This window comes from Rattus norvegicus, chromosome 18, assembly GCF_021556685.1.
Source record: "Rattus norvegicus strain SHRSP/BbbUtx chromosome 18, alternate assembly SHRSP_T2T, whole genome shotgun sequence".
Taxonomy (NCBI): Eukaryota; Metazoa; Chordata; class Mammalia; order Rodentia; family Muridae; genus Rattus; species Rattus norvegicus.
Genome location: NC_141551.1, coordinates 33,328,140 through 33,400,228, shown reverse-complemented (window position 1 = coordinate 33,400,228; position 72,089 = coordinate 33,328,140). Strand labels below are relative to the sequence as shown.

At 39.3% G+C, this 72,089-nt stretch overlaps 1 pseudogene; it reads left to right on the top strand.

The window, feature by feature from the left end:
- Positions 1–46,050: 46,050 nt before the first annotated feature.
- Positions 46,051–46,379, top strand: Rpl36-ps14 (ribosomal protein L36, pseudogene; annotated as a pseudogene).
- Positions 46,380–72,089: the final 25,710 nt, after the last annotated feature.

The following is a 72,089-nucleotide window of genomic DNA, read 5'->3' as shown; positions in this document are numbered from 1 at the left end:
ATGTCCGGTCATTGAATATCTGTAGATGTTCAGGGTAAGGAAGTTTCTGGCTGGTTTTAAAATAATTTTGAAGGCATATTGGCTCTGATCAGGTCCTCCTATTGTTATTCCTGCTTTCGTGCCTCACCTCCCTTGCTGAGGACACATGGGGAATGGTTGGGTGTAAGTCTTATGTCTCCCCTCAAAGCCAAGTCAGAGCTCTACCCTGATCACTCACCTTTAAGTGATTCCCTCAAAATTGTACCAGTATGCATTTTCACTGCTATTGGGTGTTGTTGGGTGACAGCTAAGTAGGCCTGCCATGTAGGATTTGTGACCAGATCTACAATCTATTTCATAAAGTCTTGGGAAGGGAAGAGGGCCTGAGTCACGTTTCAGGTGTAACAACCTTCTCGGTTTGGTATTGGCAGGGAGGGGGAGCAGGGGCAGGGACAAACCTCTGAAAGTATAAAGCCACCCTATGGCTTTAGGTGCTCACAGACCTCATCAGCTTGGGCTGCCACCAGCCACATGCTGTGGAAATGTCTCTTGGAGTGAATATTAGTCCCTTGCTGGAGATGGAACTCTTGGAGATTCCAGCTTTCAGCACTATCCAAGTTCACCCAAGGGAGGGTGGTGCCTTATATTGTTTTAGCCTGAAATGAAACATTGAGCCAAGACCTTCATGAGGGTCTAAATTTGCCTGTGGCTGCCCAGAAGGAAGAAGCAAAATACCCACAAAAAAAGGAAGAGAAATGTGTTGTGTGGCACTTTTAGACGAGGTCAGCTGTTAAAAATTGCAGAGTCTAGCAAACTTCAAAGACCATTATGCTTAAATATATGTAAGTTCTATACCAAATTAGTCAAGTGTAAAAAGGGAAATGTTATACTTCCTGCCTTTGCAAGTATCTTCACAACGACAAGAGTGAAGAACTTGAATCAAGCTTTGTTAATGATAAAAATGACTGTTGGTGAAAAGTCAAAGATGATTGAATCAAATACCTGTGGAGTAGACCTCCATGGACTGTGAATTGGGAGCTTATGAGTAATAAACATACAGAGATATAATTCACAAGTTAGTATAATATTCAGTAAACCACTGCTATTATAATCAAGATTTCCTATAATGTGCATTGAATTGATAAGTGTGCTTTAAAAGATTGAAAATACGATTTACTCAAATGTATAAGACTTGAATGTTTTTTTCTGCTAAAGTAACTTAGAATAAAAGTAACAAAACAAATTAGTATTTTTTCTATTTTCACCTTTTTCTTTAACTGATATAACATTGTTTTTTATATTTTCTGACCAAAAAGGAACGACAAAACCAATTCATGTCAAGTATTAAATCTAATTGCCCAAATAAACAGAAAGTATAATTAATTCTAGGCGTGAGGACCTACCTAAGTTCAGAGTTCTGGAACTAATGTGGTGTGTACGGTAACCACAGCCCTGGGGAGGCAAAGACAGGGGATTGACTAGCAGGTATAACCAATGGGTTAGCTCCAGGTTTTGTGAGAGATTCGTCTCAAAACTTAATGTAGAAATTGAGGACACTCTCTGGCCTTCGGATGCATATTCCTGTACACATGCTCATGCATACAAATGCATTCATATATATACACAAAGATAATAAACTCATTAAACATTTTATAAAGCAAACTAATTTCTGGGGAAGTGTTCAGACTCAGCTGTGGATATAAGCTTACTAGGCACAGACTCCATAATCTATGTGCAAATATATGAGTAATAATTATGTAATGTTACAGTATACTCTTCCACTGCCACACGTGTTTGTTGCAAAGACTATGGGTTTTGTATTATTTCTAGAACATGGAGATGTAATGTGTTCAAAGTGATTGGAGGTGTAATATTTCAGAAGAGAATATTTTCCTATGCAAGACTCTCTTGTGCTAGATGTATATGAAGGTCTTAACAAATTTACTCTTTTCACTTTTCTACAACCAGTGGGTTCCTTGAATCAAACTACACCTTACAGTGCACTCATCTTGTCATGATTTCTAGGGACCCACAAGTCATCAAGAATGAGAGATAAGGAGGATTTCCCTGGGGCCCAAGTAAAGGATACTTGAACTAAGGCAGATTCTCTAAAATGTCCTTGCCTTTAGTAGTAATGTTGATGTGTATCCAAGCTTAGGTTCCACAAGGTCATTAAGAAAACAGTTTCTAAACCATCAACGTGATCTATTATATAAACAAACTGAAAGAACAAAACCACATGATCATTTCATTAGATGCTGAGAAAGCATTTGACAAAATTCAACACCCCTTCATGATAAAAGTCCTGGAAGGAATAGGAATTCAAGGCCCATATCTAAACATAGTAAAAGCCATATACAGCAAACCAGTTGCTAACATTAAACTAAATGGAGAGAAACTTGAAGCAATCCCACTAAAATCAGGAACTAGACAAGGCTGCCCACTCTTTCCCTACTTATTCAATATAGTTCTTGAAGTTCTAGCCAGAGCAATCAGACAACAAAAGGAGGTCAAGGGGATACAGATAGGAAAAGAAGAAGTCAAAATATCACTACTTGCAGATGATATGATAGTATATTTAAGTGATCCCAAAAGTTCCACCAGAAAACTACTAAAGCTGATAAACAACTTCAGCAAAGTGGCTGGGTATAAAATTAACTCAAATAAATCAGTAGCCTTCCTCTACACAAAAGAGAAACAAGCCGAGAAAGAAATTAGGGAAACGACACCCTTCATAATAGACCCAAATGATATAAAGTACCTCGGTGTGACTTTAACCAAGCAAGTAAAAGATCTGTACAATAAGAACTTCAAGACTCTGAAGAAAGAAATTGAAGAAGACCTCAGAAGATGGAAAGATCTCTCATGCTCATGGATTGGCAGGATTAATATAGTAAAAATGGCCATTTTACCAAAAGCGATCTACAGATTCAATGCAATCCCCATCAAAACACCAATCCAATTCTTCAAAGAGTTAGACAGAACAATTTGCAAATTCATCTGGAATAACAAAAAACCCAGGACAGCTAAAACTATCCTCAACAATAAAAGGACTTCAGGGGGAATCACTATCCCTGAACTCAAGCAGTATTACAGAGCAATAGTGATAAAAAATGCATGGTATTGGTACAGAGACAGACAGATAGACCAATGGAACAGAATTGAAGACCCAGAAATGAACCCACACACCTATGGGCACTTGATTTTTGACAAAGGAGCCAAAACCATCCAATGGAAAAAAGATAGCATTTTCAGCAAATGGTGCTGGTTCAACTGGAGGTCAACATGTAGAAGAATGCAGATCGATCTATTCTTATCACCCTGTACAAAGCTTAAGTCCAAGTGGATCAAGGACCTACACATCAAATCACATACACTCAAACTAATAGAAGAAAAACTAGGGAAGCATCTGGAACACATGGGCACTGGAAAAAATTTCCTGAACAAAACACCAATGGCTTATGCTCTAAGATCAAGAATTGACAAATGGGATCTCATAAAACTGTAAAGCTTCTGTAAGGCAAAGGACACTGTGGTTAGGACAAAACGGCAACCAACAGATTGGGGAAAGATCTTTACCAATCCTACAACAGATAGAGGCCTTATATCCAAAATGTACAAAGAACTCAAGAAGTTAGACCGCAGGGACACAAATAACCCTATTAAAATGGGGTTCAGAGATAAACAAAGAATTCACAGCTGAGGAATGCCGAATGACTGAGAAACACCTAAAGAAATGTTCAACATCTTTAGTCATAAGGGAAATGCAAATCAAAGCAACCCTGAGATTTCACCTCACACCAGTGAGAATGGCTAAGATCAAAAACTCAGGTGACAGCAGATGCTGGCGAGGATGCGGAGAAAGAGGAACACTCCTCCATTTTTGGTTGGATTGCAGACTGGTACAACCATTCTGGAAATCAGTCTGGAGGATCCTCAGAAAATTGGACATTGAACTGCCTGAGGATCCAGCTATACCTCTCTTGGGCATATACCCAAAAGATGCCCCAACATATAAAAAAGACACGTGCTCCACTATGTTCATAGCCGCCTTATGTATAATAGCCAGAAGCTGGAAAGAACCCAGTTGCCCTTCAACAGAGGAATGGATACAGAAAATGTGGTACATCTACACAATGGAATATTACTCAGCTATCAAAAACAATGACTTTATGAAATTCGTAGGCAAATGGTTGGAACTGGAAAATATCATCCTGAGTGAGCTAACCCAATCACAGAAAAACACACATAGTATGCACTCATTGATAAGTGGCTATTAGGCCAAATGCTTGATTACTCTGGATGCCTAGAAGAAATGAAACTCAAGGCGCATGATCAAAATGTGAATGCTTCACTCCTTCTTTAAAAGGGGAACAAGAATACCCTTAGCAGGGAATAGAGAGGAAAAGATTAAAACAGACACAGAAGGAACACCCATTCAGAGCCTGCCGCACATGTGGCCCATACATATACAGCCATCCAATTAGACAAGATGGATGAAGCAAAGAAGGGCAGACTGACAGGAACTGGATGTAGATCTCTCCTGAGAGACACAGCCAGAATACAACAAATACAGAGGCGAATGCTAGCAGCAAACCACTGAACTGAGAATAGGACCCCCATTGAAGGAATCAGAGAAAGAACTGGAAGAGCTCGACGGGGCTCGAGACCCCTTATGAACAACAATGCCAAGCAACCAGAGCTTCCAGGGACTAAGCCACTACCTAAAGACTATACATGGACTGACCCTGGACTCTGACCACATAGGTAGCAATGAATATCTTAGTAAGAGCACCAGTGGAAGGGGAAGCCCTGGCTCCTGCTAAGACTGAACCCCCAGTGAACTAGACTGTTGGGGGGAGGGCGGCAATGGGGGGAGGATGGGGAGGGGAACACCCATTAAGAAGGGGAGGGGGAGGGCTTAGGGGGATGTTTGCCTGGAAACCGGAAAAGGGAATAACACTCGAAATGTAAATAAGAAATACTCAAGTTAATAAAAAAATAAAGAAAAAACAAAACAAAGAAAACAGTTTCCAGGTCAGCATCTTCTCTGACTTTGGCCAGTGAATGAAAGGGAGGAGCGAGGAGTCTTTTCTTCTAACAATGCATTTTTCTCTTTTCAATTTAGACTGTCCTTATGTGCACTAGTTATGTGGCTGGCCTTGCTGTGACCAAAGAGTGTTTATTCTGTCACATCATAATGTAGCTCACATCCTCTAGTTTCAAGATCCTCTTTTCTTTGCAGAGAGTTAACCTACAATTGTCGCCTTAGTGTGAAGAACAGCCATGTGGAAATAGAATCAGCTTCTTCAAGCGGCCATTCTCTCCGTAGCAGCATCTTCACTTCCACTTGCAGAGGGACCTGATGCTGCCCATTTCATCAGCTACGGTGGCTTCTATACTACAAACTGGTTTCCTATCCATTTTTCTCACTGCCAGGTTATGAGCTTATACTTAAACATGTACTAATTAGGACACCACTCATCTTTTCATTTTCCAGCTTCCAAAAGTGTGTCCCTGCCATCTCAGGTAACAGGTTCTTCACCCTGTGCTCAGGTTGGTTGTGACAACCCTTCACTGTCACTTTCATTGTTATTTCTTAAGACAATATAAAGAGTTGCCTTCATGAAAGTGCATAACACTCCTATACATGGTAGTGCTATTTCTATTTCTATGCACACATATTCATTCAACAAGCATCTTCTGAGCTCCTACTGTGCCTCTATTAAGTCATGTGGTATACTACATTATATAACATACAATAAAAGTTTTGTTTGCACAAGTTGATATCTATTTCTTTTATTTTTTAATCTTTTTTTATAGTCAAGTCTTTATCCCCCTCCAGGTCCAGTGTATGACTGTTCTACATCCCATACCTCCTCCCAACAGTCCCCTGTCTCCAAGAGGATGTCCCCACCCTCCACCCACACCCCATCAGACCTCCCTACTAGCTAGGACCTCAAGTCTCTTGAGGGTTGGGTGCATCCTCTCTCACTGAGAGCAGACCTGGCAGTCCTCTGCTTTATATGTGTCAGGGGCCTCATACCAGCTAGTGTGTGCTGCCTAGTTGGTGGCTCAGTGTCTGAGTGATCTTGGGGGTACAGGTTAGTTGAGACTGCTGGTCTTCCTATGGGGTCACCCTCCTCCTCATCTTCTTCCAGCTTTTTCTAAAATCAACTACAGGGGTCCCCAGTTTTTGTCCATTGGTTGGGTACAAATATCTGCATCTGACTTTTTAAGCTGCTTTTTGGGCCTTTCAGGGGCAGCCATGCTAGGCTTTTGTTTGTAAGCATACCATGGCATCAGTAGTAGTGTCAGACCTTGGAGCTTCTCCTTGAGATGGATACTAAGGTGGGCCTGTCACTGGACCTCCTTTCCCTCAGGCTCTTCTCCATTTTTGACCCTGCAGTTCTTTCAGGCTGGAACACTGCTGGATAATAGTTTTTGACTGTGGGATGGCAACCCCATCTCTCCACTTGATACCCTATCTTTCTACTGGAGGCAGATTCTGCAAAGACCCTCTCCCCACTGTAGGGCATTTCATCTAAGGTCCCTCCCTTTGAGTCTTCAGAGTCTCTCACCTCCCAGGTTTCTGGTTTATTCTAGAGGGTCCTCTCACCTCACACCTATTTGTTTCCATTCTTTGTGCTGGCCCTCAAGGCTTCAGTCCTATTCTCTCCCCCAATACCTGATCATGTTCCTCTATTCCCCTCCCTGTCCCATTTTTCACCCAGGTCTCTCCCTCCCCCTCAACCTTATAATTGATTTCCTCTCCCTCTCAAGTGAGATTGAGGCATTCTCACTTGAACCCTTCAGCTTGTTAACCTTCTTGATTTCTGTGGATTGTAATCTAGGTATTTTGTACTACTTTGATTAATAGCCACTTATTAGTAAGTACATACCATACATGTCCTTTTGGGTCTGAGTTACCTCACTCAGGATGATATTTTCTAGTTTTATCCATTTGTCTGTAAAACTGAAGATGTCCTTGTTCTTAATAGCTGTGTAATGTCCCTTTGTGTAAACAAAGCACATTTTCAGTATCCATTCTTCTGTGGGGGGCATCTGGGTTGCTTCTGTCTTCTAGCCATTACAAATAAAGCTACTATGAGCATATCTATATTTGTTATGGAGTGAGCAGTTTAGTTACATAGAACAGAGCATATGGCTAAATATCAGCAATCATATAATTTCAAAATTATTAAAAAACATAGTGATATTGTACTGGCTAGGTTTTTATCATCTTGACACAAGCTAGAGTCACTGGGGAGAAGGGAGCCTCAGTTGAGAATATGCCTTCATAAGATCTAGCCTAAGACTTAATGCTCTATGGCATTTTGACAATTAGTGGCTCATGGTGGAGGGCCCAGCTCATTGTGTGTGGTACCATCCCTGGGCTGGTGGTCCTGGGCTCTATAATAAAGCAAACAGAGGAAGCTAGAAGAAGCAAGCCAATTAATAGCACTTCTCCATGTCTCTGCTACCCGATTCCTGCCCTGCTTGAGTTGTCTTTTGGTGTTAAATATTAACATGAAAATGAAGTTAAAAACTCTCCCCCACGTGCTTTTTGATTTTGATGTTTTGTTACAGCAATAGAAACCTTAACTAATGTGTGTGTGTGTGTGTGTGTGTGTGTGTGTGTGTGTGTGTGTGTGTGTGTGTGTGAATGAGAGGCTCTACATTCTCAGTCATAATGCATGAACTTGGAAACTTGTCAGGTGAACAAGTTTGAGCAAATCAGCCACTTTAATTTTTTTTAATATTCAAAATGATTAATCTCATCTGATAGTTTAACCAAAACAACAAAGAAAAAGTACTTAATATTACTAGTACAGTAATAATCCAAATTCTTTCTCTCTCCACTTGTCTTTCTAACTCTCTGTCTTCTACCTTTCTCCCCCTCCTTTCCCCTCACTCTGGGTATGTGTGTGCATGTGTTTGTATGCGCATATGCTTCTCTCTGGAAAAATGTGGCTATTGATATCTTTGTTTATAGCTGGGTGAATTTAGAAAAGTTATTTTACCTCTCAAAACCTCAATTTCCTTCATTGTAAAGTTGAATGGAAAACAATGATAAAGCAACACTAATGATAATGCTATTATATAACTGTGAGACTGATTCATATATTTCTGAGATGCATCTTAGTATTTTAAGTGTTGAATATACGCTAACCATCATGCTTTGTTTCTACTTGCCTTTCTCCATCTTATTTTTCCACATAGCCTGTTTTCTTAATCAGAGCAAATAATTCTATTGTTTTATAAACAACTATTTTTTGTTTGAATATCTTCAAATGAATATCAAATAAAAAAAAGAAGTAACTTGTCAGTTATACAGACTTGTCCTCCAGAGGTAATCACTGAGTCCACACAAGTGTCATGAGGTCTATGTGATAAGGAGAGAAGTCTGCCCTAATTATGAGCATTTTTAATAGATTCCTTTATAACTTGGGGTATTAGAAGACAAGAGCCCTTCCAGAAAAGAACATTCATACCTCTAACTATAATCTACTCCCTTTAACTTGATGCTGTCATACATTCTATAATTAGTGAAAATTCAATTAATCTAATTAATTAAGTGTCAATGAACCCACAGTGAACACTACTAATTAATGCTTCTGTATAAAGTGCATCAGACCACATAATGCTTTTCATCAAAGCTCACAGAAGTTCACTCAGCAATGCCACATATCCATGCTACTTTTGTTGTGGAGAGAGAAAGCAATAGTAAATCCATGATGGCAAGCCTGGTCTGTGGATGCCAATTTTTCAACAGTTGAAAATGCATTGGCTTCTAGATTTGTCACTGTCTTACATATTTAATACCAATCACTTACAGTCTTTTCATTGACTCTAAAATGCAGATATTGCTAATCTACATTACAGACAAGCAATCTAAAGATTGTGAAGATGAGGTAATTGGGTAGTAGCTATAGCAGCTAGTATGTGGCAAAGTGAAAAACTACTATCCTATACTACTCATTAGATGCTAGCAATGTGTATTTATATGGATTTATATGGCATAGCCTCAGTTCCAAGAGCTCAGCATTGGAGGGTTACAGAAACAAAGTGTGCGAAAGAATAAGGATTTCTTCCCATTAAGTTATGAATTTTACCATTTATAATATTTCTAAGTGGCAAATTTACATGGTAAAATGTCAAAGAAAAACAAAGCAAAATGGGTCAATGTATATTTATTTATTTATTTATTTATTTATTTATTTATTTATTTATTTTTTATTAACTTGAGTATTTCTTATATACATTTCGAGTGTTATTCCCTTTCCCGGTTTCCGGGCAAACATCCCCCTCCCCCCTCCCCTTCCTTATGGGTGTTCCCCTCCCAACCCTCCCCCCATTGCCGCCCTCCCCCCATAGACTAGTTCACTGGGGGTTCAGTCTTAGCAGGACCCAGGGCTTCCCCTTCCACTGGTGCTCTTACTAGGATATTCATTGCTACCTATGGGGTCAGAGTCCAGGGTCAGTCCATGTATAGTCTTTAGGTAGTGGCTTAGTCCCTGGAAGCTCTGGTTGCTTGGCATTGTTGTACTTTTGGGGTCTCGAGCCCCTTCAAGCTCCTCCAGTTCTTTCTCTGATTCCTTCAACGGGGGACCTATTCTCAGTTCAGAGGTTTGCTGCTGGCATTCGCCTCTGTACTTGCTGTATTCTGGCTGTGTCTCTCAGGAGCGATCTACATCCGGCTCCTGTCGCTCTGCACTTCTTTGCTTCATCCATCTTGTCTAATTGGGTGGCTGTATATGTATGGGCCACATGTGGGGCAGGCTCTGAATGGGTGTTCCTTCAGTCTCTGTTTTAATCTTTGCCTCTCCCTTCCCTGCCAAGGGTATTCTTTTTCCTCATTTAAAGAAGGAGTGAAGCATTCACATTTTGATCATCCGTCTTGAGTTTCGTTTGTTCTAGGGATCTAGGGTAATTCAAGCATTTGGGCTAATAGCCACTTATCAATGAGTGCATACCATGTATGTCTTTCTGTGATTGGGTTAGCTCACTCAGGATGATATTTTCCAGTTCCAACCATTTGCCTACGAATTTCATAAACTTGTTGTTTTTGATAGCTGAGTAATATTCCATTGTGTAGATGTACCACATTTTCTGTATCCATTCCTCTGTTGAAGGGCATCTGGGTTCTTTCCATTTTCTGGCTATTATAAATAAGCCTGCGATGAACATAGTGGAGCACGTGTCTCTTTTATATGTTGAGGCATCTTTTGGGTATATGCCCAAGAGAGGTATAGCTGGATCCTCAGGCAGTTCAATGTCCAATTTTCTGAGGAACCTCCAGACTGATTTCCAGAATGGTTTTACCAGTCTACAATTCCACCAACAATGGAGGAGTGTTCCTCTTTCTCCGCATCCTCGCCAGCATCTGCTGTCACCTGAGTTTTTGATCTTAGCCATTCTCACTGGTGTGAGGTGAAATCTCAGGGTTGTTTTGATTTGCATTTCCTTTATGACTAAAGATGTTGAACATTTCTTTAGGTGTTTCTCAGCCATTCGGCATTCCTCAGCTGTGAATTCTTTGTTTAGCTCTGAACCCCATTTTTTAATAGGGTTATTTGTTTCCCTGCGGTCTAACTTCTTGAGTTCTTTGTATATATTGGATATAAGGCCTCTATCTGTTGTAGGATTGGTAAAGGTCTTTTCCCAATCTGTTGGTTGCCGTTTTGTCCTAACCACAGTGTCCTTTGCCTTACAGAAGCTTTGCAGTTTTATGAGATCCCATTTGTCGATTCTTGATCTTAGAGCATAAGCCATTGGTGTTTTGTTCAGGAAATTTTTTCCAGTGCCTATGTGTTCCAGATGCTTCCCTAGTTTTTCTTCTATTAGTTTGAGTGTGTCTGGTTTGATGTGGAGGTCCTTGATCCACTTGGACTTAAGCTTTGTACAGGGTGATAAGCATGGATCGATCTGCATTCTTCTACATGTTGCCCTCCAGTTGAACCAGCACCATTTGCTGAAAATGCTATCTTTTTTCCATTGGATGGTTTTGGCTCCTTTGTCAAAAATCAAGTGACCATAGGTGTGTGGGTTCATTTCTGGGTCTTCAATTCTATTCCATTGGTAACCTGTCTGTCTCTGTACCAATACCATGCAGTTTTTATCACTATTGCTCTGTAATACTGCTGGAGTTCAGGGATAGTGATTCCCCCTGAAGTCCTTTTATTGTTGAGGATAACTTTAGCTATCCTGGGTTTTTTGTTATTCCAGATGAATTTGCAAATTGTTCTGTCTAACTCTTTGAAGAATTGGATTGGTATTTTGATGGGGATTGCATTGAATCTGTAGATTGCTTTTGGTAAAATGGCCATTTTTACTATATTAATCCTGCCAATCCATGAGCATGGGAGATCCTTCCATCTTCTGAGGTCTTCTTCAATTTCTTTCCTCAGTGTCTTGAAGTTCTTATTGTACAGATCTTTTACTTGCTTGGTTAAAGTCACACCGAGGTACTTTATATTATTTGGGTCTATTATGAAGGGTGTCGTTTCCCTAATTTCTTTCTCTGCTTGTTTCTCTTTTGTATAGAGGAAGGCAACTGATTTATTTGAGTTAATTTTATACTCAGCCACTTTGCTGAAGTTGTTTATCAGCTTTAGTAGTTCTCTGGTGGAACTTTTGGGATCACTTAAATATACTATCATGTCATCTGCAAATAGTGATATTTTGACCTCTTCTTTTCCGATCTGTATCCCCTTGATCTCCTTTTGTTGTCTGATTGCTCTGGCTAGAACTTCAAGAACTATATTGAATAAGTAGGGAGAGAGTGGGCAGCCTTGTCTAGTCCCTGATTTTAGTGGGATTGCTTCAAGTTTCTCTCCATTTAGTTTAATGTTAGCAACTGGTTTGCTGTATATGGCTTTTAATATGTTTAGGTATGGGCCTTGAATTCCTATTCTTTCCAGGACTTTTATCATGAAGGGGTGTTGAATTTTGTCAAATGCTTTCTCAGCATCTAATGAAATGATCATGTGGTTTTGTTCTTTCAGTTTGTTTATATAATGGATCACGTTGATGGTTTTCCGTATATTAAACCATCCCTGCATGCCTGGGATGAAGCCTACTTGATCATGGTGGATGATTGTTTTGATGTGCTCTTGAATTCGGTTTGCCAGAATTTTATTGAGTATTTTTGCGTCGATATTCATAAGGGAAATTGGTCTGAAGTTCTCTTTCTTTGTTGTGTCTTTGTGTGGTTTAGGTATAAGAGTAATTATGGCTTCGTAGAAGGAATTCGGTAGTGCTCCATCTGTTTGAATTTTGTGGAATAGTTTGGATAATATTGGTATGAGGTCTTCTATGAAGGTTTGATAGAATTCTGCACTAAACCCGTCTGGACCCGGGCTGTTTTTGGTTGGGAGACCTTTAATGACTGCTTCTATTTCCTTAGGAGTTATGGGGTTGTTTAACTGGTTTATCTGTTCCTGATTTAACTTCGATACCTGGTATCTGTCTAGGAAATTGTCCATTTCCTGAAGATTTTCAAATTTTGTTGAATATAGGTTTTTATAGTAAGATCTGATGATTTTTTGAATTTCCTCTGAATCTGTAGTTATGTCTCCCTTTTCATTTCTGATTTTGTTAATTTGGACGCACTCTCTGTGTCCTCTCGTTAGTCTGGCTAAGGGTTTATCTATCTTGTTGATTTTGTCAAAGAACCAACTTTTGGTTCTGTTGATTCTTTCTATGGTCCTTTTTGTTTCTACTTGGTTGATTTCAGCTCTGAGTTTGATTATTTCCTGCCTTCTACTCCTCCTGGGTGTATTTGCTTCTTTTTGTTCTAGAGCTTTTAGGTGTGCTGTCAAGCTGCTGACATATGCTCTTTCCTGTTTCTTTCTGCAGGCACTCAGCGCTATGAGTTTTCCTCTTAGCACAGCTTTCATTGTGTCCCATAAGTTTGGGTATGTTGTATCTTCATTTTCATTAAATTCTAAAAAGTTTTTAATTTCTTTCTTTATTTCTTCCTTGACCAGGTTATCATTGAGTAGAGCATTGTTCAATTTCCACGTATATGTGGGCATTCTTCCCTTATTGTTATTGAAGACCAGTTTTAGGCCGTGGTGGTCCGATAGCACGCATGGGATTATTTCTATCTTTCTGTACCTGTTGAGGCCCGTTTTTTGACCAATTATATGGTCAATATTGGAGAAAGTACCATGAGGAGCTGAGAAGAAGGTATATCCTTTTGCTTTAGGATAGAATGTTGTATAAATATCCGTTAAGTCCATTTGGCTCATGACTTCTCTTAGTCTGTCGACATCACTGTTTAATTTCTGTTTCCATGATCTGTCCATTGATGAGAGTGGTGTGTTGAAATCTCCCACTATTATTGTGTGAGGTGCAATGTGTGTTTTGAGCTTTAGTAAGGTTTCTTTTACGTATGTAGGTGCCCTTGTATTTGGGGCATAGATATTTAGGATTGAGACTTCATCTTGGTGGATTTTTCCTTTGATGAATATGAAGTGTCCTTCCTTATCTTTTTTGATGACTTTTAGTTGGAAATTGATTTTATTTGATATTAGAATGGCTACTCCAGCTTGCTTCTTCTGACCATTTGCTTGGAAATTTGTTTTCCAGCCTTTCACTCTGAGGTAGTGTCTGTCTTTGTCTCTGAGGTGTGCTTCCTGTAGGCAGCAGAATGCAGGGTCCTCGTTGCATATCCAGTTTGTTAATCTATGTCTTTTTATTGGGGAGTCGAGGCCATTGATATTGAGAGATATTAAGGAATAGTGATTATTGCTTCCCTTTATATTCATATTTGGATGTGAGGTTATGTTTGTGTGCTTTCATTCTCTTTGTTTTGTTGCCAAGACGATTAGTTTCTTGCTTCTTCTAGGGTATAGCTTGCCTCCTTATGTTGGGCTTTACCATTTATTATCCTTTGTAGTGCTGGATTTGTAGAAAGATATTGTGTAAATTTGGTTTTGTCATGGAATATCTTGGTTTCTCCATCAATGTTAATTGAGAGTTTTGCTGGATACAGTAACCTGGGCTGGCATTTGTGTTCTCTTAGGGTCTGTATGACATCAGTCCAGGATCTTCTGGCCTTCATAGTTTCTGGCGAGAAGTCTGGTGTGATTCTGATAGGTCTCCCTTTATATGTTACTTGACCTTTTCCCCTTACTGCTTTTAATATTCTTTCTTTATTTTGTGCGTTTGGTGTTTTGACAATTATGTGATGGGAGGTGTTTCTTTTCTGGTCCAATCTGTTTGGAGTTCTGTAGGCTTCTTGTATGTCTATGGGTATCTCTTTTTTTAGGTTAGGGAAGTTTTCTTCTATGATTTTGTTGAAGATATTTACTGGTCCTTTGAGCTGGGAGTCTTCACTCTCTTCTATACCTATTATCCTTAGGTTTGATCTTCTCATTGAGTCCTGGATTTCCTGTATGTTTTGGACCAGTAGCTTTTTCCGCTTTACATTATCTTTGACAGTTGAGTCAATGATTTCTATGGAATCTTCTGCTCCTGAGATTCTCTCTTCCATCTCTTGTATTCTGTTGGTGAAGCTTGTATCTACAGCTCCTTGTCTCTTCTTTTGGTTTTCTATATCCAGGGTTGTTTCCATGTGTTCTTTCTTGATTGCTTCTATTTCCATTTTTAATTCCTTCAACTGTTTGATTGTGTTTTCCTTGAATTCTTTCAGGGATTTTTGTGTCTCCTCTCTATGGGCTTCTACTTGTTTATTTATGTTTTCCTGGAATTCTTTCAGGGATTTTTGCGATTCTTTCAGGCATTTTTGCGATTCCTCTCTGTAGGCTTCTACTTGTTCTCTAAGGGAGTTCTTTACGTCTTTCTTGAAGTCCTCCAGCATCATGATCAAATATGATTTTGAAACTAGATCTTGCTTTTCTGGTGTGTTTGGATATTCCATGTTTGTTTTGATGGGAGAATTGGGCTCCGATGGTGCCATGTAGTCTTGGTTTCTGTTGCTTGTGTTCCTGCGCTTGCCTCTCGCCATCAGATTATCTCTAGTGTTACTTTGTTCTGCTATTTCTGACAGTGGCTAGACTGTCCTATAAGCCTGTGTGTCAGGAGTGCTGTAGACCTGTTTTCCTCTCTTTCAGTCAGTTATGGGGACAGAGTGTTCTGCTTTCGCCGTGTAGTTTTTCCTCTCTACAGGTCTTCAGCTGTTCCTGTGGGCCTGTGTCTTGAGTTCACCAGGCAGCTTTCTTGCAGCAGAAAATTTGGTCTTACCTGTGGTCCCGAGGCTCACGTTCGCTCGTGGGGTGCTGCCCACGGGCTCTCTGCAGCGGCAGCAACCAGGAAGACCTGTGCCACCCCTTCCGGGAGCTTCAGTGCACCAGGGTTCCAGATGGTCTTTGGCTTTTTCCTCTGGTGTCCGAGATGTGTGTGCAGGGAGCAGTCTCTTCTGGTTTCCCAGGCTTGTCTGCCTCTCTGAAGGTTTAGCTCTCCCTCCCATGGGATTTGGGTGGAGAGAACTGTTTATCCGGTCTGTTTCTTTCAGGTTCAGGTGGTGTCTCAGGCAGGGGTCCTGCCGCTCCTGGGCCCTCCCCCACGGGAGCCCAGAGGCCTTATACAGTTTCCTCTTGGGCCAGGGATGTGGGCAGGGGTGAGCAGTGTTGGTGGTCTCTTCCGCTCTGCAGCCTCAGGAGTGCCCACCTGACCAGGAGGTTGGGTCTCTCTCTCACCGGGTCTGGGAGCAGAGAGCTGCTGCAGGCCGGGATCCGCGGGTGTGGGACTTCCAGTAAACACAGTACGTGCCCGGTCCTAGAGAAATTCTGCTTCCGTGTGTCCCAAGCTCACCAGGCAGCTTTCTATATTTATAACAATTATTAATGACTTAAAGTAGATTAGAGATAAGCCTTAAATAGACTTTTGCCGTCTAGAGCCAAATGTCAAAGATAAAATGGCTATATATTCTGAAAGTGTTGACAGAGTATAATTGCCCAAAATAGAGGAGAATGGACAAATTTGTACAGAATATTATAACTTTTTGATTGCTCTTAACTAAAAGTAATAGGAGAAACATAATTAAAAAAAAAACAATAGAAACAATCCCACTTAGGAGGAAAAAGGAAGCAATCATGAGGAGGCAGAGGGAGGGAAAGCCATGGGTAGAAGAAGGGACAAGGAGAGGGGAAAGGCAACATGATCTCGTACTGGGGGAGGAGAAAACAGTAGTGAAGTCCTGAGGTCAGCAAAATGAATGGCAACAGGCAACCTTGGGAGGTAAGAGGTGGGGGGACCCTCTAGAATGTTCTGGAGACCTAGAAGGTGAGAGACTCTCTGGACTGAAAGGGAAGGACCTTAGATGAAGTAGATGAAATGCCCAACATTGGAGAGACTGAACTTGTAGAGTTCACCTCCAGTGGAAAGTCAGGGCATCAAGTGGAGGGAGGGGTTGCCATTCCACAGTCAAAAACACTGACACAGGATTGTTCCTATTTAAAAAAAAAAAAAAAACCCTGCAGGGACAAAAAAATGAAGAAGAACCTGAGGGAAAGGAGATCCAGTGACCAGTCCAAATTGGGATCCATCTCCAGGGAAGGCTCCAAGGCCTGAAACTATTATTTATGTGCATGCTTACAGGCAAGAGCTTGGGATGGCTGCCCTCAGAGATGGCCAACAAGCAGCTGAACAAAACAGACTCAGATACCGACACCCATCCAATGGGAAGATGCTGGGGACTAATGTGGTTGAATTAGGGAAAGGCTGGAAGAAGTTGTGGAGGAGAGTGACCCTATAAGACCAGCAGTCTTAACTAACCTGGAACTCTGAGACACTGAGCCACCAACCAGGCAGCATACACAAGCTGGTATGAGGCCCCTGGAGAGAGGGAACTTGTAGAGTCCACCTCCAGGAGACTCCATATAAAATAAAGGAGTGTCAGGTGTGCTTTCAGTGAGAGAGGATGCACCTAACCCTCAAGAGACTTGAGGCTTCTGGGAGTGGGGAGACCTGTCAGGGTGGAGTGGAGGATGGGAACATCCTCTTGGAGATAGGGAGGAAGAGGAATGGAATGAGGAACTGCTGGAGGGCAGACTGGGAGGAGTGTAATGACTGAACTGTTAAAAAAAAGATTAAAGATGATGAGATGATGAGATGATGATGATGATGATGATGATGATGATGATGGAATTCTTTTAAATGGAGGTACAATGGTGCTTTTGCATAAAGATGTCAATAAAAAGTATACTATTAAACTTTTTTATTACTACTGCCATTAGGACAAAAAAACAAGTCAGAAAAATGAAACAAAATGGATTGTGTAAAATACAAGACAGACACAAAAGATAATTATATTGAATGTCTGTGCACATTGATTCAGTCTTTTAATTGGACATAGAGTGGAGGTCAAATATATTTAATATATAAATAAATGTAAATGGTATAACTAATTTATTAAAAATCTCAGTTAAGAAAAGATATTACAGACATCTGATTTCTAAATAATTTAAGGTTTCCCAAAGACTTGTTACAAAAAGAAAATCCAACCAAAATGAGCAAAAGTTCAGAATCTCATAAGTGGAAACACTGGAATGGCCAATTCATATATCATAATGTAGTTGGTATCTCTGAGTTTCCAAACGTGAAGTTTAAAATTGTGCTACTATACATTTTCATAATCACTAGACATACACAACTAAAAATTTGACACCATTAAACCTCAGCCAAGATGTTGGTCAACTGAACCTTGGTTGTGTTGCTTGTGGGAATACAAAGTGAAGGAACCTTAAGAGGAAAGATGCTGGCTTTTCACAGCATCTGCACAATGGACCGGCCATTCACTCTGGAATATTTATTTCAGATAACTGGAAAAACATTCCTTTAATAACACTTGTAAACGAGTGCTTTGGGAAGCTTTTCAAGAACCCCATTCCCCAATAGAACAAAGATGAACTTGAGTTCCGACCATGTAATAAAACACAAGTCAACAATAAATACAGACACACACTAAGCTTGGATGTAATAAAAAAATGCATTGCTCAAAAGAGTTCAGACACAGAGGATCTCATGCTGTGTAATTGCATTTGTGAGGTCAGGCAAAATGAATCTAGAATAAGGGAGAATGATTGCTGACTGCAGAGATGGCTCAGTGCACAAGCTCTCCTACTGTGCAAACAGGAGGACCTGAGTTTGTTCTAGGACCCACATAAAAATCACAGAATGGTTTCACACACTCCCATAAACCCAGCACTGTGAGGGCTGGAAAAAGGCAGAATAAGACAAAGAGTGATAGAGCAAGAAATGAGATGTCTTCCTCTGGCTTCTACATGCACACAGGCATATATATCACAAGTGCACACATTTACCTTGAAGGATGATTGTCCTGGAGAGTAGAGAGGAAACTTTCTGGGGTGTTGCAATATCCTGTCCCTTGACAAAATGTTAAACAATCAGGAGCATAGATTGGTCAGCACACATTGTCCTTATTATTGAAACTCTGTAAGTCTTACTATATGAAACTTTACCCTGGCTTATCAAATGAACAACCGTGAAAGAATGACAGGAAAATGGTTTGAAATAGAAGATCATGCAAGGTCAGTTTCAACCATTTCAAAATAAGATTAAGTCCTTTATAATTAAAGCAGTTTGCTATTGGCATGGAAATAGCTCAGAACACTAATGGAACAGCATATAATCCAGAATTAGAAGCAATTTCTTATGCAAATGTGGTACCCAATACAAGCAAAGTCTCATAATTGGTGAGAAAAAAAACCATTTTTCCCCCTTTGGTGTTATTTTAGGATGACTGACTGGGTAGATATTTAGAAATAAAGTGTGTGTGTGTGTGTGTGTGTGTGTGTGTGTGTGTGTGTGTGTGTGTGTACGTGTACATACATACATGTTTCTTTTCATACATGTTTTTATAATTTCACAAGATTACATTTAAATTCTGGTTATACTAGGTCACTTAGCTTTAGCAAGTGTTCATTTCCTCATCCATGACAAAGACCTATGAGTGATGGCTAGCACAGTGTGGTTTGAGAGAAATACATTTTTAAGGCATAGCTATTGTTTCTGGTAGTGATGTAGCACAATTTCTTACATGGATTATGATGATTATTGCTGCCACTGACAGTTTCTTGAACTGGTTGCCCATCAATAGCAAATGTGTCATTGGTTTTTTTATTGTTTTCAAACTAGAATAGAAGATAACCATTTTTTATTATTTTCTCTGAATTAAGCTTTACCCTTTCTTCCTCATGTTCTTGTCTCCTCCCCTTCTTTCTTCTCCTCTTCCTCCTCTTTCTCACCCACCTCTTCTTTTTTCTCCTCTGGTTTTCATTCCCTCTTGGTGTAGGGTTTAAATCTAGGTCCTCAATGCAGGCTAGCTAAGAACTTTGTATCTCTGTATTATGCTATTATTCCCCCAGCCCAAGGCTATTTTGTCTGTGTTTTCTTCTTTAAATGTCCACAGGGTGATGCTTTAAAAAATATCCAATGCTACAGCATTTCATTCTGCCTCTGTTCTCTTCAGTCTGAACTGAAGTCCTTCCAGTGTGAAACCTCATATACTTTTTATTGCAAGCCTCAAGGAGTGGTAGGTAAGAATTTTGATAGATGCTGTGTTTGGAAGTGTCTCACTTTTGCTATTGAGCATTTGTGCTAATCAAGGGAAGAATGATATTAAGATGATCAAAGATGATCTCTTTAAATTGTGACATCACTGTGCTTTTCCACCCATGGCACCTTCTTTCAAATTTGGAGCCAATACTGAGGCAATACAGAGCCACAGTTGCCATGAGCAGCATCACGAAATTATTGTCACTAAAGGGGATTCTACAATAAGGAGGGCACTCTATTTGGTATCATAATACCATTGAGATCTCAAAATAGATTGCTAGCATTCAATGCTTTTCTCATTATATATCTCCAAGATAGAACTACTTTTAAAAACCGTGCTTAAAGATAATATCACTTATTTTACTCTTTTCTTTTGGAATGACATGTGTCATTTTCTAGAAATTGAAATACCTTCCAGAAAAAAACTAAGTTTATTTTTAAAATGTTTTATTCTTCATCCCCAATGTTTTGATTGTATATTTCAGTATTTAATTTGAATTTATGGCTAAAAAGGAATACCATTTAATTATTCACTGGATATAAATGAATCAAACATCTAGGTTTTTCTTTTTTTTCCTTTTCTTCTTCTTCTTCTTCTTCTTCTTCTTCTTCTTCTTCTTCTTCTTCTTCTTCTTCTTCTCTCTCTCTCTTTCTTTCTTCCATTCTTTCTTTCTTTCTTTTACGTAGTTTGCTAAACATAGCCATTGAGAATACAGATATGCAATCTAAAACTGTTCTGGAGGAAGAGAATCATAAGACAAGTATTTTGAATTGTCACTTTACAGATAGAGGCCAAGAGGGAGGTAATATGAGTGTACTTCTCTTAACCACACACTAAGACACTTTTTTCAGGGACTAGATATTGAAAATTGAAAGGAAAAAATTAGGTATATCATTGTATTCCCCTTTAAGCTGAAAATAGTAAAAGTTATTACTATCACTAAAATCAAAGGTTAAAGTCATATGCATTTGATTATTGGTAAAAGAAAACTCAAGTTGAGCTTCATAACTGAAACTTGTAATTACACTAACATGGGAAACTGAGGCCAGGGGGAATCCCAGTTTCAGGCCTAGGTGGGCTACAGAGTGAATTTAGAAACATCTTAGATAACTTAGTGAGAGCCAAAATGGAAAGTGAGTATCAAAATGGAAAGTCAAGAAGGCAGGGCTGTAGTCCAGCTTCCTTGGACTACATGAGGCCTTATGCTCAGATGCCAGGACAATGCCCATCTGAATTAAAATGGAAGAGAACAAATAAAAGCCAAGACTAGAGACAACCTTGTGTGAAAAAGTTGAATTTCAACAGAAAGACAGATGAGTCCCTGTGTTTGAAGCCCATTTTACAAATTATTTTAGAAAGTTGAGGCTTAATATATATGAAGAAATTCTAAAAATACAGATCAACATAAACATAGGGGAAAAGATGAGTGAAAGGAAATACAAGAAATGTATATACAAAACTGTAAATGGTTATTATCTGGAAACATTTCATTTCTGTACCTCCCCAGCCCCCCTGAGACACTTACATGTCTCATGTCATTACCTTAAGATTCATCTGCAGAATAAGGGTTAAATCCAAGTATTTTACATGTCCAAATTGTCAAAGATGGATATTTGAATTTTTCCTGGTAAGTATCAAAATAGAATTTGACACTGTCTTAAAAAAATGCGCTGCCACACCAAACCCAGACACTGTTGCTGATGCCAAGAAGTACTTGCTGACAGGAGCCTGTTATTGCTATCTTCTGAGAGGCTTTGCCAGATCCTGACCAATACAGATGCAGATGCTTGAAGCCAACCATTGGACTGATCACCGGGACCCCAATAGAGAAGTTAGGGGAAGGACTAAAGGTTTTAACACTTAAAAAAAAAACCACACTGCCATTTGGAGAAAAATCTTGCATTCATTCATTCATTCATTCATCCATCCATCCATCCATCCATCCATTCATTCATCATATGTGTATGTGTTGGGATGCACATGGGCCTTGGCATACACATGAATGTCAGAAAGGGACTTGTGGGATTAGTTCTCTCCCATACAATGTGAGATCTGGGGATCAAACTGAAGTTGTCAAGCTTGGCAGCGAATGCCTTTATCTGTTGAGCGATCCTGCTGGCAGACTCATTTTTAGACATATCGTTTATTTTACTGGCAAAATATAAAAGTGCATATCAAGAAGGTGGCTTGTTATAGAAACAACAGAATCATCGAGAATGAGGACACAAGCTGAATCATACAAAGGATGCTAAGGTACACGGGATAAAATGTTATGGTAAAAGATAATTACATAATCTCCTGGATATATTGTTAGCAAAAATGAATAGTATATAGAAAATCAAATAAACCACACTCCATTTATTTTTAAAATGGTGGTAGAGAAATACAGACATATTCTACAGGACAAAATCGATGGGACATCATGAGAAACTAAACTTTAAAAATATTTTTCTGTGCAGATTTGACTTAAGAATTATGTAAATATTTTTGCATAGTTACAAAATCAAATCAAATATAAACTTTCCTAAAAATACACATGTCAAATACACTAACTCAGTACTCATATGCTGGCCAACATAGCATAAAGGAAGGAATTCTACCAAGAAAATATAATACCTTGAGTATTCTTAGTGACTTTACCCTGAGGGCAAACTGCAAAAAATAAAGTAAGTTGGTTTTAGCAATCACACTGTTGATTGTCCTCTTGGTATTTTTGAGTTTGTTCCATGGATGAAGCAAAGTTATGAGACATTTTAATCCTGTCATTCCTAGTGTTCTTTCTTACCCATAATTGGGATTTTGGCTACTCAGAAAAGATATTAAGGGCTGAGAATAGAGCTCAGTGGTAGAAGAGGACTTGCCTTGCATGTGTGAGGCCTCAATAACTAGGAAGAGGAGAGAGATGGGGAAGAGGGAGAAGAAGAGAGGGAGGAGGAGAGAGGGAGGAAGAGAGAGGGAGGAGGAGAGAGGGAGGAGGAGAGAGGGAGGAGGAGAGAGGGAGGGAGAAGAAAGAGATGGAGAAGGGAAGGGAAAAGGAGAGAAGGGAGAGGGAAAAGGAGAGGAAGAGGGAAAGCAGCAGGGGCAGGGGCAAGGGGCAAGGGGCAAGGGGCAAGGAGCAGGGGCAGGGGCAGGGGCAGAGGCAGGGGCAGGGACAAAGGGCAAGGGGCAGGGGAAGGGACCATCTAATTCACCAGAGCAGAAAGCTTTGCCCATGACTTGAAAGTAGGGTTAATCTATAAACTCTCAGAGCCTGTCCCCAGTGACATATTTCCTCCAGCATAGATATTCCTCCTAAAGGTTCAGTAACTTCCCAAAACATAGCCACTAACTATCCAAACATGTGAGCCTATGGGAGATATTTCTCACTCAAATCACCAAATTTATACACCACATTTTGTTGATCAAAACAGTCTCATACCCCTGACCACAGGGCATTTGCTCCAATGGACACATAAACTTTAGTGGTAAAAATTCTTTCATTCATGAAGTATATCTGCATGTTCCAAAGAAGTACAGCATTAATTTGGCCAAATCTTTTTGATACTTAAGCTATGGATGAAAACAAAAACAAAACAAAACAAAAACCAAACAAACAGATGCTCCCAAACAACAACAACAAAAATATCCTGGACATTGTATTTTCAATGAAGACCACAGTATAAAGATATCCAAAGATGTAAATATTTTTATCTATTTTCATTTTTGCTATCATTCTTTCACAAACACCTAGTGGTGATAAAAGTTGTAGTAAAAAATCAAATAAAAAATTATCTTTTGGGTATAGGCCCAGGAGTGGTATAGCTGGGTCCAATTTTCTGAGGAACCTCCAGACTGTGAGGACCCAGTTATACCTCTCTTGGGCATATACCCAAAAGACGCTCCAGCATAAAACAAAGACACATGTTCCACTATGTTCATAGCAGTCTTATTTATAATAGCCAGAAGCTGGAAACAATCCAGATGTCCCTCAACAGCAGAATGGATACAGAAAATGTGATCCATTTACACAATGGATAATACTCAGCTATTAAAAGCAATGGCTTCATGAAATTCATAGGCGAATGGATGGAACTAGAAAATATCATCCTGGGTGAGGTAACCCAATCACAAAACACACACATGACATGCACTCACTGATAAATGGATATTAGCCCAAAAGCTCAGATTACCCAAGATACTATTCACAGATCACATGAAGCTCAAGAAAGATGACCAAAGTAAGGAAGCTTCAGTCCTTCTTAGAAGGGGGAACAAAAATATTCATAGGAGGAAATACAGAGACAATGTTTGGAGCAGAGTTTGAAGGAAAGGTCATCCAGAGACTGCCCCACCTGGGGTTCTAGTCCATATACATAGAGTCACCAAACCCAGACAATACTGCTGATGCCAAGAAGCGCACGCTGACAGCAACTTCATGTAGCTGTCTCCTGAGAGGCTCTGCCAGAGCATGACAAATACAGGAGTGGATGCTTGCAGCTAACATTGTATTGAGAACAGAGTCCCCATTGGAGGAGTTAGAGAAAGGACTGAAGGAGCTGAAACGGTTTGCAACTCCCTTAGAACAATTCCAACTAACCAGAGCTCCCAGGGTACCAACCAAAGAGTACACATGGACAGACACATGGGGGGGATGGGTGTGGTTGGGAGGGGGAATACCCTTATAGAAGAAGAAGGGGAGGGGGACGGGATAGGCGACTTATGGGCAGGAAAGTGGGAAAGGGGTAACATTTGAAATGTAAATAAAAAATATCCAATAAAAAATTATCTTGGCTTGTGGTTTCTTCCTTTGATCATTTATGTTCCCATATGAAATATACACACAGTCTTTACATTTCAATACGCCTACCCTCCAAGTTGTTAGAATCTACTTCCCTACTGATAACTCCAAGTCACTACTTACCTAATTTCTATGTTCCGTCTGGCCTGCTCTTAACTCCAATTGGCCAGCTCACAGAATTCAATGGCTCAGCTATCCCATTGCAGCTCTCCTCCCTCCTGCATGTTCTTCCTCTTCCCTGGAGCTTTCCCTTCCCCCTCTTCCTTCCTTTCCCTTGCTAGGGAAACCTACCTCCCAACCCCATGTCTTTTCTTCCCAGCTATTGGCTGTCAGCATCTTTACTTACCAATCAGAATTAACTGAGGGCAGGGTCCCTCAAGCTACATGCAGACTCCAAATCCTGGTGGCCTGCACTTAGCATTACAATAAACAGTAAAAGACAAAGCCTTGACAAAAATGTAAATACCTGCAGCATACTGGAATCTTGGAAGATAGCTGATATTTTAATCTCATCTCTCTTGTGTAGCTTTGGTTTAATGATTAGAATCTGCTGCTTAGCGGCCATGGATTGCTTGAATGATAACAGCCGAAACGTTGGAAATCTACAAGTCCAGATATTGAGCAATTTTGCAACGTTTTGCTTTGCAATACATCGAACATGTTTCTACATGAATAACACAATGATACTCGTGGAGCAACCCAGGCCAGGGTGCTGAGTGAAAAGCACATATTCCAGGACAAACGACAACCTCGAGCTGGGAGGAAAGTAATCCTGAAGAGGTGAGTTTCCAGTCTTCCCAGTAGCTTACACACTCACAAGGCACTCTGATAGAATCAGAAAATGTTAGAATGTGAGATTCGTATACAAATATGTCAGAAGGAAATTCATTTATGCAGGAGCTTTCATTTTCCGGTTGGTACAGTTTAGAAGTTTCCCCAAGCAGAGATTCACTCTTAAATTATGACAGCATCAGGGAAATGTGGCATTTAATGTGGGAATAGAACTCCACGGCAGAGATTCACGGCTGCACCACCTCAACCCCATGAATCAAGACAAGTTTATTTTAAGTAAACAAGTTACTTACATGAGTTACAAATGTATAGCTAATCACAAAATGACTTTAATATACTCTGTGGTATTTGTAACCATGACAAACTGTAGCAAATAAAAAGCCGAGTTAATGATGTTGAGATGGAGAACAAAGCCCTAAATGCTGCGAGGTTGTCAGAATGATATAACATTGCTCATAAGAGTCAGCGATAGAAGTGCAGAAAGGTTTGCATGATTGTGTACAATGAAGATGGAGAAGTTCCAGTTTTGAATAATTTAAAAACTCAAGTTATTTGGTCTTGTAGCCCCTGTAGCCAGTTAGTGATGTAAAGGATTCTGGCAGATGCCCTCAGATGTAGTGGCTAGAATTATTTAAATGAATAGTTTTGCAGACCCCAAGAAAGCTACCTCATTATTACAGCAGAGTTTGTGCTTTTTCTGCTGTTAATCATAATTCGTGTAAATACTTTTCTCAAACTGTTTGCAGAGCCATCTTGCTTCACCTGGCCTGCACTCCTACAGGAGGGGAACTGTCATCATTTTCCAAAGAGGGGAAAGTTTAGTGTAGATTTTTAAAGGTAGGCTCTTGGGATCAGGGCTGTAGAAGTTGGAAAGTATGGGTGAAAGAATAGGGAAAGGAGTTGAACTGTGGTACTTTGAGTCACCAGAAAACATGTTTGAGAGGTAGGTTATTAAAGTGGAAAGTTCTGGTTGTGTCATGTGATGCTTTCCTGATACAGGCTCATGGGATGTTTTGCTGAAGCAGACCTGTGAGTGAACTTGTGATCTTTGGAGAGAATAGAAGTAGGCCCAACAGATGGTGCTGGTCACTTCACTTGTGTAGTACTGTGCAAAGCTTCCATGGCCTCATGACTGCCGATCTTCACTTCATTGAGAGGCACACGGAGAACTTTCAGTTTTCCAGCTGAACTGGTCACTCCTGCTGACTTGTGCTGATTTGACAGAGGCCTGGCTGTCTCTGTGTGATTGTGACACAACTGTTGATTTATGTGCAGTGACACTGCTGAAGAGGACTCCCGATACCCTAACAACAGAGTTTGGAATTGCCCCCAAAGAACTACTTCTAAACAGGTCCACATCCCCTTGTTCTATTTACCAATTTTCCCCTACCGTTGGACTATGTGCTAGAAGGAGTGGGGTATTTGAGAACCTTTATTAAAGTAGATTTTGAAAAATCTAAGCTTACAAATCATAGATCAGAATGGTAAGACATTGGTTATAGATGTCCAGGCTGTCATTCTGCCTCATCTGTAATGATAGGAAACAGGGCCACTGGAAGCTAAGGAAGGGTATAACATTTGGTTAGGTCGGTCTCTGCAACTTACAGAGTTCCCAATAGGACTAGCAACTTATAATGTTTCACCTTTTATGTAGAATATGGGGACTTGAATGCAACTCTTCATGTTAGCAGAGAAAGTGCTCTTATCCCCTAAGCCATTCTTACAGCCCCTTCTTGGTCTGCTATAAAGATGCTGGCCATTTAATTTAGAGCTCACTTCATTTAATCTACTATTATCTCATTGCAACTTGATTTCATCTGTGAACAAGCCATTTCTGAATAGGTTCACATTAAAGATGCTAGGAGTTAAGATTCAAAGCAATCTATGTTTTGGGAAACACAATTTAACCCATATCATGCACTAGGTTTTAGAAAAAGAAAAACTCACTGATTTGGAAAATGTTTTTTAAAAACCCATCCCTGATAAAGAGTTTGCAACCACATATGCAAATAACTTTTAAAACTCAACAATAAGACAAAAATCCTAAATAAAAATAGGCAAATGGCTTGATGAATACTTCACCAAAGAGGACAGAGACAACAAGCCTGATTATGAAAAGACATTTCCTGTTGTTTATCATGACATAAATGCAAAATATAGCAATGATGAGACATTGCTGTCGTAGTGAGATATGTCGTAGTGGTTAAATTTGACAATACCAGAAATGTAGAATGTTGGGAAGGATGGGAGTAAACAGGAATTCTATTATTTATTACCTTTAAGACTACCGAATGGCTTGGTCCTTTAGAGGACAACTGTTTTATACAAAGCTGAACAATGTTCTGCTCCATGGTTCTCCTGGTCATTCAAGTGGATGATACAAAAGTCAACAGACATAAGGAACTCTGCCTTCAATGCTGTCAAGATGACACAGTGGGAGAAGTGCTTGCTGTGAAAACGTGAACACCTGAGTCTGGATCCCCAGAGCTCACTTTAATGGCCAGCTGTGGAAGTGTGAATGTGTAACTCAAGGGCTGAGGTCAGGGGTGAGGCACAGAGAGGCAGATTCCATGGACTTGCTGGCCAGTCAGTCCAGTCGAGATAGTGAGCTTGAAGTTCATTGAAGGCTTTGTTTCAAAACACATGATGGACAGATATAGAGAAACTTATATGAAGTCAATATCTGGCACACTCACAGACAAGCACATATGCATACACATGTGTAGACACACACATCACATCTGCACACACATGAATATACATACATACATCAAACCTGTACATACACACAGACTCATATACCTTACTTCTGCACACACACATAAATCACAGTTGCACATATACATGAACGTGCATATATACATCATTTCTGCACATGCATACACACAAATGTTTGCATGAAAAAATTGTCACCCTAACAGGAAGCAATCAACATTCCCTTAAATAGCTGAGCAGATTCGGGAGTATCAGTACAATTACATTTTCCAGAAATAAAAAGATCCTAGTTGTCAGGCTATACAAAGACAGACGTCAATCCAAATGCATCAGGTGATGCAAAGGGGTACATATCAGTGTGGAAGGCTACATATTGCATGACTCCAATTTTAGAACATTCTAGAAAAGACAAATCTGCCGAGACTTTGGGAAATTCAGTGACTGGCAGGTCTCTTGGAAAAGGGATTAAATTGGTGCAAAATATGGGTACTTTTAGGTCAGAGAAACTTCCAGATGATTGCGTAATAATGGACACATGGCACTACCCACAGTATCCTACTTTGCTTCCGTGCTGTGATAAATAGCATGACCAAAAGTAACCTGGGAAGAAAAGGGGATAGAAAAGAGGTCGAATAATGGATAACAAAATGTAGTTAAAGCACAGGAAGAAGGGCTATAGTACACAAGTGGCAAGAGTCTGTATTAATTTATCACATATGGAACTAGAACACTTGCACATATCTCAGCATGAAGATATGTTTAAGAAGAAATAGGTTTCCACTTAGTTCTTGTGTATCAAGTCCATGTGCTAAATTACCTCACTGCACTCTCTACTTATGCACAGTTGTTCTGCTTTACTTAGAAATACAGTGGCAAGACCTGTAATTATACGGATATAACAACCTAACGAGGCCAACAACAGAAAGATCCCACACATCAAATCTGGGATGATGAGAGTGATGAGGTTTTGGTAGAACGAAATGAATGTCTGAATTCATATTGAAATAGATACATAATTGGGTGGCACATAGAGAGATCTCTCGTGTACTATTTCCAACAGCATCAAGTATATGCTATTTATAGCAACTTCCTTCCAAACAGTACATCGTAAAGAAAAGAGCAAACATTAACTTCCCAGCCATGAAAATCAATACTGTCTTCACTGGAAGATCAAGGTTAGAATCAGTAATTCTAAGCCCATAGGCACTCTCTCTCCCTTGTATAATGTCATGAGTGGGTTTTAGCTCTGTGCTATAGCCCCTGTCCCCTAAACCCCTAATCTGATTATACCATAAACTGTGAGCATTACTACAAATGAGCTGAGCAATTACTATTTACAACTGTCTGATGTATCAAAAGCTAAGAGCGGCTTAAAGATTTTTACAAGTAAGAGAAAACTAAGAAGACATGACTAAATGGAATGTGGTAACCCGAATGACATTTTGGAACAGAAAACTTAGTGGACACAACTAAGAAAACCCAAATAAGGAGTATTTTGGTTTATAATTATATATCAATATTAGCTCATTTAATTATAAGAAAAGTATTATACTGATACAAGATGCTGGTATTAATAAAAATTAGATGCTAGATATATAAGAACCCTTTTGTAATCTTATGTTGACCTAAATCTATTGTAAATTAACTAAAGTATGCCCAAATTTATTAAATATAGCACAGACATACCTACAGGAGAGGATAGTTTAAGAATACAAAAAATCTGCATTAGAAATATTATCTTTTTATCTTTATTAACTTGAGTATTTCTTATTTACATTTCGATTGTTATTCCCTTTCCCGGTTTCCAGGCCAACATCCTCCTAACCCCCCCCCTCCCCTTCTATATTCGTGTTTCCCTCCCCATCCTCCCGCCATTACATCCTCTCCACAACAATCACGTTCACTGGGGGTTCGGTCTTAGCAGGACCCAGGGCTTCCCCTTCCACTGGTGCTCTTACTAGGATATTCATTGCTACCTATGAGGTCAGAGTCCAGGGTCAGTGCATGTATAGTCTTTGGGTAATGGCTTAGTACCTGGAAGCTCTGGTTGGTTGGCATTGTTGTTCATATGGGGTCTCCAGTCCCTTCAAGCTCTTCCAGTTCTTTCTCTGATTCCTTCAACGGGGGTCCTATTCTCAGTTCAGGGTTTGCTGCTGGCATTTGCCTATGTATTTGCTGTATTCTGGCTGTGTCTCTCAGGAGCGATCTACATCCGGCTCCTGTCGGTCTGCACTTCTTTGCTTCATCCATCTTGTCTAATTGGGTGGCTGTATAAGTATGGGCCACATGTGGGTCAGGCTCTGAATGGGTGTTCCTTTTGCCTCTGTTTTAAACTTTGCCTCCCTATTCCCTGCCAAGAGTATTCTTGTTTCCCTTTTAAAGAAGGAGTGAAGCATTTGCATAGAAATATTATCTTACTATCCATGTTCATTTTCAGTTAGAAAAGAGTACCCAGTAGCTTCAAGAACTTGATGACTAGTTGATGGGAAAAAAGCCCTTCTTCAAAGAAGACCTGAGAGATAGAGAGAGCACACTGGCTGAGCTGATTTGAGTTTGTGATTTACCCTGCCTCCAAACAACTGAGAGAATCCCATGTCATCTCTTGTCTTGTTCTCACTATTTATAATTTGGGGTAGCCATTGCATATATTTCATGATGCTTCCTGTCCATCTGATGGAGTACGATGTACCATGCCAGTGGAATTCCTATTGTTGGCTCAGAATGGTCTTCCTATACCAAAGGACAGGACTGTGAGCATGATGGGACGTGTGAGCTCTGCTGACACCCTGGACATGGAATCTTATCATTACAATTTGGACAACTTGCTGACCTTACACAGTTTCATCTACTTTAAGATAACACAAATAGCACTCCCCCCTTCCCTGAGTTCTTCCTAGGCCTTGTTATCAAATGTAAACCACTTTAAGCAATGCCTGGCAAAAGACATCTTTACATTAACTCTTATAATCACAGAGGTGGCACTGCAAAGGACCTCAAGCTAAATAGATAACAGGCTTTAAATGGTTCATGAGACACAGGGAATTCATTTTGATATATATATATATATATATATATATATATATATACACATATATATATATATATGCTCAGAGATAGAGACCTACCAGTCAAGAAATATGTTGCTCATTCTCCTGAATTCTAGCATATCATTGAGGATATATGGAGTGGATTCTCTTTCAGAAATTTCCTGACACCTGTTTAGCATTGTCATAAATTTTCTTACTGGAGTTAGAAACTGTGACATTTAACAGGCACATTACTCCTGCTTCTGTTAACTATGATCTTTGAACCAGGCAAGATCTTTAAAGAGGAAAACTGAATGCTGGCAGCATTGCTAAGCTCTACATAATTCCCATTTTTCCAAGGAGCTGTGAGAGACTGTTTTTCACTATGAGGACTCAAAGTCCTAATACCATTTTTGTTTAATATGAATTTATTTTAGTAAGTTAAAATACTGAGTTTGAATTAAGTTTAATGAATTTTGAGGATTTCATACATGCTCACAATGTAGTTTGATCAGATTCACACCATTCCTCTCCACTCCAGTCTCTCCCAGATTTACTGCCTACTTTTTGAATCCCTCCTAAATTCATTAAATTTTTCCCACCCTTTTTTGTTTTAGAACCCTCATATAACTTCTGCCTCCCATGCATGTTTATGGGAACATTTCCTCCCTGGAGCATGTTTGATGTGCTGGGGCCATATCCGCAAAGAAAGATGACTCTACCCAAGAAACTATCAACTGTCAGTAGTGCTTCTGCTCGGGTTAAGGCCAGGCTTCTCCTTCTTTGTTGACTGGATCTTGTACTGGCTCTGTTCAGGGTCTTCAGCTGCCCTGATCTCATGAATACAGCGGTCCTCTTATGACGAGTAGGATTTTCTAATCTGGTCCTGACATCTTTCCTTTACAATCTTTCTACCCCTCCTTCCATGATGGTTCCCAACCTTTGGGAGAAGGAAGTATGTGAACATACTTTATAAATATAATGCTCAATAAGCATGGTAATTAAATAATTTAAAAATAACCTCCTCTATATTTTTTCCACTTCTGAAATGCAAAGGTCAAAGCTAATCTGTTTGGGGGTGCCAAGCAACAGAAACTTGGGAGAGCTTTATGATTAGCAACCCTAGGAGGAAGTTCCCCCATATTTGGCAGTCTTTTTGATGCTCTCATAAAAGAATATTCCTCCCACTCCTTCCGTAAAAGCTCAACTCCAAACATCGTAGTCCCAAGTTATTCCCAAGTATTCAGACATGCTTGTGCCACCCTTCAGTTCTGCCTTGCACCTGGTGTATGAATTATGGGAGGTGTTGTCAGTGTTCTTTTGTGCAGTTCTTGGAGATAGAAAGGGATGCAAAGAGTTGATAATCATTAAGGTTATCAGTTTTAGTTGCAGACTCCAAGTGAGTCCTTTGATTTTACCAACTACCCAATATTCAGAAATCCATCTAATCTATAGTATTCCTAACTCCCACTTCAAAAATTATGAGGATTTCATCCAAAACAAATAAAATGCTTGGCATGGTGCCTGGCGGACAGCAGGCTTTGATTAAAATTAGTTTTCATTTACAGTGATTAGCAGTAAATATATAGAATGCATTTGAAAAACTTATTTTATTTGTGTGTGTGTGTGTATGTGTGTGTATGTGTGCATGTGCGTACATGTGTGTGTGTGTGTGTGTGTGTGTGTGTGTGTGTGTATGTTTAGGATTATGTGAACCACATACACTATACATGCCCAAGTTAGATCAAAGAACATTTGATCTCCTGGTACTAGAGTTACAGTCAATGATATGGGAGCGGGAATCTGAACCCAGATCCTCTATAAAAGCAGGAAATGCTCTTAGTTACTGAGCCCTTTCCTTGATCCCTGCAGTGCAGTTTTTACAACTTGACACAAATTCTTTGAGGATTTATTTTCATATTTCCTTTGAAAATTTGAGGCTTAATAAAAACTGTACTTTTCACAAAGAACTACCTGAAATAGAAGAGCATGTGAGATGAGTCACCGGCATCAGTTCTTATTTACCTAACTGAGTCCTGGTTAGGGATGGAGATGGGAAGAAGCCTGAAGCTGAGGATGAATGAGATGGCTTTGAGCACAAGCTCTGCTCTGACCTACTTCGGACATTTGGCTAAAGCACTTCACACTGGGCTTTTTAACTTTCTAAACACTTGAAATGGGGGACTCCTCCTCTCACTTACTCTCACTAAATGTCACTAGCGGTTCTTCCCTTAGATAAAATGAGAACTAACAAGCACACTCGTGATTGACACTGTTTTGTTGTTAACTCATTACCTCGCCTTTGTCCTGTAGCTTTGATGGAAACACTTCACTGTACAGAGCACAGCTAGAGCAGAAATCTTACCTACTCCCTCTACTAGATTTTCTTGTTATTCCTGAGTTTACAGAACACATTCCTCCATATCTAAAATGATTTAACCACCATTTCCACTAGGTCAGCTAGACACATTGCTAAAAAGCAAATAGGAACACTGGTCATCTACTTCCCTTGGCTTTTGCAGAATGTTTTGTGTTCAAGAGGGGTATAGTGGTAATTGTTATAGCTTTTAGCACTTACTGAGTTCATAATATGTCTCACACAATGTAGTCAATGCTTTATAAATGCTTCAGTCCTTGATATCAACATTTAAAAAAGACATTACTACTGCCATTTTATAGATGAGCATCAATGTGCTTGCTTTCAAATTTAGGTACTTTAAGAAATGATAAGCCGTTCGGAATGACAAAACAGCAAAACAAAAACAAACAAAAAACAGAATAGTGAAAACAATCCTCAACAGTAAAAGAATTTCTGGGGGAATCACCATCTGTGATCTCAAGTGGTGTAACAGAGCAGTAGTGATAAAAACTGTATGATATTGGTATAGAGACAGGGAGGCAGATAAATGGAATAGAACTGAAGACACAGAAATGAACCCAGACACCTATGGTTACTTGATCTTTGACAAAGGAGCTAAAGACGTCCGGTGGAAAAGGATAGCATTTTCAACAAATGGTGCTGGTTCAACTGGATGTCAGCATATAGAGGAATGCAAATCGACCTATTCTTAATGCCCTGTACAAAGCTCAAATCCAAATGGATCCAGGACCTCCACATAAAGCCAGATACACTCAAACTAATAGAAGAAAAAGGGGGAAGAGCCTCGAACACATGGGAATAGGTAAAAATTTCCCGAACAGAACACCAGTGGTTTATGCTCTAAGATCAAGAATTGACAAATGGGATCTCATAAAACTGCAAAGCTTCTGTAAGGCAAAGGACACTGTCATTAGGACAAAACAGCAACCAACAGAGTGGGAAAGGATCTTTACCAATCCTGTATCTGATAGAGGGCTAATATCCAATATATACAAAGAATTCAAGAGGTTCGACTCCAGAGAATCAAAGAACCCTATTAAAAATGGGGTACAGAGCTAAACAAAGAATTCTCAGCTGAGGAATATTGAATGGCTGAGAAGTACCTAAAGTAATATTCAATATTCTTAGTCATCAGGGAAATTCAAATCAAAACAACCATGAGATTCTACCTCACACCAGTCAGAATGGCTAAGATAAGAAATTCAGGTGACAACAGATGCTGGCAAGGATGTGGAGAAAGAGGAACACTCCTCCATTGTTGGTGGGATTGAAAGCTGGTATAACCACTCTGGAAATCATTCTGGAACTTACTCAGAAAATTGGACATAATAGCTAGAAGCTGGAAAGAACCCAGATGCCCTTTAACAGAGGAATGGGTACAGAAAATGTGGTACATCTACACAATGGAGTACTACTAAGCTATCAAAAACAATGACTTCATGAAATTCATAGGCAAATGGATGGAACTAGAAAATATCCTGAGTAAGGTAACCCAGTCTCTCTCTCTCTCTCTCTCTCTCTCTCTCTCTCTCTCTCTCTCTCTCTCTCTCACACACACACACACACACACACACACACACACACACACACGCACACACATGGTATTCACTCACTGATAAGTGGATATTAGCCCAAAAGCTCAGGTTACCCAAGATATAATCCACAGACAACATGAAGCTGAAGAAGGCCAACCAAAGTTTCGATGCTTCAGTCCTTCTTAGAAGGGGGAATAAAAATATTCATAGGAAGCGATATGGAGGCAAAGTTTGGAGCAGAGACTAAAGGAAAGGCCATCCAGCATGGGTTGGGGGAGGGGAAAAAAAAGGAAAGGCCATCCAGAAACTGCCCCACTTGGGGATCCAGCCCATATACATACAACCAACAAACCCAGACAATACTGCTGATGCTAAGAAATGCATGCTGACTGCAACCTGAAATAGCTGTCTCCTGAGAGGCTCTGCCACAGCATGACAAATATAGAGGCGAATGCTGGCAACCAACTATTGAACTGAGGATGGGTTTCCCATTGGAGGAGTTAGAGAAAGTATTGAAGGAGATGAATGGTTTTGCAACCCCATAAGAACAATGCCAACCAACCAGAGCTCCCGGAGACTAAACCACTACCCAAAGAGTACATGAACAGACCCATGGCTCCAGGTGCATGTGTAGCAGAGGATGGCTTTGTTGGACACCAATGGGAGGAGAAGCCCTTGATTCTGCCAAGTCTGGACCCCCCAGTGTAGGGGAATATCAGGGCATGGAGGTGGCAAAGGGTGGGTAGTTGGGAGAAAGGGGATAACATTTGAAGTGTCAGTAAAAAATATCCAATAAAAAAAGAAAGTCAAGCTGTACTTCAAACTTTAATCTTTGATCGTTGCACCCTCCTACTCTTGACTACCTAGTGTTTGGAGGCACTGAAGCGGCCACTAGCACAGACACACACACACACACACACACACACACACACACACACACACGGCGCCTTCATAATAAGAGCTTACTGAATGCAGTGATGTTCTTTAGCTGAACATACATAATTAATTTTCTCACAAATCAATTTAACAGTTAAATAATGCAGTACCAGCTAATGGGCTCTTGGCTGGCTAAACATTGTGAGAAATACTGCCCCGTATACTCACCCTAAAGAATGAAGATGAACAACTCGGCTGGTTACGTAACACTGTTCAACAACATAAATAAAAGACTCCTCTTGTTTTGGCAATTGTTCTGTACTCTTCTAAGCTTTTGCTAATTCAGACTTCCTCCAATCTAACAGATGCCAGCAGTTTAAAAGCAGCTCAAAAACTCATATTTATATCTGGTGCTCAGTCTTGAATAAAATGGGCCCGCAAATGCACAGGGAGATGGGGGAATGCATAACTTAAAAATGGAATTTATTTCCAGACTTCTAAACACAGATTTCCAATAAATGTCCACTTAGAGAACCATTTCATTAAGCTAACTGCAGCCAAAAACAAGTTCCCTGGTGTTCCTTTGAGAATTTTATTTTCTAAAATGAATCATTACTTTTCGATGTTTTGGCTTGACAATCCCCCCCATTCCCCCCTCAGTTGTGTAATTTTGAGTTGTCGCTCAAATTGCTTGTATTTCAAGAGAACTGTTCTGAGACATTTCTGCTTTGGAATGAGACTGCTAATATGGTGGCATGGGTTTGGAGAAGTCCCCAAGCCACTAAGGTGCATTGCTCTGTCCTTTATAGAACTGGAGAGAGTCTTGGCTTCCTCATTCCAATTAAGCTTTAGCAGACCCTGAAGACTGATTCTGGGGGTGCCTGAAATGAACTCGTAATGAACAAGATGGATAACAGTGGCCATAAGAGGAGGCCAGGGAAATGAAAGTCAGGCCGCTGTGAAGCTTCCTTCCATCTGTGGTTTGCAAAATAATCCCACAATTTGCAAGCCAGTTCTTAACCACATGAACCCCATCCCCAAGTATAGATATGAAGACTACTCACAAAATACTAATGGAACTGGAAGGATTTTGAAGCAAAGCACCAGAAGAAGAATTTCTAACATATGAACGCCATGTAGGCAAAGGACATTTGAGAACAACTATTTCAAAATTCAGTGCACGCAAGGTCATCAGGCTTTCCTATCTTTGGTTAAATACTCACACTCAAAGAAAGAGCTATTGTGTTTACTTAAAGGTGCTATCATGAAACAGATCTGCTAATGAGCAGAGAACCCCCCCAGTTAAGTACTGCATGCTTTCATGTCTGATTGAAAGATGCTCAATGTAGTAGGCATATGTTAATTATAGCTTCAAAAATATTAGATACAATAATGATGATGACAAGACACATGGTGTCATCAACATCATTTACTTTATCCTTGATAGGGTGCTAAGGCAACTCAAATAAGTGATCATTTCAATTTCAAGGCAACAGTAAAAGGAGTATCATTATTAATAACAGCAAGTACTAACCTTTGTAGGTTTCTTACCTTAGAATGACATACGAAGAACATTGCAGGGTTATAAGTGGGTACTGCAATCGTCCCCAGATTATAACTCTGATAAGCAACTGGTGGGAAATTTATTCAAGTTTCAAGGCCAGCAAAGATCTCAATTCATCCATTTGACTCCAAGGTCTGACCTTTCCAATATTCTGTTGTCCACTCTCTTGCACTGTTCTTGGAGGTAAGTTAACTGTGGTTCAAGTACAAAGTGTCTCCAAACTGGGCCCTTGACAGATCAAATCTTAGTCAGGGAAGTCAATTGTGCATTCCTTGATTTATTATCCGGGGTACCTAGGACCAAGCATAGAATTAGTCATAACCCAATGTAAAAATGGTACTCTAAGAAAAACTAAAGACAATGATGACTATCTCAAGGGCCAGACTTCTGAGAATGTGGCCATGAACCATGAAACATTGGTGGCTTCTCCTTCATTTTGTTATTCTTGGCAATGATATCTGAAGGGATATAACTTTTTGAAGATAAATGGAGTATTGATGTTTTCAATATCTTCTATTCACATTTATCATTTTTATTTCTGAATTTAATTTTTTTTGCATATATTAGTGTTTTGCCTGCATCTGTTCAGGGAGTAAGAGGACATTTTATCTCCTATAAGTGGAATTACAGGTACTTGTGAGCCACCATATGGGTGCTGGAAATCAAACCTGGGTTCTTTACAAACAAGCTTATGCTCTAAACCACGGAGACAATTCTCCAGCCCCAACAAGTGTCTTTCTTGAAAACTGAACTTTAGATTACGTTTGCTCTACGTTTGGACGGAAAGTAGAATGTGTATTTTTATATGTTATAATAACACCACCCTTTATTTTTTATTTTCTAACACATACTTCTTTCAGAGTTGACTTTACATAATATAAATCTTCCCTCAGTAGGGTTTTTATATCACCACTAAAACCTTCCTGGTATTATTGAGGATAATAATATTTATTGCATACATATGACTCTTTCACTTAATTCCTGCAATGTCTACTCCTAATTACCAATCATTATCCTTATTTAAAAATAAAAAAACCTTAGGTCTAGAGAAGGTCTGATGTCTTTGTCTAATATGACAAGGCCAATTGATTTAAGAAATTAATATCTTCTACTTAAAGAGGGCTTGGGGCAGTTAGCTCAAAGTGGCATACTTCTAAGTTAGTTGCTGACTCCACTGTATTGATGATGTAAGAGTTCAGAAATTGCAATTAAGTCAGTTTTCTCTAGAGGAATCCATAGGTCAGATTTCTATTCATAAGGGCAAGTATTTGATCTCTGAATATTCTGTGCAAGAACACCAGGAAACCTTTAAGGGTCCCATAGTTAGGACCACTATGTTTCTTTAGAGCTATTTCTTTACTTGTCATTGAAAGAAACTTGTTATTATTTTATCGACAGGTTCCATTATGTTCGATACAGGAAGACAACTTGCAGTGTTTTTACTAGGTAAGGAACTTGTTTCAGATTAGTTTTTCTAGGTTCTAGTGAGCACTATTTAAATTCTTTTAAAAGAAGAAAACATAGGACTCAGCAAAAGGAGGGGGGTTTCTCATCACTTTGTAGTGACCTCTGAGAGACACACTGCCCCAAGAAGAGGCCAGGTGGATTTGATGGTGGAAGCCAACTTTGATTTTAGATATGAAGATTTATCCAGTTCTGATAACTGACATAGACCACATTTTCATGCTTAGAGATTTATTCTAAGTTAGACAGTTGGAGTTATCCAGAGCCTCTGTAGCATTGTATCACTGAGGGAAATTATACACATTTGTAATCTGAATTGTTAAGATTATAGCCTGGAATCTCAATTTGCTGCTTTCTAAGTCTGGCATGTCTTGGAGCAAGCCCAGCATTGTAACCCTCAAAGAACAATGCAGAGTGGAGAAATGAGAGGAGAATTCTGATTTCCTTTGAGCCTCTGGATCTCACTGCCTTAACAGTAAACACCCTGGGAAAGCTGTAGCATGTGAAATGATCAGTTTCTCCTCTTCCCTCCTAAAGCCACATCAGGTTAGGCTGTCATCATTTGCAATTATAATTATTCCAAGTAACCCAGCAAATCTGCAAAGATTTGTGCGCTCTCTCTCTCTCTCTCTCTCTCTCGCTCTCTCTCTCTCTCTGCCCTTCTCTTGCGAGAAGTACATCTGTAAGAGGTTCTGATAATAAATTGAAAGCTGGAAAACATGTCTTATTCTTGCTTTCCTCATCCACACAGAAATAGTAGATCCAAATGGCAACATTTCCATACTGTCAACAAACATACAAACACACATGCCTTCTTATGTATATAAATATGCAGTCACCCTGAGCTTAGATGCCTGGCCATGCAGCTAATGCATAAAAAGAATCACTACTCTGTTTAAAGCTGCTGGTGAGACTTTGTTTCTTTTTTAACAACACAAGAAACTGTTTCCAGTTTCATCTTTACAAATTGCTCTCAATTGTGACATTTATCTTTCATCCCAATCAAGTGTAATTTACCAGAAAGATTGCAGAGTGTGTCTGTATTTAAAATGTGGGGGGTGTGGAGTGAGGGTTATAACAATCTTTTCTACACCAAAATTCTTTGAGGCCAGCAAGGCGCAGACAAGCTCATCAGTTTATAATGGCTCCCTTGAACCTCATCTGCCTCCAAAGTCAGATGAGCAGTTAATGGGAAGTTTTGCCGGGCTGCTTCAGAGAAAATCCATCAAAATGATTTTGGAGTCTGGGGCTGTGTTGGACTTCAGGCATTTGACTGAAAACCACATGTTAACGTAGGATAATTCAATCACTCAGTTAGGGATGGAGATGCAAAAGGGCAGGAAGGGAGTTCTCAGACTATGGTAGGATGACACCCTTGGCTTCTTCTCATCCGGCAGTTGCCCAAACCTGATCTCAATAATGGAGCTTTCTCCTTAGCTCAGGAAGGACAGAGAATCTGTTTTCCCCTTAAAATATATTTTTCCATTAAAAAAGTTGTTTACTAATTCAAGGTTGTGTCCTACCAATTCTTTGGTTTAAAATATGTTTTAATATAACAGTGAAGATATTGAATCATACTTTTAAAATGTATCAAATAGAAAAAAGTACCTTAAAAATTTATCAGCCTTATGTGATCTGGTAACTAATCATTATTCTTGGCAGTGATGACAATATGGATTTTAGACAGTTGCATTTATAGAAAGCTGTCTACACACTTAGAAGGCACTATATTAAATGCTTTGTGTATTCCAGCCTCACTCAACACTGGCATTTACAGCCTGCTACTATCTACCGTTTACGGGTTAGGGAATAAAACACTTGGAAGTCAAGGAACTTGTGTAGGATCACAGTGTCATAAAGAGGAAGACTTCACTGTTTCTGTACAAACGATCGTGTCCTTCAGAACACTAACAGACCTGCCATTCAGAATCAGGAAAAGTGATGTCCGCAAGCTTTTCAGAGAGTTTCCAAACTACACCTGAGAATGATCGCTAGCCAATACTGACAAAGCAATGGAGGAATTTATTGGCCTGTTATTCTGCAAAGTTATAGGTGTAGCAATGCTGAATAAGAAAGAGCTGCAGGAACTGAGAAGTCCTTTCTAATATTATGGATAATAAAATTGTAACCCACTCAGCATTCTGGATAATTGGACAGCAGGCTTTGGGGGGAGAGCACTCTCTCCTATATTTCACTGACATCGTGTTTTCTTCTGGGTAAGAAAGAACAGGGCTTTCTCTTCCCAACTTGTCTCATCTCTTACTTCTCAGAAAATTACTCTAGGATAAATTCTCTCAACTTCAAGAGATTGTCAAATCTCTGGTTTTCCTTATAATTCCAGGCCAAATACCCAAGAAAAGCAAGAAACAAATGCATCACAGGGAGATTTTATTTTGCCACTAAGTATACCACAGCCTGGTTACGTACTTTAGTTTAAATGTGTTACCCAAATTCACATCTTTCATCTTTGAAACCTGACCACTGATGTAGAAACTGGACTAGAAAAACTGTTTAGATTATGAAATGTCTTTGAGAATGGGATAATACTGTTATGAAGGTGATAAGTGGGTCCTTATTAAAAGGTGATATTTTATCATCTATCTATCTATCATCCGTCTATCATCCATCTATCTATCTATCTATCTATCTATCTATCTATCTATCTATCTATCTATCTATCAATCTATCATCTCTCTCCTTCACTTTCTTTATGCTGGTTCTTACCCTAGGATGATGTAATGAGAAATTATTTGCCCAACACTAACCCTTTGATTTTAGAATATCATAGCTGCATAAATTTCTAGTCATTATCAATTTCCTAGTCCTGTAATAGCAGCCCACAAAGCACCAAGACAACAGGGCAGCCTACAGTTAGTAGAAAGATTTCTCTGTGTCTCTCAAGATCTTGAACTCTCCATATTCAACTCACTTAGGTGGGTCCCACTCCTTCAGTGAAAATGGCGTCTGTGATTTGCTTCTAGCTGATGGAAACCCACTAGGTTACTGGATTGTTAGAGTATGATCACTTTCTTTGCAAGGAGTTTCTCCCAGCCTGGCTTTAGGCAGCAAGCTGAACTGTAGTGAAATACCTGCAGGAAGGACCACATAGTGAACTGTGGTCCATAACTAGGAAAATATATCCATATTCTTGCAGTCTTCACAGAAATAAATTCTGCAAATAAGTAAAGAGCTTGGAAAGAGATCCTTCAGTTCTGATGAGTTCCTGGCCCTAGTTAACGTCTTGATTGCAACCTTATAGACATCTATGTGGAACTTCCCACTAGGCTTTGTATGTTCTTAGGTACAATGCTGCTAATTGTTACCAAGAAATAGATAAGGAAACTAATGGGTTGTGGCTTCAAAGGGGATTGACATTCTCTGTGACTAGGAGAACCCAATGGAGGGTCAGATTTTGGAGAAGAAGAAAACAAGATGAGTTAGAATTCCACATGCTGGTTTTGGGGTGGCTGAGTTCCCAAATGAATGATGTGTTGGGGATGAAAGACATTAAGTATTAGGGGACACAGTGAAAAGGTAGAACTGGAGGACCTTAGTTCTTGCAACTAGGGTTCCTTAGAATCAAAATCTCGGGGGAGGGAGGTTACTGGCAGTGAGCTGGGATAAACACTTGTGTGTGACAGGAAATTCACAGACTCTGGAGGAGCATGTGAGTACAGTGTGAACACAGGAATGACTTCTGCTGACTCCTTGTATACATGCTGAAGCTGACATGGGCTAGACAACGGAGACAACTTCATATTCCTCCACTGTCACACAGCTGTGCTGGGAATGTGTGACCTTGAGTTAGTTTGAGTTAGTTGTCACACAGCAGTGCTGGGATGTGTGACCTTGAGTTAGTTAGTTTGAGTTAGTTGTCACACAGCAGTGCTGGGAATGTGTGACTCTTCACTTGAAAAGAATACCCCAAGAGTGGTAAGAATCTGGGTGTTTTAGTTGGCAGCACTTCCTGTAGCTGGGCATATAGACTCATCAATGGTCAAGAGAACCTGGGTCTCTGTGACATGCTACATATCAGTTGCTGAAGCTATGACTGTGGTAGAGTCTTCTTAGGTAGGGAACTGAAAAGAAAAAGGGAGGTATGGAATCTTGGTGAACACTGGGGTCATTTTGTGATTAATGAGGAGAGATTGATGAAGAGCGAAGTAAATCCATATTTAAGTTTTATGGAAGATGAGCAATACTTTAAGGTTTTAGTAGAGAGTGGTAAGCCAAATGGGATTTATATAGTTTACTTGTATCCAATTTGATATCATATACATTCATATTTTAAAAGTAAAAGTGAACGGCATTTCCTAGTATATGGGGCAGTATTCTTTCTAACTGACAAAGAGCCCCCTGTTTGTCCTTACAACTCTGTAAATTTTACTGAGCATGTAGTAAGAATCATATACTGCCATGTCGATTCCTTATTGTTGGGTCACCAAAGTCTTCCTTGTCTTTTTTTCTTAAACTTTCATTTTTTGGATATGAAATCATGCTTCATTCTTCCAGACCTGTTTCCTTAACTTCTGAATTCATGCTGTCCTTTGTAGCATTCTGCATTCATTACTCACTTATGAATTTATAAACTAGCCCCATGTTGGATGGCTCTTTTCCTTTGAAACTCCCAGGGTTCCTGAGGATGAGATTGTATTTTACATGGTGTCTGCCACCTTCAACAGTGGCCTTATTAGCTACTATTTGTTAAATATTGTGAGGAAACCATATCCCTCACTCCAAATTTACGTTTTGAAGTGTTAAACATCAATATCTCAGGAAGCAAATATATTTGGAGATAGGGTCTTTAATTAAAATGGATTAAGTTTATACTAGTGTGATGTCTTCAATATGGCAGATGTCTATATATGAAGAAGAGTGAGAACAAGCCATAAATGAAAATACAGATCAGGCACATGAAGGCATAAAAGAAAACATCTATCTTCAAGCCAATAAAAAGAACTCTGAAAAAAAACTAAACCTGGTTATTCCTTGATCTTGGACTTTTAACCCAAAGAACTGTGAGAAATGCTTTCCTATAAGCCACTTAGTCTTAGTTAAAAAAATAGCTTTAAAGGTTCATTTTTATTTTATGTTTATGAATGTTTACTTGCATATACAAATACTTTTGTGCCTGATGCCTTCAGATGGGAGAAGAAGATATCAGGTCTCCTGGAACTAAAGTTACAGGGAATGGTGAGCCCTAATGTAGAGTCCTGGGAATTGAACTCTGCCAGAGCAATGAGTGCTCCTAACCTCATGGCCATCCCTCTAGTCACTACGGTAAAGCTTTATGCTTACTCTAGCAAAATCCCATACTGGATCGTTGATTGAAGATAATCTTTCACACTGGTCTCTCTTCAACTCTTTTTTCCCCATTGTTTTCCACATGTCAAATGACAGCTTTCTTTTTATAAGATGACTATACGATATATGCAAACACATTTTATTGTTTTCAGAAACATTATTTATTACTTCCTGCAGCCTTTCTTGGCATAACCTTTCTTGCCAAGGTGCCCGGTTTTTAACCTCTACATTTATGCCTGTGCCAACATCCATATAACCCTCTCCAATATTTGCACTGATGCTGTTGATGAGTAAAGGGGAGAACCTGTTCCAGCAGCCATGGGGTCCATAAATTTCAGTGAGCTCCTTATTTTCTTTTCTGGTGCATAATTTGGTTCTAGAAAATTATCGTTTAATCAGCAGTAATGACTCTCATATTTCTGCAGCACTGCTTATTAATCTTCCTGCCTAGTAGAGAGAAAAGGTCTTCGCAATGCGAACACAATGTAGGCTGAGAAACAGAGCAGTGCAGAGAGAAGACAGGTTACCACTTTCTTCTGCCTTACATATCGATAGCCCCAACAGTCATAGAGACAAAATAATTACTGTGTCCCACCCACATGCACTAAGTCCAACACTCCACTGAGACGCAGTCAAATAAGGAAGTGGTTTGCTTGGTTTGCTAATGTTATAAAATCCCAAACATTCTGCCCCTTGGTCTGTTTGTGTCTTCACACCTTTAAATGGCCAAGGTCTCCTCATCCTGGCACCTATCTCTGCCCTGGTCATACATCACTGTCCTGGTTCACCATGCTCTGGTCACAGTCTTCTTTTGCCTCCTTGTTATCTCCAGCCAGTTCATTTCTGCCTCTGGGCTTTTATGTTTACTCTTGGTTCTAGCTGTGATCATGTTCCCAGTGTCTCTTGTCTGATAATTCTGGATTTTAGGGCATATTTTATTGACACATTCCATATAAGATTTTTCCTTACTACCCCAAGAAATCTCCACAATTGATCCCTTAATGTCTCCCTAAAAATTAGTAACATTTATCTTCAGACCACTAGTCACAAGGACCTGTATGCTTGTAATGGATAACTTGTTAGTTTCTTCATAATGTTTGGGAGGACAAAACCAAGGCGATTCAGACTATGGTGCATGTGGGTTGAGAGCTTGTTGCAAAAGACATTTTTACACCCCGCTTCTGCCGCCTTCAGTAATTTATCACTCATTGTGTTCTCTGATCCTCTATCTACCAGGAAGGAATATCTAAAGGATGAAATTATCTCTCTTGGCCATTTCCACTGACATAATCCTGGAAAACAAAATTTAAGATATCCTTGCCAGTTTATATTCAGGCCATCCCCATCAGCTGGTCTCTAAAATACTTACCCACACTCTGACAAAGATCCATAAGTAACTTCTGGCTCTGTGAGCCAACCTTTATTGTGCTACTAATTGCTATGTGTGCCCCATGCAGTGCATGTCCATGTAATATTGGCCTCTTAGCACTCTACAGAAGGGCCTCAGTCCCGACCTAATTCTCTCTTCTTTTCTACTTGACTGCCTCTGACATACTTTAAATTTGTTTGCTTTCTTTTCTGTGAATAATTCACAGAATTCCATAAAGAATAAATGGAAATATGTACTCTACAAAAGCAAATAATAAAATTTAACATCTCAATGGAAGATCTATGTATCTACGAGTAATATACATATACCTGTTTATGTGTGTATAACATCTAGCCTCTAGAAGCTATTGAGTATTAATGATGTTTTAGTCACAAGTCCAAATGTGACATACATATTTACTTCAACATTATGGTGGATCAGAAATATAATGGAACAAGTCCGATGACCAATGACAGGGGCAAAATGAAGACTTGAATTTATACAATCTTATTTCAGAAGCATATTGTATTTATTACTACCCCCATTTATTCTACATTGGCATATTTTGTTAAGTACCTGTTAACTCTTTGTGCATGAATCATGCAATTATAATAATATACTGTTTCTGTCCCTCATTAAACTACATATACCTAATATGTACCAAATTACAATGTCACATGTAAGAACTACTATGATCGGTTCTTCCTGTTCAGCCGCCATTGGAGAGCTGCAGCCATGGCCCTGCGCTACCCCATGGCCGTGGACCTCAACAAAGGCCACAGAGTGATGAAAAACGTCAGCAAGCCGAGATACAGCCGCCGCCAAGCGGCTCACCAAGCACACCAAGTTCGTGTGGGACATGATCCTGGAGGTGTGCAGCTTCGGGCCCTATGAGCGGCATGCCATGGAGCTGCTCAAAGTGTCCAAGGACAAGGGAGCACTCAAGTTTATCAAGAAGAGGGTTGGGCACGCACGTCCGAGCCAAGAGAAAGAGGGAGGAGCTGAGCAACGTGCTGGCAGCCATGCGGAAGGCGGCCAAGAAGGATTGATGACCCCTCTCCCAATAAAAGATGGTTCTTACAAAAAAAGAACTACTATGATCAATTTCCATAATCTGATGGGTTAATATAATTTTCCCATATAGCAGTAATTATTTAATATGCTTTCAAAGTTGGTATATAAATCTAAAGGTCTTACTTCTACACCTAAACAGGCCTTGTGACCTCCATATTATCTTACAGCTAAAGACTGAAATGTTAAGGGTTTTCATCAAAATCAAGTTTAACTGTATCATGGTCCTGATATATCCTAGACACATCTGTCAAATAAGCTAGACTCTGGAGGAATCACTGCCTCCACCTGTCATTGGTGGCTTATCTGGCATGAAGCATTGTTCACATCTTGTCAGGAAAGACCACACAACTGTCTAAGAGATCGTAATATATATCAATGCAGTTGTATTTTTTATCCGCAGGTGAAAGTATGTGATTTTAGGAAGACAAAGCAATAAATGTGGTCATTTAAAGTTATAAAATAGGACATTTGATATTTCTGGACATAGAAAACAGCTTCTCTTAGACTTAGATTCCAAATACTTTAGCAACTGAATGGGGACTCCACAGAGGAAAACATCACCAGATAAACTTAATGTGACAAGAGAAATAATTCCCAAGGATTTCAATGGGAACTGAATTCACTCTGCTGTGCCTCTCAAGTCTTTAATGAACTAATAATACTCTTAAAACTTACACCATTAGCATGGAATTTATGGGGTAAGACCTCCAAGCCAGAGAGTCATAAAGGATGCTTGTGGGGAGAAGATGGCGAGGTTTCATCTGAAGAATATCTTTATATTCTAATTATGAAAGTCAGCTAAGAAAATAAAACACTAAAAGTTCTCAACTTGTATCAGTAAATCTTCTCACATAAGCATGAGTTCAAGTATGGTTCTTTCTAAATATTTAATTTTAGAGCATCCTAGTCTAGGGACCCACGTAATCATGAGCTCATGCCCAACTAAGAGACGCGATCTGGACCTACATGGAAAACAAAAACTTAATTGTTAGTCTCATGCTTTCTTCAAATCCTAAAGAAATGCAATTGACAATGTAATTTTTTCCTCAATGGCATTCTTATTGTGCTCAGTGGTCCTAATCTGTTTGTTAGCAGAGCTTTCCTGTGGAATGCTCTTCTCTGGGTATCACATGGCCATTGTTGTCTTGAAATCAGAGCAGAGGAGACCTTCACAAGATGTATTTCACTGAAATTCTCATAAGAAAGGCTGATGACCTGCCCCTCTCTAGAAGATATATAACAGTTGATGATTGCTTGGCTGGTGTGACTTAGTCTTTGGTCATATTATTTGATTATTTGCCTCTAAATTGCCCAGGTAGCATCTGGTCCATGATTTTGACATATTCTATACACATGAACAACAAGCTAACCTCAGGTAGAATGATTACCATGGTCTTTCATTGGTAATTGATCTATCCTGGAGTAAATATGCACCCTTCATGTTTTTCCAGGAAAGACCACACAACAGTCTGTTCTAATGTGTTTCTTTAGGGGGATTTCTTTAATTTCAATAAATTGTCATCTAATGCATATATATATATAGTGGCGAGACATATGTTACATTATTCTTTTATCTATTTTTAGACATGTAAAGTTTATTTTTCCTAAACCAACAGTGTATCTATCAAATAGTAAGTCATTTATTTCTCTTCTCTGGCTTGAGTTACTCCATTTATCTCAGATACTTTCAATAGAAACTATCTTTTAAAACATAAGTATTTTTTCTGAATATGGAGAAAAGGTAAAACAAAACATTTATAGCCAACAAACCACAAAGAATTACAAAGAAGCATGTTTACTGAGTACTTACTTCATGCTGGGAATGGCACTTAGTTGTTTGCAGGTATTATCTAACTTAATCTTCCCAATAAGTACAGGGAAATACATTTAATTTCAAAAATGAGGAAAATCAAAACACAAAGCTTAGATAGCTTTGGCCAAGATTGCACAGATGGCTTGGGGCAGAGCTGGCAGTTGGGCCCAGGCCATCTATATCCCATATGGAAAGCATCACCTGAATTTCATGTTATTGATGCAGACTTTTGCTAAAACAGGACCAGAAAAATCTCCATTTTTAGAAAGCAGAATTGATGGCGCTTCTTGCATTTTGACATGCAGGAGAATCAACTAGAGAGCTAATTTAAACACAAGTTCCTGTGCACCACCCCAGAGATGCTGATTCAGGCAGTCTGGCATGGGACCCAAGATTGTGCATAGATAACAAGCTCCCAGGTGATGCTAATATTTGGGGCCAGATTTGGAATAAAAAAACTTCTAAAATTTCGTGATTTGAGTGGTGAGGGTCATTCTAAGAACAGAGAACCTAGTCTTATCCTCAAATTATATGCATAATTATTTGGTGATCCTGAGATTAATATATCTGGGAAAGTTGTTCCAGGGTCCGGTCAAAGATCAGGAAAGTTTTAAGGAGGAATTAGGAAGTATCAGAGGTCAGTCATAGAATTCTGAGAGATGAGAGGGGAAACAAAGATCAGCTGAGAACTTAAGGGATGCATTTCTAACCCAAGGATTGGAGGTCTTAACCTGAAAATCAAGTGTCTGAGGAGGATTGGTTTCAGGGTCTCCATGAATACTAACATAAACCAATGCTTAAGACCCTGTCACAAGATGATGCAGAGTGTGTACAGAGGCTACACTTATCCTCTTGTGTACATTAAATCATCTCTGAATTATCTGTAAGACAATGTAAATACTGTACAAAGAGTTGCTATACTGTTTGTTCAGAGAATAATGAGCACAAAAAGTCAATGTATGTTTAGTGTAGCAAAAATTAATTTTCTTTCCAGCACTTCCAAACAGTTGTTGGTCTAAAAACACAAACACAGAAACCTTAGATATTAAGGTGTTTCCTAGACCCAATGTGGCAAGCTGCAGTGAGTTGGGTTGTCATAACAAACTGGGCATTTCAAACAGTACAGTGTCTACGAAATCAATCAGGCCCTAGACACACAAGCAGTACCAAGACCAAAGAACATTCTTCAGAGAAGCATGTTCAAGGTTGAAGTCATCAACAAAATATACAGAATGTTGATGCCTATGGTAGCAGTAGACTAAGTAGGCCAGTTCTCACCTTCTTGGCCACACTTTATCAGTTGAAGTAAGATGATGAAGCCTATTGACCTGTTTTATAGGATGAATAGAACGTTTGTAATATGGTTGTTGTTGGAGATTATTACACAGGTAAAAGAAGTACACCCCCAAGATTTGTAATTCATGAACCACACAACCTCAGTCAGAATGTTCTATAATAGCTGGAGACCTTCATCTGCCTGAAAAGTCTGCTCAGTCAGTGTGTTTAGTTACCATATATTCTACAAATGCAAAATAATGGACATGCTGACTTTAGGGAATCAGGAAAAGCATTCACCATTCTAAATAATGCTTTTGTCCATATGCTCCCAGAATGCAATATGTCATTTATAGCCTTCCATAGCATATATAACAGAAGTCTTCCCATAAAGTATTCAAAACTGGAGACTACATCAAAGACATCTTTCTTATTCCTCTATAATCCTTTCTTTGCATAGCTCAACATCAGGGGAAAAGCCAGACCTGGGTGACCATGACTTCTCTTTCACAATAGCCAGTCTTCCATTATGATCTCATATCAAAACACATTTAAATAATCTTTTGTGGGTATGCTAGGATTTCATGTATTTATTGAACTATCTGAGAAATTTTATTAAATATTTGCTTTTATGTGTCAGAGATTACACTCATAATTATAAGCCAATATTCTAGTTTGTCATCCCCCACCACTCCTAACACAAGTGATCAGTGTGGGTTTTTGGAGAGTGTATATTTTTTACCTTGGTTGTTTTTTTCAGGATCAAACTCTACACAATATTGTATTTACAGTTTTGGCAGTGTTTTATGAAAAATATACCAGTGTTTTTGCCTGATTGGTTTATAACCACACAATTTTTGTATCCCACACTCTGAATGCTTCTGTTCTGTTTATTGCCCATTGTTTGCCATTTCTCCTGTGTAAGTTTCCAAGTATCTCCCCCAACTTCATCTCTGAATTCATGACTGTTGCCATGTTCTTTGTCATAAAGTTTCTCCAACTTCAAGCCTTCATACCAACGATGTCTGTACTTAGAAGGTTGAGAGACTGAATCTTAACAACCATTGATACAGAATAAGCTCTCTACAAATATTTTAATGTGCTGAAAGCTGTAAAGTGCTATTCATGTCACACATATTACACAGAGGTCCTCCAAGCAATGACAAGCCTGCTGCAGGCCTGACTATTGGCCCACACAGTTTGGGTGCATTTGAGAGTACGCTTTAACTTTGATTACTATAATATAAATCTGTAGTAGTTTCCTTATGGAAGAAGTGCAAAACCAATACAAAATTATTTCTTCTTTCAAACTGCTCCATATAGAGTTGACCCCTATGAAGAAAATTTTATTCTACAAAGAAAAGAAAATTCAGGTTCTGGCTTTGCAGTTAAATACACACAGCCAGATTGTGTGCACATTGAATTTGACCATGTGTGGGGAGGGGAGGAAAAGAGTTGGAAATAGTGGTGAGAAAATATGACAGCCTGAGCCTCAAACCCCTTGTTATTCATTGAAGCAAATGTCCAACGTTTTCAAATTATACATCTTTTGTTGAAAGAATTGTAGTATCCCTTAAGGCGTAGCAAAATGGGAGTGAGCCTATCGTGGAGAGGAGACCTAAGAACCAGCCTTCTCTGCTGGCTGAAATACAGTGTTTTTCTTTTAAAATAACACTAAAGAAACATGAACCTTTAAACCCACATATTTGCAGCTTTACACTATAATTTATTTCTCTTGGCAACAGTTACAATGATCCTAGACTTATGTAGAGGAGAAAAAAATAATTACTTTATTTGAAATGACCAAAATGCTGAGAGAGAAAATATACGATTTTGATTTCTCACTACTAAAAGAAAATAAACTATGGGAGCATAACATCCCATGTTCCCTTCCCTTGAGAATTCTAAATGATAATCACAGAACATTGTGTTAGATATTCAATTATTTGAAATTGAGTGGAAGGCTGAGATTTCTCAAATCCGACCCAATAAAAAGATTTATGAAATCATAGTATAAAGGGGGAGGGGGATGACAGGTTTTAGAATTTCCAGCATGGGGTAAAGACACCACATGCTTATTGGCTAACAGGAAGGAAGTTATGTTTTGGAGTATGACAGTTTTCCTCTGTTTGGTTCATGGACAGAAACGACAGAATTTAAGCTTCTCTCTTCTTCAGCAAATCACTAATTGGTGACTTTGTAATTTGTTTTTTAAAAATGAGACTCATTTAAAATTCAGGGATGCTTATTAATATTCAGGAGATCTGATGACAACAACAGGAGGGGGAACGACTTCTCATTCTGAGCAAATGCCACCAGAGTGTCGTTTTTTTTTTTATTTAAAACTTATAACTGAAACACTCGATGGCATGGAATAACATAAGCTACCATCAGGATGTTCATGTGTCCCTGGGACATGTTCTTCTTAAAGGCAGGACTTGGAGTCTAATGGTTGCTTTGCTGGGTTACTTTCTCTGGAGTTGTAATGAATAAAGAAGTTTTTGAGAGAAGACAAACTTTTGTAAAATGTACTGATTCTCAGCTTCTTTTCCAATAGTAACGCAGGGCTGTTTCCTGTTCTCTTCAAATGCTGCACATTTCCATCCATATGAAATTAATCTGGGCCACAAAGATGGCTCTGAGAACAAAGATACTTATTCTGTGGTAAGCCTGATGATATGAGTTCTACCCTCAGAACTCAGTGCAAGGAGAGAGAACCAACTCCTGAAGGCTATGGACTGAACTGTTGACCTATGTGCAGATGCACACACACAGACACACAGACAGGGACACATATGTGTGCACCACACGCATGCACATAATAATAATAATAATAATAATAATAACAATAATAATAAATAGTAATAATAATTTAAAACAAGAAAACATCTACTCATACTACAAAATGTAATAAGTATATCGAAGCAAAGAAAGTGACGCGCCCACAGTTGGTCTTTGGCTTTTCCTAAGGTAGAATTCTTCCAGCTCACCCTCCTATGTGTGAGGAGAGAAGGGACAGAAACAGAGATACTCTTATGTTTGATTGTCATCATGTCCTAAGTACTTCTCTTTTGCTTGGAGACCATCTCAAAGTAGCATCATCAATTATCACTGATACTTTATCTTTGGTTACTAAACTGTCTCTTTACTGTTGCAAACACTTAGGCATTTTACAAGATATACATCGACTATGTTGTTTTTTGCCAAACTGCTCTTATCACAACTACCTGCCAAAGCCAACACTCCCTCAAACTCCATTGTAGCTCTTCTTCCTCCCTACCTCTTCTCTTTCATTAGACTTACTGGATCCAACTTTTCAAGATTCTTTCCTCTTCTGGTAGGCTATGCTGAGTTCCCTCTCAGACCATTGACTTTTGAACTCCCCTGCCTTTTGTAGATCTTCACCTGCGTTTCACTGAGAAACAAACTAAGAAAAGTGTTCAAACTCACTTCCCATGCTGTGTTCTGTATGCCATGTCAGAACCTTGGTATTAGTCTTACACTCTTCTCCATAATTGAACTTGTTGTAACTTACAGAAAGATGGTCTGTGTTGTTTACTGTTGAGTTGTATAGCAGAATATGGCCAGCCAGGTTACAGAGCCTTGAGTAGTGCTGCTTGCTAGTGATAATAAGCATGATACATATTTATCGTGTTTTTTAAAAACACTATTTTTCTCTCTTTTTAATTAATTTAATTTTTATCAGTTATTTTATTTATTTACATTTCAAATGTTATCCCCTTTCCTGGTTTCCCCCAGATCCTGCAACCTCACCCATCATATTCCCTCCCCCTATTTCTACGAGGGTACTCCCGCAACCATTCACACACTCTTGCCTCACCAGCATAGCATTCATCTACACTGGGGCATTGATCTGTCAGAGGACCAAGGGCCTTCCCCCTCACTGATGCCAGATAAGGCTACCCTCTGCTACATATGTAGCTGGAGCCATGGGTCCCTCCATGTGTACTTTTTGGTTGGTGGTTTAGTCCCTGGAGGTTCTGGGATTGGGGTCTCTGTGTTCCGTCTAATGGTTGAGGAAAGCATCCACATTTGTATTTGTCAGGCTCTGGCAGAGCCTCTCAGGAGACAGCTATATCAGGTTCCTGTCTGCAAGCACTTCCTGGCATCAATAATAGTGTCTGGGTTTGGTGGCTGCATATGGGATGGATCCTCAGGTGAGGCAATATCTGGATGGCCTTGCCTTCAGTCTCTGCTCTATTTTGTCCCTGTATTTCCTTTAAACAAAAGCAATCCTGGGTTAAATTTTGAGATGGATGGGTGGACCCATACCTCAAACAAGGGCCATGCCTAACCTCTGGATATGGTTTCTATAGGATCTCTCTCCCTTTTGTTGGGTATTTCAGCTAATTTCATCCCCATTGGGTCCTGGGAGTCTCTTGCTTTCCTGGCATCTGGGACTTTCTGGTGGCTACCACTAGTTCCCCATCCTGCATTGCTACACACCTCTGTTCAATTTGCTGACCCTCTGTACATCTCCCCTGTCTCCTCCCACACCTGCTCCTGTTCACCATTTTTTCCTCTCCCACTCCTCTCTTCCTCCCAAGTTACTCCCACCCTCTATACCCCATGATTATTTTGTTCCCCCTTCTAAGTAGGACTGAAGTACCCACACTTTGGTCATCTTTCTTCTTGAGCTTCACATAGTCTCTGAGTTATTATTTTGTGGGTATTCCAAGCTTTTTTCCTAATATCCACTTATCAGTGAGTGCATACCATGTGTGTTCTTTTGTGACTGGGTTACCTCACTCAGGGTGATATTTTCTAATTCCATCAATTTGCCTAAGAATTTCACGAAGTCATTGTTTTTAATAGCTGAGTAGTACTCCATTGTGTAAGTGTACCACATTTTCTGTATCCATTCCTCTGTTGAGGGACATCTGGGTTCTTTCCAGCTTCTGGCTATTATAAATAAGGCTGCTCTGAATATAGTAGAGTGTGTGTCCTTGATATATGTTGGAGCACCTTTTGGGTATATGCCCAGGAGTGGTACAACTGGGTTCTTAAGTAGCATTATGTCCAAAGTTTAATGCCATTGTAGCACTTGTAGAGACCACACCCAGAGGTTAGGCATGGCTCCCAGTTGAGGGATGGGGCCATACACACATTTCAAAAATATTAACCCAGAACTGCTCCTATCTCAAGGAAATACAGGGACAATGAGTGGAGCAAAGACTGAAGGACAGGTCATCCAGAGACTGCCCCACTTAGGGATCCATCCCAATTTCAGAAACCAAACCCAGACACTATTTCTGATGCCAAGAAAGGCTTGCTCACAGGACCCTGGTATAGGTGTTCCCTGAGAGGCTATGCAGTAACCTGACCAATACAGATGAGGATGCTCACACCCAACCATCAGACTGAGCATAGGGACCCTAATGGAGGAGTTAGAAGAAGAACTGAAGGAGCTGAAGAGTTTTGCAACCCCATGTGAAAAACAACAATATCAATCAACCAGATCCACAAGAGCTCCCAGAGACTAAACCACCAACCAAAGAGCACACACAGAGGGACCCACAGCTCCAGCAGCATATGTAGCAGAGGATGGCTTTATCTGGCATCAATGGGAGGGGAGGCCTTTGGTCCTATGGAGGCTTGATATCCCAGTTTATGGAAATGATAGGACACTGAGGTAGGAGTGGGCGGGTGCGTCGGGTGCGTGGGGAAGCACCCTCATAGAAACAGGGGGAGGGGAATGAGAAAGGGGTTTGCAGAAGGGAAATCAGGAATGGAGATAACATTTGGATTGTAAACAAATAAAATAATCAATGCAAAAGAACCTGTTATAATAATAGGTCTAATACTCAGCTATGATGTGTATACTATTTTAAATGTTAGTAAATGGAATGCTGAAAGATTTCTGTGTAGTATTTGTCATACTGTAGGTATGTGTCTCTCAATGGTTTTAAATATCTATGTGACGTTCATAGGTCAGAGAGATATGTCATCTCAGGAAGTGATAGCTTGAGTGAAGTTTAATGTGCACATATGAGAAAGTAATGAGAGTAGGAAGGGCTTGACAGCCACGTGGGAGATTTTGTTTCTTTTTGTTTTGCTTGTTTGGCTTGGAAGACAATAGGAGGTTACTAGGAGGTTGGGGCCAAAGTCTCTAGAATATAGATGAATAGGTGAATGTGGAATGAAGTGTAGGACGGTTCAGAAGAGCACACTAGAGCCCTGGCACTCCATATCATATCTCTCAGCCTTGCCTACAGTTCTACCTGTTACAAAGACCAGCTTTATGCATGTGAAAATGACAATGGCTACTTTGGGTGCCACTTTTTGATATTTGCTCTGTCTGGAATCATGATATTGTCTAATATATTTTTTAACCCCAATTTTATACTTATTCTAAGCAAAGACATCCCCTTTCTGACAATCAAGATTCTCATGCTGCAGGTCTCTTGTGCTTTTTCATTACTGCTATGTCAAGGGTTCAAACTCTGTCTGTTTTCTCAGAGGCTTCTGAGAGGATTAGCTGAGACCAGTACAAGAAAAATAATAATAAAAGTGAAAGTGACTGGAGTGCCTCTGTGAATTTGGCACTGATATCATGGCCCCAAGGAAGAAACAATTAGTTATACTCTATAGGCAAAGCAAGGGAAGTTCAGAGAGATTCAGTAAATTGCCCCGGTTTGTACAGGAAAGTCTCTCTACATTCTGTGAGTGTGTATAAAAGTCACTTTTATTCTCCTGTTGAAATTACCATCTCCAAGGTTTATGGCCTCAGTTTCCTAACCTAGACCTTGTCGTTCGTGTTTATAGACTATACAATCTAATCTAGTCTGAGAATGTTTTCAGCCTCTGAGACATACTGCTGAATAAGCTCACCCATTCTTGTTCTTTCTGAACTCTAGCTGCGTGGTTCAACTCAGCTGTTCCAGCTCAAACTCCCTGCCAAGCTAGATGACTGATTCAATATGGCGTCTCTCAGCCTCTGACTTTTTGCTTTGCTTGGCCACAAACTAACTCTGGAAATAAGTTCTAATCTCTGGATACTTCTCATTCATTGGTTTATTCTGTTTTAATATGTTTGTAGTCATATTTTCTCTTCAACCTGTCTCTGTAAAACTACTAGTTAAAATGTGTCTCCTTCTTTCTCCCTGCACTGCTCTCTCTTAAGTAGCTTCCTCTTCTTCTCTCTTCTCATGAGAGTTGAGCATATCTTATTTTCCCAAATCTTTCTCTGACTTGTCACTTTGTCTGTCACTCAATTAGACATCACTTTAAAAACATGGGTGCTTCCTTCTACAAACCAAATTTACCTTCATTGTTTGGGATTAAAAGTGTGTACTAAGGGCATGTCTATATTTTAGCCAGAAGGATTAAAGGTGTGCACTAAGGCCTGAGCCAGACCAAAATTAGGAAAAGTATTTTTTTCCAGTAAATAACTCAATCCTGGGTTCACAGTGTAATCAAATAACCTGCAGCAGTATAACATTTAAAAGCTGTTTACATCTCTAAATTTTAGTTCTTTCAAATGAAGTAGCTTTTCAAAAGTTTCTCTTTTTTCTTTTCCTTCCCAATGCAGTCATCTGCAGTCTTTCAGGGCTTCTGAGAAGTGTCTTAATCAGGATCTCTGATCTCTTGTTATTCTTTTTCTTACTGCTCAGTTAACTGAGAGTACCCTAAGGAGTAGGATTATGAGTGCTTTGGAATTCAGAGGCTCAGACTCAGACTCAGTAAGAGAATTTACCATAAAGGCCCCCTCAAACTCAGGGTATTCTTCTTCATAATAATTCATATTTTCTCTCTCTCTCTCTCTCTCTCTCTCTCTCTCTCTCTACCTGTGTGTGTCCAAATCAGAACAGTAATTTCTAATTTAATTTTACTTTTTGCTGAAGTCCATTCTTTACAGTTTTTGGGTATTTTTATCAGTATTTTTTATTTATTTATTTATTTATTTATTTTTATTAACTTGAGTATTTCTTATACATTTCGAGTGTTATTCCCTTTCCCGGTTTCCGGGCAAACATCCCCCTAATCCCTCCCCCTCCCCTTCTTTATGGGTGCTCCCCTCCCCATCCTCCCCCCATTGCCGCCCTCCCCCCAACAAACTAGTTCACTGGGGGATCAGTCTTAGCAGGAACAAGAGCTTCCCCTTCCACTGGTGCTCTTACTAGGATATTCATTGCTACCTATGAGGTCAGAGTCCAGGGTCAGTCCATGTATAGTCTTTAGGTAGTGGCTTAGTCCCTGGAAGCTCTGGTTGCTTGGCATTGTTGTACATATGGGGTCTCGAGTCCCTTCAAGCTCTTCCAGTTCTTTCTCTGATTCCTTCAACGGGGGTCCTATTCTCAGTTGAGTGGTTTGCTGCCGGCATTCGCCGCTGTATTTGCTGTATTCTGGCTGTGTCTCTCAGGAGAGATCTACATCTGGCTCCTGTCGGCCTGCACTTCTTTGCTTCAACCATCTTGTCTAATTGAATGGCTGTATATGTATGGGCCACATGTGGGGCAGGCTCTGAATGGGTGTTCCTTCTGTCTCTGTTTTAATCTTTGCCTCTCTATTCCCTGCCAAGGGTATTCTTGTTCCCCTTTTAAAGGAGTGAAGCATTAACATTTTGATCATCCGTCTTGAGTTTCATTTGTTCTAGGCATCTAGGGTAATTCAAGCATTTGGGCTAATAGCCACTTATCAATGAGTGCATACCATGTGTGTTTTTCTGTGATTGGGTTACCTCACTCAGGATGATATTTTCCAGTTCCAACCATTTGCCTACGAATTTCATAAAGTCATTGTTTTTGATAGCTGAGTAATATTCCATTGTGTAGATGTACCACATTTTCTGTATCTATTCCTCTGTTGAAGGGCATCTGGGTTCTTTCCAGCTTCTGGCTATTATAAATAAGGCTACGATGAACATAGTGGAGCACGTGTCTTTTTTATATGTTGGGGCATCTTTTGGGTATATGCCCAAGAGAGGTATAGCTAGATCCTCAGGGAGCTCAATGTCCAGTTTTCTGAAGAACCTCCAGACTGATTTCCAGAATGGTTGTACCAGTCTGCAATCCCACCAACAATGGAGGAGTGTTCCTCTTTCTCCACATCCTTGCCAGCATTTGCTGTCACCTGAGTTTTTGATCTTAGCCATTCTCACTGGTGTGAGGTGAAATCTCAGGGTTGTTTTGATTTGCATTTCCGTTATGACTAAAGATGTTGAACATTTCTTTAGGTGTTTCTCAGCCATTCGGCATTCCTCAGCTGTGAATTCTTTGTTTAGCTCTGAATCCCATTTTTTAATAGGGATATTTGTCTCCCTACGGTCTAACTTCTTGAGTTCTTTGTATATTTTGGATATAAGGCCTCTATCTGTTGTAGGATTGGTAAAGATCTTTTCCCAATCTGTTGGTTGCTGTTTTGTCCTAACCACAGTGTCCTTTGCCTTGCAGAAGCTTTGCAGTTTTATGAGATCCCATTAGTCGATTCTTGATCTTAGAGCATGAGCCATTGGTGTTTTGTTCAGGAAATTGTTTCCAGTGCCCATGTGTTCCAAATTCTTACCTAGTTTTTATTCTGTTAGTTTGAGTTTATCTGGTTTGATGTGCAGCTCCTTGATCCACTTGGATTTAAGCTTTGTACAGGGTGATAAGCATGGATCGATCTGCATTCTTCTACATGTTGCCCTCCAGTTGAACCAGCACCATTTGCTGAAAATGCTATCTTTTTTCCATTTGATGGTTTTGGCTCCTTTGTCAAAAATCAAGTGCCCATAGGTGTGTGGGTTCATTTCTGGGTCTTCAATTCTGTTCCATTGGTCTATCTGTCTGTCTCTGTACCAATACCATGCAGTTTTTGTCATTATTGCTCTGTAATACTGCTTGAGTTCAGGGATAGTGATTCCCCCTGAAGTCCTTTTATTGTTGAGGATAGTTTTAGCTATCCTGGGTTTTTTGTTATTCCAGATAAATTTGTAAATTGTTCTGTCTAACTCTTTGAAGAATTGTACTGGAATGTTGATGGGGATTGCATTGAATCTGTAGATAGCTTTTGGTAAAATGGCCATTTTTACTATATTAATCCTGCCAATCCATGAGCATGGGGGATCTTTCCATCTTCTGAGGTCTTCTTCAATTTCTTTCTTGAGAGTCTTGAAGTTCTTATTGTACAAATCTTTTACTTGCTTGGTTAAAGTCACACCTAGGTACCTTACATTATTTGGATATATAATGAAGGGTGTCGTTTCCTTAATTTCTTTCTCGGCTTGTTTCTCTTTTGTGTAGAGGAAGGCTACTGATTTATTTGAGTTAATTTTATACCCAGCCACTTTGCTAAAGTTGTTTATCAGCTATAGTAGTTCTCTGGTGGAACTTTTGGGATCACTTAAATATACTATCATATCATCTGCAAATAGTGTTATTTTGACTTCTTCTTTTCTGATCTGTATATCCTTGACCTCCTTTTGTTGTCTGATTGCTCTGGCTAGAACTTCAAGACCTATATTGAATAAGTAGGGAGAGAGTGGGCAGCCTTGTGTAGTCCCTGATTTTAGTGGGATTGCTTCAAGTTTCTCTCCATTTAGTTTAATGTTAGCAGCTGGTTTGCTGTATATGGCTTTTACTATGTTTAGGTATGGGTCTTGAATTCCTGTTCTTTTCAGGACTTTTATCATGAAGGGGTGTTGAATTTTGTCAAATGCTTTCTCAGCATCTAATGAAATGATCATGTGGTTTTGTTCTTTCAGTTTGCTTATATAATGGATCACGTTGATGGTTTTCCGTATATTAAACCATCCCTGCATGCCTGGGATGAAGCCTACTTGATCATCCCACGATGATTGTTTTGATGTGCTCTTGGATTCTGTTTGCCAGAATTTTATTGAATATTTTTGCGTCGATATTTATAAGGGAAATTGGTCTGAAGTTCTCTTTCTTTCTTGGGTCTTTGTGTGCTTTAGGTATAAGAGTAATTGTGGCTTCATAGAAGGAATTCGGTAGTGCTCCATCTGTTTCAATTTTGTGGAATAGTTTGGATAATATTGGTATGAGGTCTTCTATGAAGGTCTGATAGAATTCTGCACTAAACCCGTCTGGACCTGGGCTCTTTTTGGTTGGGAGACCTTTAATGACTGCTTCTATTTCCTTAGGAGTTATGGGGTTGTTTAACTGGTTTATCTGTTCCTGATCTAACTTTGGTACCTGGTATCTGTCTAGGAAATTGTCCATTTCCTGCAGATTTTCCAGTTTTGTTGAATATAGGCTTTTATAGTAAGATCTGATGATTTTTTGAATTTCCTCTGAATCTGTAGTTATGTCTCCCTTTTCATTTCTGATTTTGTTAATTTGGACACACTGTCTCTGTCCTCTCCTTAGTCTGGCTAAGGGTTTATCTATCTTGTTGATTTTCTCAAAGAACCACCTTTTGGTTCTGTTGATTCTTTCTATGGTCCTTTTTGTTTCTACTTGGTTGATTTCAGCTCTGAATTTGATTATTTCCTGCCTTCTACTCCTCCTAGGTGTATTTGCTTCTTTTTGTTCTAGAGCGTTTAGGTGTGATGTCAAGCTGCTGACATATGCTCTTTCCTGTTTCTTTCTGCAGGCACTCAGCGTTATGAGTTTTCCTCTTAGCACAGCTTTCATTGTGTCCCATAAGTTTGGGTATGTTGTAGCTTATTTTCATTAAATTCTAAAAAGTCTTTAATTTCTTTCTTTATTTCTTCCTTGACCAGGTTATCATTGAGTAGAGCATTGTTCAATTTCCAAGTATATGTGGGCATTCTTCCCTTATTGTTATTGAAGACCAGTTTTAGGCCGTGGTGGTCTGATAGCACGCATGGGATTATTTCTATCTTTCTGTACCTGTTGAGGCCCGTTTTTTGACCAATTATATGGTCAATTTTTGAGAAAGTACCATGAGGAGCTGAGAAGAAGGTATATCCTTTTGCTTTAGGATAGAATGTTCTATAAATATCTGTTAAGTCCATTTGGCTCATGACTTCTCTTAGTCTGTCTACGTCTCTGTTTAATTTCTGTTTCCATGATCTGTCCATTGATGAGAGTGGGGTGATGAAATCTCCTACTATTATTTTGTGAGGTACAATGTGTGCTTTGAGCTTTAGTAAGGTTTCTTTTACGTATGTAGGTGCCCTTGTATTTGGGCATAGATATTTAGGATTGAGACTTCATCTTGGTGGATTTTTCCTTCGATGAATATGAAATGTCCTTCCTTATCTTTTCTGATGAATTTTAGTTGAAAATTGATTTTATTTAATATTAGAATGGCTACTCCAGCTTGCTTCTTCCGACCATTTGCTTGGAAATTTGTTTTCCAGCCTTTCACTCTGAGGTAGTGTCTGTCTTTGTCTCTGAGGTGTGTTTCCTGTAGGCAGCAGAATGCACGGTCCTCACTGCGTATCCAGTTTGTTAGTCTATGTCTTTTTATTGGGGAGTTGAGGCCATTGATGTTGAGAGATATTAAGGAATAGTGATTATTGCTTCTTGTTATATTCATATTTGGATATGAGGTTATGTTTGTGTGCTTTTCTTCTCTTTGTTTTGTTGCCAAGACGATTAGTTTCTTGCTTCTTCTAGGGTATAGCTTGCCTCCTTATGTTGGGCTTTACCATTTATTATCCTTTGTAGTGCTGGATTTGTAGAAAGATATTGTGTAAATTTGTTCTTGTCATGGAATATCTTGGTTTCTCCATCTATGTTAATTTTGAGTTTTGCAGGATACAGTAACCTGGGCTGGCATTTGTGTTCTCTTAGGGCCTGTATGACATCTGTCCAGGATCTTCTGGCTTTCATAGTTTCTTGTGAAAAGTCTGGTGTGATTCTGATAGGTCTCCCTTTATATGTCACTTGACCTTTTTCGCTTATTGCTTTTAGTATTCTTTCTTTATTTTGTGCGTTTGGTGTTTGACTATTATGTGTCGGGAGGTGTTTCTTTTCTGGTCCAATCTATTTGGAGTTATGTAGGCTTCTTGTATGCCTATGGGTATCTCTTTTTTTAGGTAGGGAAGTTTTCTTCTATGATTTTGTTGAAGATATTTGCTGGTCCTTTGAGCTGGGAGTCTTCACTCTCTTCTATACCTATTATCCTTAGGTTTGATCTTCTCATTGAATCCTGGATTTCCTGTATGTTTTGGACCAGTAGCTTTTTCCGCTTTACATTATCTTTGACAGTTAGTTGAGTCAATGATTTCTATGGAATCTTTTGCTCCTGAGATTCTCTCTTCCATCTCTTGTATTCTGTTGGTGAAGCTTGTATCTACAGCTCCTTGTCTCTTCTTTTGGTTTTCTATATCCAGGGTTGTTCCATGTGTTCTTTCTTGATTGCTTCTATTTCCATTTTTAATTCCTTCAACTGTTTGATTGTGTTTTCCTGGAATTCTTTCAGGGATTTTTGTGACTCCTGTCTATGGGCTTCTACTTGTTTATTTATGTTTTCCTGGAATTCTTTCAGAGATTTTTGCGATTCCTCTCTGTAGGCTTTCTACTTGTTTATTTATGTTTTCCTGTGTTTCTCTAAGGGAGTTCTTCATGTCTTTCTTGAAGTCCTCTAGCATCATGATCAAATATGATTTTGAAACTAGATCTTGCTTTTCTGGTGTGTTTGGATATTCCGTGTTTGCTTTGGTGGGAGAATTATGCTCCGATGATGCCATGCAGTCTTGGTTTCTGTTGCTTGGGTTCCTGCGCTTGCCTCTTGCCATCAGATTATCTCTAGTGTTACTTTGTTCTATTTCTGACAGTGGCTAGACTGTCCTATAAGCCTGTGTGTCAGGAGTGCTGTAGACCTGTTTTTCTGTTTTCTTTCAGCCAGTTATGGGGACAGAGTGTTCTGCTTTCGGGTGTGTAGTTTTTCCTCTCTACATGTCTTCAGCTGTTCCTGTGGGCCTGTGTCTTGAGTTCACCAGGCAGGTCACTTGCAGCAGAAAAGTTGGTCTTACCTGTGGTTCCGAGGCTCAAGTTTGCTCGTGGGGTGCTGCCTATGAGCTCTCCTCGGCGGCAGCATCCAGGAAGATCTGTGCCGCCCTTTCCGGGAACTTCCGTGCAGCAGGGTTCCAGATGGCATTTGGTGTTTTCCTCTGGCCTCAGAGATGTGTGCAGAGTGCAGTCTCTTCTGGTTTCCCAGGCGTGTCCGCCTCTCTGAAGGTTTAGCTCTCCCTCCCACGGGATTTGGGTGCAGAGAACTGTTTATCCGGTCTGTCCCTTCAGGTTTTGGCAGTGTCTCAGACCCAGCGGACCTGCTGCTCCTTATCAGTATTTTTTGTTGGGCACCACAATAGTATAAACTGTAGTTTCTGTTCTGGCATTGAATTTGAGTCTATGGAAATAAATCTCACTGAAAGCTCATTATTTTTTAATTACAAGATATATTAGTATCTTGTTTTAAAAGTCTGCAGAGTTTAGAAGGAACATTTTGGTTTAGGAGAAAAGTTTCTTCTTCACTTCTCTCTGCTGTAATGCCATCAGGAAGTACCAGCAGCATTAGTTAGAATAAAAATGAAACAAAAAGAAAATAAACTTGGATAAAAGGAGATACTTCAACTATTTTAGAAAAGATGCAGAAAAGAGAAATCATCAATTGTGGTTAAAAGTAAAAATTAACTGTATTTGTTGTAAATTCTAAAGAAGACTCATAACTTCCAGCACTGATTTTCTTCCAGGTAGAGCTAGGAGTGGGCAAAATCTGCTTTAGAGGTAGATGAAAATTAGGATAAAGAAAACTTTGATTTGAATTGAGTTTAGTATATGACAGCAGTCCCTTAAACATATGATTGGATATTACAGTTTCCAGTTTTTGATACTATATACAGTAAGTGTGATCTTCTATGATGTTTGGAAACTTAATATACTATTAAGTCCTGCCAGTCCAGGGAACCCTAGCCACCTCACATTCACTTTGCAAACATTTGTTGAGCATCTGCAACCTGCCAGGCACCATGCTGAATGCTTGGAACAGGGTAGAGCATAGGTTAGAGGTGGTTTTGTCCTCACAAGTTCTCAATCTTCAGAGGGAAGAAAACAGAGAAAGCAAGCTAAGGGTAGATTGAGATCTTCCCACAAACACTGGAATAAAGGGGGCTGAAGATGCAGCTGTAACAGAGAAAGCTAGCAACTCTCACTGGCATGATTCCATGTGTGGACTGTGATGTGAAATCCAAGAAAAAAGAAGACTTTGAGGGAAAACCACCACTATCATTAACAGTAACAGCAACTAGCATCTGTTGAATACTAATTATTGGCAAAATGATAAAATAACTTCATAAAACTCATATTCATGTTCCTAAGTGGAAAAAAACAAATTGAAAAGAGCACATGTGGGATAGTTCTAAATGTTTGATTTCTGCGAAGGACAGGAAGGACGGTTGAGAGAATTAAAGATCAGTGTTTCACAGGGGGTGCCTGCAGTAAGTGTGGGAAGGGGTTCAACACTGGGACACGGGATGTTTCAGGTGGTGAATGATGCTGTGATGGGGGATACAGGTGTTAAATTCATCCAAACACATAGGCCATCAGCATACGTAGAGCCAATCCTAATGTAACCATGGACTTTAGTAGAAAACAGTGCATCATTATTGACTTGTAGATTGTAACAACTGTGTTGTATGGATTTAAGAGATTAGGAATAGTGAAAGTTGACTTGGGGTAGAATGTAAGAAGGTGGAATGAATCTCTCTGAACTATCAACCTAAAATTGCTCTAAAGAAGGAATTAGATTAAGAAGAAAAAAATAAAAACTGTGAAAATTCACTAACTTCAGTAGAGTTTTTCAAAGTAGAAACTAAAGGCTAATAATTTCTCAACAGTAAGGTACTAAATTAGGATTTGAACCCAAGTCTGTCTCATTAATTCCATACACTTAAACTCAGGGTGATGAAAAATGGCTTTGTCTCTCTCACTCCCAATACCTTGCTCTCTAACTTCCCTTTTTTATTTGTTAATGATCTCATTATTCCTCTGGGCATCTGGGATTGGAATCTTAGACGTTCATTTGTCTCTTCCTTCTCCTTCCCTCCTACACCTGCACAGTTCATCACAACCCACAGATCCTCCTTCCAGAGCTTCTTGGTCCCTTCATTTTTTCTCTATTATTACTATATTCTGGCTCTGTTATTACTTTCTTCTAATGGTGTTAAATTCTCTATTTCAACTGCCTTTGGGTACCTCACCATCTTTAGGATGCAAGGCTTTGCAGACTTTTCTCTCCTCTACTTCTTCTGTGCAAACTCAACACTGATTTTTTTCTAGTCACTCAGTATGACAGATGGCCAGTCATTCATTGAATGACATGTATTTTTATGAGGATGATGATATTGAGGGAGGTATTGTAGCTGACTATATCTTTCTTTAAGCCGTACTTCCAAATTATCAAAGAAAATTTGGGGTGCCAATCCTGTCTTTTGGTCAGATTGGTATCTTGGTATATTATCCAGGCTAACCTTTAACTCCTGGCCCAAAGGAACCTTTCTCCTCTTCTTTCAGGGTAACTGAGACATCAAGCATGTATTGCCACATGGACTTAGGGAGTGGACCTTAATGCTCTATTTTGCTTCTTTGTTGGAGAGACGAGACTGCAGATCAAGCCTAGAGCCTCACAGTGTGAGGTAAAGGGCTGTGTCACTGAATCTCCAGCCCAGCCTACTTTCCCATTACTTACTGTGTCAAAGGTTAAGTTGTTCTCAACATTCCCTCTCCCAACCTTGTTTGTAGCCAGTTAAGTAGCCTTTTTATTAACCTTTTTCCCATTTGACTTCCTACTGGCATACTTTCCATGAATGAAACTATTCGATGAATATTTGGTGAACTAATTTTGACGAGAAAAGTGCTTCTTTTGCTGTGTTTATTATTATATCTGTTCAATTAAACACAAAAATCAGACAACAACAAAATACATAGAAGTGACTTTCTATTCTTACTCTGAATTACTACTTAGTGTTTTGTTTGGATTAGTTTTAATACATTTTCAAGAAAGTATAATTTTCCTTTAAATGCCACCCTATTTACATTTCTGTGACTTTACTTAAAAGAAAGGTTTTCTACCCACTCTTCTTTTTTCTAAAGAGTTGTATCTCAAGTGGAATAAAGAAAATAAATGAAAAATAGCATTTAGATGTATAAATATTTGCTAGAGCTGTTTGTCAGAGAGGTTAAAACACACCATCACAAAATTCCAAATCGCATTATGAGCCTGAAAATTCATTTGATTTTCTCTTTCCTGAAACAAACATGCTCTTGGGGTTAGCACTTAGTAGAAACTTTGCTTTTTTGGCATTTTTACAGGAATTCTCAGAACAGAGCTTAACTTCCTTTCATGGAAGGATTCAGCTGTTCTTTCCTATTCTTCTGCAGGAAGGACAGTTCAAACACATTTTGCTAGTTATTTTTCTCTCTGGTGCATGCCTGTAACAGTGGCATTGATAACCTTGATCATAGCTAACACTGTAATCATTTAAATCAAGTTCTTACATGAAAACTGAAGCCTGCAGATCACACAGTGGGTGGTTGCTTATGCGGCCTTAGAGAACTGCCCAGGTAACCTTGAATAAAGCCTTCAGCATCTCTGCATTTCAGTAGGTAGGAAGTTCCATCCTAAGTCAAAACCCAGTGCAGATCAGAATGCAAGTATAAAGAGTGGTTTAAACTATGTGTAATGAGATGCACTTCATGGTGTTCAACAATGTTGCAATGCTTTGCTGAGAATTAAATAATCAGAAGTTTATTTCAGCCTATCTCGATGAACTCCTTTAATCTTAGGCCATGGACCACATGCAAAGTTCTTCATGGCTTATATTTGAAGAAATCATTGCCTGAATGATTGTTACACATGTGTTCTCATTATTGTAACAAATTATGTATAATATATACATATATATATATTCATTTTGTGATTTTGTTTACTATTTTATTACTTTAGTAATACCATTTTTTTCAAAATCAACAGAGCTCCAAATTGAGCATTGTTCTTTTATGTGTTTGGTCCTCAAGAGGAAAGCTTGGGAAATATATTCGTCTTTGGTATAACTTTTCTTTAGACATTTCAGAACCACTGTGCCATTATAGGTATTTAAAATAATGCAGTAGTCTTCCTTTTGAATATTTCTTCTCCATGAAAAATGTTTCCTCTTGGATTTTCTCAGCTACTACCTTGATATTTATGGCCTAGGCATTTCAGTAAATGTAAGGAAACAGTGTTCGCTGGTAAAGCTAAAAGGGATATGATGAATTTCTGGTTTTAAGTTGAATAAACACATTAAGCTGTGTTAAGATTAACCTCTGTAGCCTGGAGCCAAATGGGACATGGGAAGAAATGAAAATATGGGTAAAGAACATTTCAATAGACAATGACTCTTGAACTTATGTGTTATTGGAGTTATATTATTTACTGCAAATATGGGTCCTGAATTCGTTTCATCCATTGATCCCTCCTATTCTAAAATAAAATATTTTTTCAAACAGATGGTCTGATCTTAAAGAACTGATAATAGTTAGGTCACTCTCTTCAGAAAAGCTCCCAGCTAAGCAAACAATGAAAACTCTGAATGGACACAGGCTGCATTTATCTCTCACCATTCAATCACAACTCATTGGAGTCAGTAGGGGGCAAAGCTTTGTTCCCTAGTCATTCATAGTTCCAGGATTCTTCCAACTGTGTTCCCACCATCTCAGGGTGCCTGGAAGTGCCTCAAATTGGTTGACTGATAAGAAAATGAATGAAGATCTTGAAGATATCTTTGATTCAGGGCCAAGTAAAAATGTGACATACATCAGTTTACCTCATAGTCTTGTCTTGGGGTGTATGTATGTATCTACAATAGAGTTTAAGAGTCTATTTACATTCCCAAGATGAATAGAACAACAGGAACATTTGATTTTTAGAATTTTTACTTGAACCAGCTACTATTCTGAGCCAATCTGTATATCAACTAACTTAATCCTTAAGAAAGAAAACAAAGAAATGTTTGCTTTAATTGTTTGAAAGAGGAAACAGATGTATGAAAAGCTATTGTTTTTTCATGGGAAAGCATGGAGGACATCTGATATGTGACTGGGCCAGGTTATGAGATGAGAGTACTTTGTTTGACAATCCACTTCTTAACTTCCACAAGACACTTTTACAGAATCATCTCACTGTTCACTCAATGTAGAACAAAAATGAATATGTTAAAATGCTTTTATTTATCACATAGGCTTGTAAAATGGTAGTATCTACAACTGATAAATGTTTATAAAGCAGTTAGAGTGTGACACTTAAGCATAAGCTTAGATAGTCTCTCTTACAGTCATTCCCTTTGGATATTTCCCCTGTTTTCTGAAGAAGAGTTTGAGATGAATGAAGGAAAAGTAAAGGAGAAACACATTTATTATAATGCATTCATTTATTTTATATTGAGTTATGTTTTACACACAATGTATTCTAGTTGTATAATTTGCCCTCTTTCAACTCTTCCCAGATCCTTTCAACCCCCTTTACTATTGAGTCTCATGTGACCTTTCTCTAAAAAACAAACCAAAAACCCAAAACAAAACAACAAAAGCAAATATCAAAGGTGAAAAAAATGAAACCAAATACAATAAGAAAAAAGTATCAAAACAAAACACACACATACAAACACATGTATGCACACACAAAGTCCTTTTATGAGTTGACCAACTACTCTTCAGCATTAGGCCTGTCCTGGAGTGTGGTTAGTGACACTCCACTAGAGAAAACTGATTTGCCCTTTCCAACAAATATTGATTTCAAATATCTTCTTGGCTAGGGGTCTGAGTTTATATCTATTTTCCCTTCTTCTTGCTGGGAAATGTGTAGTTTGATCTTATGAGTGCCATTATAGTCTCTCTGAGTTCTTATGTGTTCATACATAAGACATGAAGTCTATCCAGTCTGTCCAGTTGTGTCTGGAAGACATTGTTTCCTTTGAAAGATCCACAATCTGTGACTTTTGATCCCCTTTCCACACAGATCTCTGAGCCCTGAGGGATAATGTTTGATGAAGGTAACCCATTTGTGGATGATGCTCAAAAGACTCTCACTCTCTGCACCTTGTCTAGTTGAGTGTCTCTGCCTTGATTTCTACCCAGTGAAAGAAAACATTTCTCTGATGATGTTGAGTGATGCACTGATTTGTGGATACTCCAGTATTAGGAATCGTTTCATTGCTATGTTCATTCGCCCTGTGAGTGGTGTGTGTGTGTGTGTGTGTGTGTGTGTGTGTGTGTGTGTGTACCTGACCATGCAAGGGCATGAGTGTGGAAATTGGAGAAAAACTTGTGTGAGTGGGTTCTTTTGTTCCACCATGTGGGTCCTGGAGAGCAAACTCAGAAACTTAGGTTGTTATGCTTGATAATAGGTGGCCTTACCTGCTAAGATACCTTACCATACCTCACCCATCTAAGTAGCAAAAGTTTGCAAGCAACCCAGTCATGAGTTTGTAAATGTGGGTTGAATAAATTGAAAATACACACAACATATCATTCTGCAATCGCTACATCAGAAATACACACACACACACACACACACACACACACACACTCACACACACACACACACATGCATGCACTGCAATTAGGACGAAAAAAAGAATGTGTATATTCCTTATGAACATACAAATTACAAGCTAGCATACATCGAGGGATCTTACTATTTTTAAATGTTTGTAGGTATTTGCATTAAAATCTTGCAAAGATACAAACTGTTGATATTGTTTAATATATGTTGCAGAATTTGATTTAAAAATGTGGCTCATTTTTGTATAAAAACATTTTATATTAAATGGGGTATAGAGCTAAACAAAGAATTCTCAGCTGAGGAATATCGAATGGCTGAGAAGTACCTAAAGAAATGTTTCAGCATCCTTAATCATCAGGGAAATGCAAATCAAAACAACCCTGAGATTCCTCATCACACCACTCTGAATGGCTAACATCAAAAACTCAGGTGACAACAGATGCTGGTGAGGATGTAGATAAAGAGGAACACTCCTCCATTGTTGGTGGGATTGAAAGCTGGTACAACTACTCTGGAAATCAGTCTGGAGCATCCTCAGAAAATTGGACATAGTACTACCTGAGAACCCAGCTACACCACTCCTGAGCATATACACAAATGATGCTCCAGCATATAACAAAGATACATGCTCCACTATGTTCATAGCAGCCTTATTTATATTAGCCAAAAGCTGGAAAGAACCCAAACTCCCTTCAAGGGAGGAACGGATACAAAAACTGTGGTACAACTACACAATGAAGGACTACTCAGCTATCAAAAACAATAACTTCATGAAATTCATAGGCAAATGGATGGAACTAGAAAATATCATCCTGAGTGAGGTAACCCAATCACAAAGAAAACACACATGGTATGCACTCACTGAAAAGTGGGTTTTAGCCCTAAACTCTAATTACCCAAGATACAATCCATAGATCACATGAAGCTCAAGAAGAAAGATGATCAAAGTATGAATACTTCAGTCCTTAAATGGGGAACAAAAATATTCTAGGAGTAGATATGGTGACAAAGTTTGGAGCAGAGACCGAAGGAATGGCCATTCAGAGTCTGCCCTAGCTGGGGATCCAGCCTGTATATAACTACCAAACTAGACAATATTGATGAAGCCAAGAAGTGCATTCTGACAGGAGCCTGATATACCTGTCTTCTGAGAGGCTCAGTCATAGTGTGACAAAAAAAGAGTCAAATGCTAGCAGCCAACCATTGAACTGAGAAAGTGGTCCCCACTGGAGGAATTAGAGAAAGGTTTGAAGGAGTTGAAGGTGCTTTTAAACCCATAAGAAAAACAATATAAACAAACCAGAGCTCCCAGGGACCAAACCACTCCCTAAAGAGTACACATGGACAGACCCATGGCTCCAGCTGCATATGTAGCAGAGGATGACCTTATTGGGCACCAATTGGAAGAGCAGCCCTTGCTCCTTCCAAGGCTGGACTCCCCAGCATAGGGGAATGTCAGAATAGGGAAGCAGAAAGTGGGGGTGGTTTGGGGAGAGGAAACACCCTTATAGAAAAAGGGGCAGGGGAATGGAATAGAGGGCTCATCGACATGAAACTGGGAAAGGGAATAAAATTGGAAATGTAAATAAAAATATCCAATAAAAACATTTTATATCTATGGTATAAAAGAAAACCACAAAGCAGAACCTTTCAAATGTAGACCACTTTTCTCAGCACAGAGAGCAATAGAGAGATGTGGGCAATCACTAAATTTGCAGAACTGCAATCCAAAGAACTATTTTTATTTCATTATTATGCACTCAGCCATCCCCTGATATACATACGTGCATTCACTCAACCCAGTGTACAGTAACCAAAGAGAAAGACTCAATCTATGCTTATCAAGAATGTCCATTGCTGGGGGAGAGACTGAAGATTTATCTAATACTATGGAATGACACTGAAAGGGATTCTCTTGCAAAGCATATTTTTAAGTAAAATAATTTAGCACAAAGTATAAATGCTGTCAGTCACATTCAGTGGTAATTATTACTTTAGACCATTCAGTGACAGGAAAAAAATCTATTTTAGCTTTACTAGGTCTTTGGATTTTTTTACTTCAAATATCTAAAAATTTTCCAAACAAGCTTCTACAGGGATATATTTGAAACTCTTAAGA